The sequence below is a fragment of the Narcine bancroftii genome, chromosome 3, assembly GCF_036971445.1.
Source record: "Narcine bancroftii isolate sNarBan1 chromosome 3, sNarBan1.hap1, whole genome shotgun sequence".
NCBI classification, from domain to species: Eukaryota; Metazoa; Chordata; class Chondrichthyes; order Torpediniformes; family Narcinidae; genus Narcine; species Narcine bancroftii.
Genome location: NC_091471.1, coordinates 119,012,319 through 119,084,407, shown reverse-complemented (window position 1 = coordinate 119,084,407; position 72,089 = coordinate 119,012,319). Strand labels below are relative to the sequence as shown.

The following is a 72,089-nucleotide window of genomic DNA, read 5'->3' as shown; positions in this document are numbered from 1 at the left end:
GCTTCTTCCCCGCTGCCATCAGATTCTTGAATATACAGTGAACCACAGACACTGCCTTACTTTGGCTTTTTCTTGCATTATTTTTATTTATTTTGTAAGGTGGTTTATATAAATGTTTGCGCTGTTGAGCTGCCACAATGCAACAAATTTTGTGACATGTTCATGTCAATAAATTCTGAAATTCTGCTTCTCAATGTGTCACATCATTATGCTGTTAACCATGCTAAATTCAATAAAAGTTAATTTAATGTTTCTCTAACTTTCAATATGATAGAGCAAATCTGAAATTTGTGTTCAGATTGAAGTTGTCTTGAGAAAAAATATGTTGTCAGTGTATTTTTTTTTTCAGATTTTTGGGGGTCTTTGGTGTCCAATAACAAGTCTGTCCTTCCATTAATGAACTATTTTCAAAGACCACTTTTGCATTTTCTACAATTTCTCAATTAAAGGGCAAATAAGCACAATGTACACAAAACTCAAAACGGTCAACCAGTTTACCTATCTCGGCTGCACCATTTCATCAGATGCAAGGATCGACAACGAGATAGACAACAGACTCGCCAAGGCAAATAGCGCCTTTGGAAGACTACACAAAAGAGTCTGGAAAAACAACCAACTGAAAAACCTCACAAAGATAAGCGTATACAGAGCCGTTGTCATACACACACTCCTGTTCGGCTCCGAATCATGGGTCCTCTACCGGCATCACCTACGGCTCCTAGAACGCTTCCACCAGCGTTGTCTCCGCTCCATCCTCAACATTCATTAGAGTGCTTTCATCCATAACGTCGAAGTACTCGAGATGGCAGAGGTCGACAGCATCGAGTCCACGCTGCTGAAGATCCAGCTGCGCTGGGTGGGTCATGTCTCCAGAATGGAGGACCATCGCCTTCTCAAGATCGTGTTATATGGCGAGCTCTCCACTGGCCACCGTGACAGAGGTGCACCAAAGAAAAGGTACAAGGACTGCCTAAAGAAATCTCTTGGTGGCTGCCACATTGACCACTGCCAGTGGGCTGACATCGCCTCAAACCGTGCATCTTGGCGCCTCACAGTTTGGCGGGCAGCAACCTCCTTTGAAGAAGACCGCAGAGCCCACCTCACTGACAAAAGGCAAAGGAGGGAAAACCCAACACCCAACCCCAACCCACCAATTTTCCCCTGCAACCGTGTCTGCCTGTCCCGCATCGGACTTGTCAGCCACAAACGAGCCTGCAGCTGACGTGGACATTTACCCCCTCCATAAATCTTCGTCCGCGAAGCCAAGCCAAAGAAGAAGACAAAACAATAACACTCTGTCCAAACTTTCTTACAAATTTTGTCAATCTATTTAAAGAAGGGTTGTAATGATCATAGAAACAGCACATATTAATAATTCAATCCATTTTCTCTTGAGATTTCAACAGTTTGTAATAAGCTTGAATTTTCCCCCAAAACTATAAATGTTTGTTGTTTCAACAACTTATTCTTTGAAATGACAGAATGCAATGCTATGTATTTCTGCTCCTGCAAAAGTTTGGCATTCATTATAGAGAAATAAAAGTATTCTTCCCTACCTCATTTTGAAGGGTGTCAGAGCAATAATTTTAAAAACTTTTCGTCTCCATGAGTCTTTTGTTAAGTAAGTTTCTGGAAGGAATTCAGTTCACTATGGAGGCTACTTGAATGTACTATTGAAAACACTTCTCATCAGTGAACTAACCAGCATTTTTACAAAGCAGAGATGTGAGGTTTAGGCAAAAGGATTCATCCTAAACAGTGATTGCACTATCGCTGATTAAAAAAAAAAATCTTTATTACTTACTTCAATAATCGGAATTTACTGCAAGCACCTTCTCTTAGACACCGTTGATTTCATAAATGATTGTAAAATTGCCTTAATAGAATGAAGCAATGTTTAAAAAAAAATGCAGCCTGACAACACTAGAGCTATGCACTTTCATAAATAATAGCAGGTGATTAAACAACTACATGAGAAAACTGCTATTATACTCTGGTAGAAAAGAGTGATGTGACTGAAACTCTCATCAATTTCTCCTATCTTTCATTATTGGAAGTTGTCTTGTATTTCTTTCTGACTTCTTTAACACTTTCATTTTAGCTGCATATTTTACGGTGCCAAGTCATTTTAAGAAAAATCACTCAGCAGATGCTTTGATTTGTCAGTTCATGGTTATTCATAGTCGATAATGTATATTTTTCTCTGGTTTGTTTTGCATGTTGCCTTGTCCTTGAGCATGAAGAGGATTTGCAGCTCACTCACAATTTTTTTAAAAAGATCTACATGAGAAAGAGAAAAGGAGCAATGTCAGTTAGTAGATTAACCAGTTACCTGTCCTTTGGTTAACATTCACTGAATAAATCAAAAGCTGTTCCATGGCTCCGCTGCTGGAGACGCTGTAGCGGCAGAGCCGCTGCTGGTGCAAACCCGCACAGAGCAAGGGTGTGGAGATGCAGTGATCCCGCAGGGTCCAGCCATCCAGTTGACTGCCATCAGCTCTGATCGGGCAATGAATGGCCCATTAAGTGAGCTGACAGGGGTTTTTATTTGAAATCCCGCAACCGTGGATCTGCACACAAGATGACAGCGCCTACTATTCAGCAGCATCCATGAGGGTCTGCAGAATTCGGGGAACTGAAGGACTTGAGCAGGGCATCAGAGGATGGGAAGATCACACCCCATCTGAGAGGTAGAGGAGATGACCCACGGGGACAGTGAGGGGGCTCTGTGGCTGAGGGACCAGTGCATGGGGGCGGACTGCTGGTGATGCAAGGCGAGGAACCAGTGGGTTACTGAAGACTGCTGTCGGGAGACAGGCTCCAGGCTATGGACTGCAGGAAACTGGTTCGAACTGGCTGCAGGGATACTTGGTATTGGAACCCGGATGAGAGGAAGTACCGAGGATGATAAAGGGTCCCTGGCCATGTCGTAGGTTCAGATCTGGAGCTCAGGTTGCCAATGGTTTGGACTGGACTCTGGGTAGCTACAGAGGCTTTGGAAGTGCTGGAGGTGAATCTACAGACACTCGGTGACTCTGGGGGCACTCTCTTTTTCTTTTCTCTCTCTGACTGACTATAAGTCTGATTGTAAGAACTGTAAGAAGTGCTTAGGCAATTCCTGCTAGGGGCGAATCTGTCTGCCTTGCAGCAGGAAAAAGGAAATTTCATGTAATCTGACACCTTTTATTACTATGACAATAAATTGAATCTTGTTCTGGAAGTTTTGAACACTACATGGATCACTTTGTAAAATATTCTCCATTCTTATGGTCATTGCTTAGTGGCAATAAATGCAAGGAAATTTTCATTATTTCAATGGTGTTTCAGGAATTTTTAATCAAATTTGTGATTCATGTTCTGTGATTCATCTAGTTATTTTTTTCTCTGTGAAATCTGAAAGCCATGGGCAAATTGAAAGAATGGCAACTGCTGCTAAAATAATTGCCATTAATTGAATCACTGGAGTTATACTGAGGGAGTGAAATCCCTTTCAGACCTCAGATTTGGTATCATTCACTTAATGTGTTCGCAAGACCAATTGCTTTCAATAAATAGCATCCAGTGTTGTGGGGGATGTCAGAAATTCAATACACACTTCACCTGCTTGTCTCTGGAAAGATGGAATGTGATGAAGTTCCTTTTTTTGTTTAGAAATCCTTCATGATTTCCATGATACATTATCACATTAAACTATGAAATGTTGTTTAAACCTTCTGGAGCCCAGAAAATGCCAAATAACGTTGTCCTGTGACTGGCATAGGCAACACACTTCTTGTTTTGCTTGTAGGTCACAGTTGCAGCTGACTCAGATGGCTGACTTCATTTGCTTGAAAAGTAAACATTTCTCAAGACATTGGTGCTTGCCGATTGAGGAGCTCGTCGAAAGAACCAAAGATTTGTTGATCCAAACCAAGGCTTTTATTAGCAAAAGACAGGAGCTCTTCACAGGTGGCTGACCAGTCCGGAATGATTCGAGTGGCTAGGGACACAACACTATAAGGCCCAGAAAGTAGGCGTGGCTAAGCTCTCAGCCAATCGCTGTAAGCACAGTCATTACGTACTCTAGATACTGTAACTATATACATTGGTGATAGGTCTGTACTATCACATTCACCCCTTCTTGGAGAACTGACCCTGAGGTGGAAGGGCTGAAGAGGGAGAAGGGAAGGAAAAAAAAACAAGGGAGAGAATGAAAGGAAGGGGTAGGATAAGGACTGTAGTGGTCAGGGGGGTCTGACCATCTGGCGTGACCACCGTGGTGCCGGGATTGGGGTTGCTGGAGTGGTGTCGCCAGCGGGCTCGTCGGGTGTGAACGCTCCTTTGCTCAATTCACCAGCTGTGTTGTCGGCAGGGTGGCCTGGGTCGTTGGGGTGCTGTTGGCCCTCCTGTTCCGGCACGGGGCCTGGGGAATAAAGAGTTGGAGAAGGTTGGGTTGGGGTGGGGGGGTTTCTGGGCCTACCGCATCCTGAGCTAGGTCCCGCACCAAAACAGTGTCCTACCGCCCGTCTGGGAACTCAACGTAGGCGTAATGCGGGTTCGTGTGGAGTAGAGTCACTCAGTCGACCAAGGGGTCGTTCTTTGAGTGCCAGATGTGGCGTCGCAAAAGGACGGGGCCAGGGTCGTTGAGCCATGCCGGTACAATGGTTCCTGATTTGGATTTCCTCGGGAAAAGGAACATCCTTTCGTGGGGGGTGGCATTTGTTGCGGTACATAGGAGGGAGCGAATGGAATGTAAAGCACTAGTGAGAACCTCCTGCCAGTGAGAGGTGGGGAGACCTTTAGATCAGAGAGCCAGTGTAACCGCTCTCCAGATGGTGGCATTCTCCCTCTCGACCTGGCCGTTACCGCGTGGATTATAGCTGGTGGTCCTGCTTTAAGCGATACCACACTCCAGAAGGTAATGTTGCAGCTCTGCACTCATGAATGAGGACCCCCTATCACTGTGGGTGGAATTGGGGCACCTGAAAATGGCGAAAATACTGTGAAGGGCCTGTATCACTGAAGTGGCGGTGGTGTCTGGACAGGGCATAGCGAACGGGAAGCGGGAGTACTCGTCGATGGCCGTAAGGATATAGTTATTACAGTTGGTCGATGGTAGGGGCCCCTTAAAGTCTACACTAAGATGCTCGAAGGGGCGGGTGGCTTTGATAACATAGGAATTCCCCGGACAGAAGAAGTGGGGCTTGCATTCAGCACACACCGAACAGGCTCGGGTCATGGAGTGAATCTCCTCGACTGTGTAGGGTAGGTTGCGCGCCTTCACAAAGTGGGCAAACCTAGTGACCCCTGGATGACAGAGTGCCTCATGGAGTTTCTATAGTCTGTCCATCTGTACGCTGGCGCACATCCCCCTGGAGAGCGCGTCAGGCAAGTCATTGAGTCATAGTTAAAGGTGGAGAGTTCGATTCTCCATCTGGCGATTTTGTCATTTTTTTATCTTACCTCACTGAGAGTTGCTGAACATGAAGGAGACCGCACGTTGATCAGTCAACAGTGTAAAGCGCCTCCCAGCGAGGTAATGTCTCCAACATGGCTCACCGTCCCTGCCCCCGTCCTTTTGCGATGCCATGTCCGGCACTCAAAGAACGACCCCTTGGTCGACCGAGTGACTCTACTCCACACGAACCCGCTTCAACTATGGCCTGGGCCTCCTTCTTGACTGAGGAGTGTCTATTCTCTGGACCCTGGAGGGTTCTGGAGAAGAAGGCTACAGGCCAACCGGCCTGGTTCAAGGTAGCTGCCAGGGTGAAGTCGGATGCATCGCTCTCAACTTGAAATGGGACAGACTCATCAATCGCATGCAGCTTTGCAGCGGCGATGTCAGATTTGAATCAATCGAAAGCCGCTCTGGCTTCGGTTGAAAGGGGAAAGGAGGTGGTCTTTATAAGGGGACGAGCCTTGTCGGCGTAGTGTGGAACCCATTGGGCATAATATGAGAAAAATTCCAGGCAGCGTTTGAGCGCTTTCTGGGTATGGGGGGGGGTGGGGTAAATCCATTAGGGGATACATGCGGTCAGGATCTGGCATCACTACCCCGTTCTCTACCACGCAACCAAGAATTGCGAGTCATGTGGTCCGGAAGACACACTTGTCAAAATTGAAGGTCAGGTTCAGCCACTGATCCTGTTGACAGGGGATTTCCGTGTGTTGACATCACACAACGGGATGACGTCATAGACGCAGTCAGCGCTGGAGGAGCAGGTTAGAGGTACTCCCGTAGGTGCTGTTGTGGCGGCGTTGACGGATGAAATTTGTCTAGGTTGGCGTCGTGGTCTTGTATGTTGTGGCCCCAGATGGTGACATTGTCCAGATATGGGAAGGTAACGGTTAGCCCGTTCTGGTCCACTATCCGGTCCATTTCCCGCTGGAAGACCGCGACACCATTCATGACCCCGAATGGTACCCTGAGAAATTGATACAGCTGCCTATTTGCTTCGAAGGCCGTGAATGGTCGGTCCTCACAGCGGATCGGGAGCTGGTGGTAGGCCGAACGCAGGTCAATGGTGGAGAATATGTGGTATTGGGCGATCTGGTTCACCACATCCGTGATGCGTGGCAGGGTGTACGCATCCAGGAGCATGAAGCGGTTAATGGTCTGGCTATAGTTGACCACCATCCGTAGCTTTTCCCCACTCTTGACAACCACCAGCTGGGCTCTCCAGGGACTTGAACTGGGTTAGATGATGCCCTCATCCAGCAATCTACGCACCTCACTCCTAATGAATTGCCTGTTTTCGTAACTATATTGTCGACTTTTGGTGGCCACAGGCTTCCAGCCAGGGGTAAGGTTTTGAGGAGTGCTGGCGGGGCAATCCGGAGTACGGAAAGGCTGCAGGAGTGGCCCCGGGACACGTGGGCGGGTTGCTCGGGTGCTTCAGGGGTGGGGTGATGGCAGACCGAGAGGGGGGCGTGGGGTCCCGCAAAGTGTAGGGATACCGTTCGAAACTGACACTGAAAGTCTAATCCCAGCAACACTAGGGCGCACAATTGGGGAAGGATGAATAAGTGGGTGACTTTTACGCCCTGTACTTCCAGCGCGGTGATGCAATACCCCTTTATCCCGGTCGAGTGCGACCTAGTCGCTAATGAGATCCTCTGGGTAATGGGGATAATGTCAAGTCCACAACGGAGGGCCAGATCTGGCCGGATAAAACTGTCAGTTGACCCAGAGTAAAATAAGCAATTGGTGTAGTGTCCATGAGCTTTAATCAGTTCCATTGCTTTAGTGAGGGATGAGAGCATTGCTGATTTAGTGTCATAGAAGCAGCCACTGAACCTGTTGACAGGGGATTTCCGCGTGTTGACGTCACACAACGGGATGATGTCATAGTCGCAGTCAGCGCTGGAGGAGCAGGTTAGATGTACTCCTGGAGGTGCTGTTGTGGTGGCATTGGTGGATTAACTGTAAGTAGTGGGGGTTGTTGCTCGCGGTTGGCGGTGGGTAGGTAATCGGTCATGGCAGTCAGGCCCCAGCGGTCGTCAGCGATGGACGCTAGGGCGAGTATCTGGTTGGCTGCGGCGGGTGCCCAGCTGGTCACGGTGGCTGCACCGGTGGCGGCATGGGCAGCGGAAGCAGGGGAGCGGGCAGCAGTCGCGGTAGTGTCGTCTCCGGGGGTGACCGTGGCGGTAGCAATAGCAGGCGCTACAGTCGGGACCAAGGCTGGGTCGAGTGTTCCGCACGGGGGCGAGAGGTGGGCCAACATCATGGTTGCGAGGGTGGGCTGCCCCTTCCGGGTTTGGCGTCTCCGTGACATCAGGCGTTGCCGTGCAGGGGAGCCCTCACTCTCATTGGACGAGAGCTCTGCGGAAGAAGAATTTGAATGGGATAGTGGCAGTTGGGCTTCATACAAGGCATTGTGTTTGCTGGTGGCCATTTTAGACCTACAGACTGCAGCAAAGTGGCCATTTTTAAGGCACTTCTGGCACCTGGCTTTTCTTGCTGTGCACTGAGACCTGCTGTGCTTGTCCCTCCCGCAGAAATAACATTTTGGGTTCGCAGGGGGCAGTGTAGCAGCAGCCGACAGGCCGTCAGTATATCGGGGGATGGTAGGGTAGAAGGGCACTCTACTCACATCAGAACGTGGGTTCAGTCCCTAGAGAACTCGTTTGACTTTAAGGCTGCATCCTCCATTGTGATTGCAATCCGGGCCACGTCCTCTAGTTTTTCTACCCCTTGTTCGAGCAAGCGCAGCCTCACTTCGTTCGATTGGAGCCCAGCCACATAGGCATCCCGGATGAGATCATTTGTGATCTTGGCAGCAGTTTTGTCCACACAGTTACAGTCCTTGCCCAACGCCTTTACTACTTGTGAATATGCCCTGCTGGACTCACTGGGCTGTTGCTTCCTCGACGCAAGCACGAGCCGGGCATGAACTCTGTTCATTGGTTGATCGTACAGTTCTTTCAGTACCTTTATGGCTGTGGTGTAACTGGTCTCATCCTGGATGTTATCGTAGACTCTCAAGAACACCATAGACAGCAATGCTGTTAGACACTGGTTATCCTCCTCCACCTCAATGAGCCTTAGGAAGTTTTCAAAGTTCAACAGCCAGAACTTAAAGGCTTTGAAGGCTGTAGCTGACTGTGGGTCGATGTCAAGTTTTTCTGGCCGAGTCAGACGCTCCATCCCTTTTTTAAAAAACTCTTTTTGCTAATAAAATTGTAGAGCTTGTCGAAAGAACCAAAGACTTGTTGATCCAAACCAAGGCTTTTATTAGCAAAAGACAGGAGCTCTTTACAGGTGGCCGACCAGTCCGAAATGATCCAACCTGGCTAGGGACACAACCCTTTAAGGCCCAGACAGTAGGTGTGGCTAAGCTCTCAGCCAATCGCTGTAAGCACAGTCATTACATACTCTAGATACTGTAACTATATACATTGGTGATAGGTCTGTATTATCACACTGATCCTTTCAGTGGAGTTGCTACAAGAAGATATTTGGCTGAAGTGCTCTCATACAGAGATCCTTTCTTCCCTTTCTCCCTTCCAGCAGCAGAAGTTGGACACCAGCACTTTGAATATGAGTTTGAAGGTACAAGTTTGAATCTCATCTTTGCAGATGAAGTATTGAAATTCCAGCCACTGAGTAAATTTGGGATAAATAATACAAGCATAATTAATGTGACTATGGAACAGTTGAATTGCTGTAAAAGCACATCAGGTTTACTGATTCCATGAAGGGGAAAATAAGTACTGCTTATCCCTATCTGGACAATATATTGTCCCAGACTAATAATGTGGTTGACTCCAATTTCCCTCTGAAATAATGTTACAGATGTATAAATAAAGATTATCTTATTATTGACTCCTAAATCATGTGAGAAAATTATATAATATAAACTTATCTGTATGTCCTTGGTCCTTCCTCTCAATTACCATATTTTCCATCATGTAACATGCACATGCATATAATGCACAGAAAATCATAAATTGTGTAAAAATATTTTCATATAATGCCCACACACATATACCATGTGTGTGTAGTATTCTAAATTCCAAGTGGCAAAATCAATTTGCATTTAAATGGGACATGAGATAAAGCACGCACCATTAGTCTCCCGCAAAAAAAAAACACCCAGTCAACATCCTCCAGAGGTGTCTATTGCCCATTATATAGATGATATCCTGCTGCAACACATTAACAAGGTTTGGACAGGAATCAATTAAACAGATCGAACACAGACTTCAGAGTTAAGCAGGATTTTAATTCTAATGTTGTCTCAAATCAGAGGCCTTTGATATGTTAATCTCCAACCTCGGGGACTGGCCTGAGCAATTAACATTAATAAGGTGCAGTGTCCTAGCCAGAATGCCCTATTTATAGAAATGCCATCGTATTCAGTACAAAGAGATATTCCTAAGATCAAAATTTCCCATGCCCGCTATAAATTGTGCCTATTGTTTCATTGCAACTATTACATTCTTATGCTCACTATAAAATTCCCACACTCACTATAAATTGTGCCTATTCTTTAATTGCCCCTATTATATTCTCATACTTGCTATTATATTCCCATGCTCGCTATAAACTGCCAGTGTGTCTTTCCCATGGCCGCTATTAATTGTGCACATTCTTTCAATGTCGTTATTATATTCCCATGCTTGCTGTAAAAGCAAATATAAATAAATAAATAAATAGATAAATATTAAATATATATAATTGTGGGCAGTCTTTCCCCATGTAAAAAACATTCTTGTATAGCACACACACGCATATAATGCTGGCTATGGATGGATCTCTCTGTTTAATGACCTCCCATTTCTCACTGCTCTTGCTTATTATACTCCTCCCATGTCAATTCTAAAACACACACTTGAAAGTTATTCACCAGACTGTTATTACTTGTGAGACATATGGATAAGCAATCCAACATCAGCATTAAGTTATAAATGAAGAAATGCCAGGAAGTGACAAGTTGGTGAACAGGTCAAATGCGATCTAATTTATGTGAACTGGATGAAGTCTTTAGTGCTCCTGAACAATCTTTCCTGCAAGTCTGGGAATGTTTAATATGGAGCTGGCCAGATACTAGATCATTCCATTTTCAACATTCATGCAATATGTAAGATCTTGATATCAATGTTTGTGTATTTATTGAATATATTCAATCAATTGAAGGGAATTGCTGCTAAGAGACAAATTGCCAAGATCCAGATGAATGATGGTAATATTACTATAGGTCATTCTAAAATAAATGATACATTCAAGAAATTCTATTCTAGTCTTTATACATCTGAGTCTATTAATGATATCAGTTTAATGATGGTTTTTTTTAGACCACTTAAATATTCCCATGCTATCTCAGAATAATCATTTAAGTTTGGAAGAACCTATTTCACGAGATGAAATTATTTTTGCTATCTTTTCATTAAAGTCACACAAAACTACAAGGCTGGATGGGCAGCCTAATGGTCAAGTCACTTGTCTGAATGCTACTAATACCATGTAATCCAGTACTACCTGTCACTTGGTCGGGTAGTCGGTGACTAAATCAGCTCCCTCACCAGGCTTGCAGGACGAAAAACAAGACCTGTCAAAGGGTGGATGAACCCTCTTGTATGTTGAATAGCCATCCGTGAAGTGCGGAAAGGGTATCCCTTACATCGGAGCTGGATCTGGACATTCATCTCAACAGAACTTCCCACAGCCATCTTCAAACTCACCATGCCTCTAGATCTGGGAGGGGATGTCGAGAGGGTGGGTCTGGACCTGTGCAACCCCTACTCACCTAAATCCATTCACACACGCACACTGTTCCTTTCTGGGGAGTGAGGTATCCTCATATGAAACCAAACAAATTGACTGAAAGGTACCATCATCATCCTATGGGATAGTCAGCCAGAAGAAGAAGATCCCAATTAAGTTCTGTGTTAACTTAATCATTTAAACAGGGAAATCATCCATTATCTTTTAATGAAGCTTATGCAACCCTCAGAGCGATAAAGGGAAAAGATCCAGTTGAATGTTCCTCTTACAGGCCAATCTCTTTATTGAATGTTGATATGAAGATCTTGCTTGGGTAATGTTTTGGCTTATAGGATAGAGAACATTTTACCACCAATTATTTTGGAAGATCAGAGGAGTTTTATTAAAAGTTGTTATTCTTATTTTAATATGTTGTTTATTGGCTATTTGTATTCACCTCCCACTGCAGTCCCAGAATGTGTTCTTTTGTTAGATGCACTAAAAGCATTTGATGAGGTTGATTGGGATTATTTATTGATGATCTTGGAAAATTAAATTTTGGACCCTATTTTATTACATAGATTAAATTATTATATTCATGTCCTATTACTTCTATTCTTACTAACTTACAACAATCAAAGCTTTTTACTCTCCAACAGGGTACCCATCAAGGCTGTCCTTTTGAGTCCATTACTTTTAAATTTGGCCTTAAAGCCTCCAGCAATTGCATTTCATGAGTGCAGAGATATTTCAGGGATTAATAGACAGTGAACTGAGCATAAAGCTTCCCTTTATACAGATGACCATTTGCTTTATATATCAAACCCTGATATTTCTTTACTTTCTATACTATCCTTACTTTTTCCATTTAGTCAGTTTGCAGGGTATAAGTTAATCTGCATAAAAGTGAAATTTTCCCTTTAAATTCTCCTATACTAATATATTCTAGTTTTCCTTTTACGATTGCGAAAGATCATTTTACTTATCTTGGAATTACAATTACGAAGAATCATAAACATCTTTATAGGGAAAATGTCTCTTCTTTACTTAAGCATGTAAAACTGTCTTTAATGAAGTGGTCTCTTTTATCTATTTCTTTGATTTGTTGTATTAATTCTAGTAAAATTAACATTTTACCTAATTTTTAGAAATCTTTTACAGACTATACCAATTTATATTCCTAAGTCATTCTTTGACTCACTCAATTCGCTTTTATCATATTACATTTAGCAAGGAAAGTGCCCCTGTTTAAATAAAGCTAATCTTCAAAAGACTAAAAGGAATGGTGGTTTGGTGCTTCCTAATTTCTCATTTTATTATTGGGCAGGCAATATACGTAATTCTTGTTACAATTTCATAATCGAGTTGACTGTCCTGCTTGGGTAGAAACAGAATTAAATCCCACCAAAAATGTTTCTATCACGGCATTTCTTGGATCCTCACTTTCCTTTGTTTCATACAAGTTAATTCATATTCTGGTTGTTAAATGCAGTTTGAGAATATGGGTGCAGTTAAGAAGATATTTTGGATTTCAGGGCTTTTTTCTTGCAAGCCCCGTTATGTCCAATGATATTTTTCAGCTTTCTTTCCATGATTCTGTTTTTAATGATTGGTATAGATTGGGTATTAAATGCCTTAAATAATTTTTATTGATAATACTTTTGCATCTTTTGAACAATTGGTTGGAAAATTTTTGGAAAACTAAACGTTCATTTTTTTCAGTTATTTACACATCAGGGATTTTATTCAATCTCAAATCCTCAATTTTCCTTGAGCTCCTAAGGTGAATATTCTTGATACATTATTTGGGTTACAACCTTCCGGTAAAGGTTTAATATTTGTTATTTATTTCAAGATGACTGGATTAAGACATGCCCCTTAGTTCAAATTAAGAAGGTCTGGGATCATAATTTGAAACTTTCACTGTCCAATGAGGGTATTTTCAAACTGATTAACATTACATCTCTTTGTGCTCGCCGCTGCCTGTTGCAAAATTCAACATAAGGCACACATATCAAAACTCAAATAATCTCATTTTTTACTCAGGTATATATACTTGTTGAGATAAATGCAAAATTGGAAATGATTCTCTAATTCATATGTTCTAGAGGAGCCCCACTTTGGAAAAAAATATTGGAGATAGGTTTTTAAAACATTATTGGTGATTCTCAATTTAAAACCAAAACTAAATCTTTTAGTTGCTCTCTTTGGAATTATTAGAGAAGATGAAAGTTTACTAACTCCAATTAAATGTTGCATTTTATCCTTTACTTCATTGCTCTCCAGATGTACTATTTTGATTACGTGGAAAGACAATACCCCACCTATTCATGCACAATGGCTAATGGAAGTAATGTACTCTTTAAATTTGGAAAAAAAGTTAGGTATGCAATTAAAGATTCCAAATGTTATGGGGCCCATTCATGGACTTTTACCATAATCTCTAGGTTTAGGGTTAATACAGAATCTTGGCACTGTGTTTTCCCACTTCAGAGTGAGCTACTTTGTTTCATTAACATTAACCTTCAACCTTGTTTATTGTCAGTGGTTTGGAAAATTTAAATGTATTATGTCCATTTTATTATTATTATTATCATTATTAAGTATGATTATTCTTACAGTGCCTTTCATCTCTTTTTTTTCTTTATTGTACAAACTTATTATTATTGAAAATCAATAAAGATATTTTCAAAAGAAAATAATATATTCAAGGGCCCACCCAGATAGTGAGTCTTCCTTTCGACATCTTGCAAAATGTCAATGGATGAATGGGATGTACCTCTAGTTATCAATGGCAGTTGTCTCACTGAATGTGAATTTGAACATGCATCCCATCTTGTCAACCAAGACAAGTAATACAGGTGAATCAGGTTAGAAGAGATTCATGGTGGAAGCTTTATCTCAGTATGTGAAGCTAAGGAAGTATTGGACATTTACAGAGGCTGAAAAAGAGTCTTTGTCTTGAAAAGAAAGTTTTTTTATTAGAAATGGGTAGAAAGCTTTAAAGCATTTATTTTCATAGAGAAAAACACATTTTATCAAATAGAGAAATGTACACAGAAATACAATTGTACTCCCAAAATATTTTCCCAAAGTCTGATTTTTGTCTTTATATTTTAAATAATACATGTTAAATTATGTTTGAAATATTTTTTTGAAAATGAATCTAATTAATTAAAAATAATATTCTGTAATTTTGGTTTCCTCATTTTGTGTCTGTTCAGGAGCTTCTGATTGCATTTGTAGCCAATGACATAATAAATTGAATATCAGATAGAAAATATAACTAAACTTATGTGGCGGCGCACATCATCATGGCGAACGGGCCCCGCTTGTATTCCCATGTGGCGGGGCAGCCATGGGGAAATGGCGTCGTCAGAGGTATCTCTCTGACTCCAGCATCCCTTCCAGCGTGCACCCTGGGCAGCGATTATGATGTCACAATGTACCAGGTGACTGAGCTAATGCTGCCCTTATAGGGGCGTGCTGGATTTGAATAAAAACTGTCATTTGCGACTCTCAACATGGTGGCTGTGTTTTTTCCACTGCTCACACAGCCACAGTGGTGACCCCGACGAGCCCAGACGTTTTTCTGGACTCAAAACACCATGGATTCAGTAGAGGTTAACACTGTCTCCATCAAGCTTCTCCCCTTTTGGACCCACCGACCGAGAACGTGGTTCAGGCAGGCAGAAACACAATTTCAACTCCACAACATAATCTCAGAACCCACGATGTTCTATCATGTCGTGAGCTCTCTGGACCAAGATACGGCAGCGAGGGTGGACAACATCATCCACCACCCACCGGCTATGGGCAAGTACACTGCCCTCAAAGACCTGCTGCTTGTAACTTTCGGGCTAACTCCCCCAGCAACGGGCTTCCAGGCTCCTTCACTTAGATGGGCTTGGGGACCGTAGTCCGTCGGCATTGATGGGCGAAATGCTGGTCCTGGCGGAAGACCACGAGCCTTGTTTTCTCTTCTGCCAGATATTCCTGGAACAGATGCCGGAGGACATCCAGCTGCTCCTCACAGATGAAGACTTCTCAAACCCGAGGAAAGCAGCAGCAGTTGTGCGGATGCCCTCTGGCACACGAAGAGGGAGAACGAGGCATCCCTCAACCAGGTTGTATGACCAGGAGCCAGCCGACCGCAAGCCACTCCCAAGACTAAGCCAGAGGAGGGCCAGTCGACCTGGTGTTTCTACCACCAGCGCTGGGGAGCGCAAGCCCATAAGTGCCACCAGCCCTAAGGGTTTCAGGGAAGTGACCAGGCCAGCCGCCATTAATGGCTGCGATGGCTGGTCACACAAGCAGCCTCCTTCATGTGATGGACAGATCCACCAGCCGCTGATTCGTGGTGGGCACTGGTGCTGAGCTCAGCATCCTACCACCCACAGCATTAGAGACTCGCACCCAATCTCGAGGTCCAACCCTGTGGGCTGCAAACGGCTCCACCATCAGGACCTATGGCACCTGCAGGGCACAGATCTAGATCAGGAAGGAAAAGTTCCACTGGAGGTTCATCCGAGCCTCTGTGGGCACTGCGCTGTTAGGGGCTGACTTCCTCAGAGCTCATGGCCTACTGGTTGACATGAAGGGCAAAAGGCTGGTCAATGCCTGAACATTCCACTCCACCCGACTGGACACAGCAGAAGCCCACAGGTCTGAAATTGACAATGTAGCCACTGCCAGGGATGAGTGCGATGAGATCCTCCACAAATTCCCCCCCACCTTAGAGCCATGGTTCAATGCTGCCCTGCCCCAGCATGGGGTCTTCCACCACCTCGCCACACAGGGCCCCCTGCTGCATGCTAGACCCAGACGGTTGCTGCCTGAGAAGCTCCAGCAGGCAAAGGAGGAGTTCTCCAGGCTCCAGGAACTGGAAATCATCCGGCGCTCGGACAGTGACTGGGAATTGCCGCTCCATATGGTCCCGAAATCATCCACGGGCTGGAGACTGTGTGAGGACTACCATCATTTGAATAATGCAACCACCCCCGACAGATACCTGGTGCTCCACATACAGGACTTCTCCGCCAACCTCCATGGCGCTCGGATCTTCTCCAAAGTGGACCTCGTGCGGGGATACCATCAGATCCTGGTACATCCAGATGACATGGGTAAGACACCCATTATCACCCCTTTCGGCCTCTTTGAGTTCCTGCGTATGTCCTTCGGTATAAAGAATGTGGCCCAAATGTTCCAGTGCCTCATGGACACGGTTGGAAAAGACTTGAACTTTGTGTTCATTTACCTGGATGATATTCTCATTGCTAGTCGCAACCGCGATGAACACAAAGCCCACCTCTGCACACTCTTTGCCCGGCTGGTGGACTTCAGTCAACATGGCCAAATGCCAATTTGGTAAGGAGTCCCTCCCGTTCCTGGGGCACACCATTTTGGCGGCTGGGCTGCACCAGGACCAGAGAAGGTAGTGGCTATTCAACCATTCCCCCCAAACCCTCCACCCCGAAAGGTCTCCAAGACTTCGCAGGGATGGTGAACTTTTACCATCGTTTAATCTCCGGAGCTGTACGCACCATGCACCCATTGTTCGCGCTCATGGCCACCAAAGAAAAGACTTTATTGTGGTCAGAGGAGGTGGGCAGGGCTTTCATTGCGTCAAAGGAGGCTCTAGCCAGTGCCAAGCTGCTGGTGCACCCACGGCTGGAGGCGCACACGGCGCTCTCCATGGACGCCTCAGCTACGGCAGTGGCTCGATGGACAATGGTGCCCGCTGGCCTTTTTCAGCTCAAATACAGTACCTTCAACCGAGAGCTCCTGGAGCTGTGTTTGGCCATCCACGATTTCAGCTACTTCCTCGAGGTCAGGCCGTTCACAGCCTTCACAGATCACAGCCCCTAACTCAAGCACTGGTGTTGGCCAAAGATCTGTGGTCCCCCAGACAGCAGCGCCACCTTTCATACGTGTCTGTGTTCATGACTGACATCCAACACAGGGCCGGCAAGGACAATATAGAGGCATATGCGCTCTCCCGTGCAGCCATCAACACGCTCATGCCCGACCTGGATTACGAGCAACCAGCTCAGGCACAGAGGAACTATGTGGAGATGCTGGCCTTGCAGACCATCATCTTGGGCCTACAACTCAAGGATGTCTGGGTGCCCAGCAGCCCAGACACATTGCTCTGCGACATCTCAACAGGTATGCCACGCCTGGTGGTCCCGCCGCACTGGAGGACGAAGGTCTTCAGTCTGATCCACGACCTCGCTCACCCAGTGGTAAAGACAACTGTGGGGATGGTCACAGAGCAGTTTGTGGCACGGGCTGAAGAAGGAGGTGGCAGAACTGGCCAGGAACTGTACCAGGTGCCAGATCTCCAAGGTCCAGCAACACATGCGAGCCCCCATCTAGAACTTCGACCTGGCAGTTTGCAGATTCCAACACATCCATGTTGATGTCATCAGGCCCCTGCCAGTGTCCAAGGAGGCTCGTTACCTACTCACGGTGGCCGGAGGCTCTCCCGATTAAGGAGACCTCCACGGAGATGTGCGCCAGGACTCTGGTCAGCCAATGACTCCTGTTTCGGAGTCCCAGCGCACATCACTAGTGTCGGAGGGGTGCAGTTCACGTCTGCTCTGTGGACTCAGACGATGAAGTTCCTGGGGGTCAAGCTCCACAACACTACAACATACCACCCACAGTCCAATGGGTTGGTGGAGAGGTTCCACAAGCACCTGAAGGCATCGCTTATGGCCAGGCTCTCCAGACCAGACTGGGCGGACGAACTACCCTGGGTCCTCCTCGGGATTAGGACGACACCCAAGGAGGACCTGCAAACTTCAGCAGCGGAGATGGTCTATGGCACATCGCTTTCTCTGCTGGGTGAGGTTTTTGCCCCAGACCCTGACACCACAGCCACCAACAAAAACCTGCTAGTGGATCTACACAGGCGACTGGCCTCCCTAGCTCCCCCACCCCAGGCTGTTTCATCTCCCCAAAAAGTTCAACTCGGCCCAGTTTGTTTTCGTGTAGAGGGGACCACAAGGTGCACCGCTACAGCAACCATACGAGGGGGCATACCAAGTCTTTCACCTGTCTGGCGGAACCTTCACCCTGGACGTTGAGATGAGAGAGTAACTTTTTATGGTGGACCCCTGAAGGCATCCCATCTGTACTTATCACAGCCGGTGCAGATGGCCGCACCCAAGTGCCGGGGCTGGCCGCCAAAGCGACAGGACACATTGCCGGTTCTGGGGGGGGGGGGGTTGTGAGCTGGCGCACATCCTCACGGTGAACTAGCACCGCCACGTGGCGGGGCAGCTATGGTGAAATGGCATGCTCAGAGGTTTCTCTCTGACCCCACCATCCCTTCCAGCGCGCACCCTGGGCAGCGATAATGATGTCACAATGTACCAGGTGACTGAGCTCATGCTGCCCTTTTTGGGGCGTGCTGGATTTGAATAAAAATAGTCGTTAATGACCCTCAACGTGGTGGCTGTGTTTCTTCCACTGCTCACACTTCATTATTTTCAGTGCTACCATCTCAGCATTAGATCAGGTAAGAAGATTTATATTTCACCAAGCTGTTAGTCTTTTTATTGTTTAAAATATAGTGCGAGTACATACTGTTGATTATGTTGAAGTCATCAGCAAATTTGTAAGAGCTGAAAGGAGTTTTTTTGACTTGTGCTTTTTGTAAATTAGAGTTGTAAGATATCCTAAAATAAAACTGCTTTTGTCAGAAGCTACTACCAATTAATTTAATTAAGAAATATTTTTCACTTTCTCTAAAAGCGTCATTACCATTCAGCATGTACCTGGCTCCTCCAAATAGGCAAGAAATATGATCGCACCAAAGAAATTTAAAAACACGAGTCAAAAGGGGATTTTTGTTTACACAAATAACAAATACAGTGATTATTCCAGAGGCAATTAACATGGAACATAAGCAAATAAAGCAATCCTTATTTAATTTTCTTTCATCTTCTGTTTTTGTTTCAGAACTACCCTCTGTGTCACTTTTTAACAGTTTATGGTTCTGACCATTTTAATTTTTGAAATATATCAATTCTAAAATGCTTTTTTACACTTTGGCTAATTATTTTATTTATTCAACGATCTTTGTGGACACCAAGTGTTGAACCTACTACATGCACAATTATCTGGAAAGTTAAATGTGCACATTTTATGATACCATCTTGTGACAAGGAAGAGGTGTACCATTATTGAAAATCATAATAATATACTGGACATCAGTCTGGGCAGAACAGGGTTTTTTGGAATTGCTGGAATCACATGTTAATTGTTACTTATGTGGAGCTGCAGAAGGCATGGGATGTATTTGACAAATTAGAAACCTTTCATGCAAAGGAAATTATGTTCTGGAAATTACACCTAACCTCCATAAAAGCTCTGAATATTATCGCTAATTCTCTCCCTTTGCTCTTTTCATCTTCTAGTCTCAATCATTCTTTCCCCTATTTTCATTATTTTTCTGTATCTAATTTGGTACTAATTCATCTAATTTTTATTTCTATCACTCAGTCTGTGTGTCTCTTTTGCTCGAGTTTATTGTTTAAGTAGTTGATTAATGATGAGGTTGTTCAGCACAGACCCAAATGTCCCAAAGTTCCTTTACATGAAATAGACTTTTGGTATCAGCTTTCCTGAAATGAAACAAAAAAAAACAATTATCAATGCAAGTGAATAAGGAAGTAATTTATTTTTGGCTAACAAGCTATTTGTATCGCAATTTATTACCAGATTATTTATTACCTATGTAATCACTTATTAAGCCCACCACCACTACACTAATCAAAAACTGGTCCAACACCACAAAAAAGACCCATCTGCACTATTACAACGCCACTTTTTTTCTTGAACTGTGGAATGTGATTATTTATAATCTCTCCATCTTTTGTATTTACTATCTTGTTTTAATTAAATTTATAGTCCTTTATTTAAAAATGTACCTGCTTGGCTGCAGTAAGTAAGAATTTTGATGAATATGCATATTTTACAATGCATATGTCAATAACTTCATTGTCTTTTTTTAAAAAATTGAACAATTTTGATTTTGCGATTCATTTGTTATAGGTTGTTAATCTGTATTTTATTTTAGACAAAAGCAGAAAATGGGGAGAAATTCAAAAAGACATTTGAATGAGGTAGGGAGTTAAAGATTAAACATATGAATTCTTCCTCTTTAGCAGCATTAAGTTCTAATTTTAACATGTGCTAATGTAGTGGTGAGCAACCAATTCCTTCTGAGCAGATTGTTAAGTTATTTAAATATTACATTGAAGCTGACTGTCTCCTGTTAGTTTAATTCTGGCAAGGTTCAAGAAACCCATCTGCTAAAGGGCAGAGAGAGTTGGTGGATTCACAAGGTGATTGTTTTTTTCATTTACCTGATCCACTTAATCTGCTTCACTAATCACCCCTTGGGGATGCTCACAGTTCCTTGTGATCTTCCTCAAATGGTTTCTGATTCTCTCTTTGAATATCCTCCAGAGACCTGATCCCTTCCCCTTCAAGGCCCCTGATGCTGGCTCAATGCTGAAGGCCCGCACATCCAATATTCAGCTAGCCATCAAATCTCTACTGACTACAATCAAGAAATAGGGACAAAAATGTTAGTTAACAAGAGCGCTGTGCCTCTTGTTATTTTTTTTTAAATCACCTTATTTCCAGCAGTGAAATTTGGCAGAACCTGATATCAAACAAGCTATATTTCTACAATCACTTGTTGTTATGTTGGGAAGATAGTCAGGTACAGTGGGTTCACAAAGAAACACGTCTAGACATAAGTGTTACAATCACACATAACTTTAATTAATACACGGGAGACAAACAGGGAGAACATTAAATGATACTCGATTACAATTTCACTTAAGAAACATTATAAATTATATACAAATTCAGGATGAGGCCTGGTCAAGATTGTGCCAGGAGAGTGTAACCAATGTAATTAATGCTAGATATCAAATATATTATATATATAATTTTTTTAAACACACCAATTATACTATACTCTGTATAAATTGCATGGACTTAATTCAAATTGTTCTGACAAATGTTTCAGATGTAACAAAGAAGCAGAAACCTTATTACATGCAGTTTGGTCTTGTGAAAAAGTGGGAAAATTTTGGGAAGACTTGAATATATTATTGGGACAAATTATGAAGATACCAAAAGATCCCAGAATATTTTTGCTTGATGAAATATAGGACACTGAAACTAAATTGAAGTTAAACAAATATCAATGAAAATTTGAGTTTAGCAATAGCTGTAGCACGGAAATGTATGGCAGTAACAGGAAATCAGATAATTTTAAGGTTGGATAAATGGCATATGGAAATTCAAAATTGTATACCATTGGAAAAGATTTCTTATAATTTAAGGAATCAATCTAAGAATGTTTATATTATTTGTAAACTATATATGGATTTCATCAATAAGATTCCATCCACATCATCTGTAACACCCGCTCCTCCCGATTAATATGTACAAGATAGAATAATATTTTAGGAATATATGAATAGTGAATGATAAATGAATTCAGGCATTGTTTAATTTTGTCTCATTTTCTTTTGGTGGAGGGGGGATAAAAGCAAAATATATATATATATATATATATATATATCAATTTTATTACATTGTATTGTTATATGATGAAGAATTATATGTATGTATTGACACAAATGAAAAATAAAATTTTCCAAACAAAAAGAAATGATATAAACATTCACCTCGGACCTGGGTTAGACTCCGGCAATAGTAAACCTATACTTCATAAGCTCACACATTTGAGTACACACACTACAAACAGGAACTCTTACACACACCCAGTTCCCTGTATCAACAGGAGTGTGGCTCTCTGCAAGTATGATCTATGGCAATACTATGGCTCAGCTTCAGTGTACTATGCACCTTATCTGCAACACTTCCATTGATATGCACAGTAGCCACCTGGCATGGAGTGGTGTCCAGAGCTTTGACCATGAGGCAGAGGGAAAGAATGTGCTGTGTGTTGGTGTTATATACAGTTCAAATCTATGCTTCTGGCCAATAATGACCCTAGGTGATTCAAATTAGCCAACAGCAAGGTGTGTACTTATGGGTGGCCAGAGTCCAACCTTGTCCAACAAGTGATATGACTTCTCAATAATTTCAGACGGGGAAGTTAAGTAATCACCCATAATACACACATTTCCAGGCAGGCAGGAAGCCTATGTTTTTTCCACACACAACATTCCACCCTCAGAATTCACATTTCCCTGAAATCTCTATGAAGATAATTAATAACTCTATGTACATGTAATAGCAATAAAAAGGTAGAGAAAAAAGCACAAAGAAATGTTTAAATATCAATACCAAATATGCTGATCAATGTATACACATGTGTATGCTGGACAAGGAACATAATCAAATTCAATGACAACAACTCACCAGCTCCCCCCACCTCCAACCAAAGAGGGTTGCTGTGTTACTGATGGAGCAGGGTGCTGTGGTTACTGCTCCCTAGAGTAAGAGGGAAGGGTAGAGAAAAAACAATCTGTCTGGTCACCGATTTGCATACATGGTTTCATTGGCTTGGCTGGCAAATGTGATTACCCTTACCACTGACTTCTGCGAGCTGACAGTGCAAGATAATTCATCAGGGAACAGAGCCTTTTCTTGGCTTGCACATCTTACGCCTTGGCCTCACACTTGCGTGCTCCTTAAGCACAATGCCTAGATGGCCATCACCATGCTATCTTGTGGTGAGGCAGTAGGCAAGGTGGCAGACATTTATCCAGGGTGTACCAGGGCATCCTGTTTTCCTGGGCTATCATCTGATTCCAGAATGCTAATCCTGCTTGCATTCTCTTTAAGCAGGTGCCACAAGTACCTGTGTTGGATTCCTGTAATGATAGTCAGGAGGAGTCGGAACTGAAAGTTAGTCAATTTTGAATTTTAAATAAGAACTCCTGAAGCCCCCAGCCAAGGAGGTTTTTTTTTTCCTGTTAATGGAAGGGCTAGGGCAACACTGTCATTGCCAAGTGAAATAAAGTGCATGAATGTTTCTTTCTAGTGTTTGATCTATGATACTCCACTTTTAAAAAAATGTACCATACTCCTTAATTGCTTTATTTGAAAGAAGAGGATATATTATTGATTTCATCTAAAAAGCGAATTTTAGCTTTTACCTCTCTGATAGCTAGACGAGCAATTTTGATGAATGGAAAGACAACACTCCACCTACTCATATTCAATGGTTGCATGATATTATGCCTTTCCTAAGTAAAAAAAAACAGATATAATGCTAAAAATGTAAAGTTTTATTTATTAAGACGTGGGACCCATTCATGGATTACAATCACAATTTCAAGAATTAAGGTGTTCGCATGCCTGGTTTCCGGATGTTGTCATTCAATTCCTATGTATACAAGTTAACCTTGTTTAGAGGGAGGGATTTAATTATTTGTGTTTTCCTCCTTTTTTATTTCATTTTTTAGAGACATATTAGATAAATGTGAGTCAAATTGAAAATGGTAAACATTGATTATATTATAGAAGATAAAGTTAACATTTGAGAAGTATAAATTCCCTTTATTTATAAGGGAATTTTATTAATAACTTACCTTACTTCAAAAGAAAGTATATTTTTGTCTCAGGTTCTTTTTTTTACTCTCCCCCCTACTGGGGCATTATCTTTTTTTTCTCGTTTCAATATTATCTTTGATATATTATGAAGAATATGTCAAATGTTAATCTAATTCATTTTTGGATTTACTCTATTTGATAAGATTAAGCTGGGAAACAATTTATGGCTATGTTTTTGATTTAAAATTTATGTTATGTATATTATATGGTTTAGGCCATTCACTAGATTATTATGTGTATAGGATTTTGTTAATAAACTCAATAAAAAACATTTAAAAAAAGAAAAACATGCAACTTTGAATCTGTGACATTCCATTTATGAATTGTAACTTTGAAACAGTGAAATGTAACTCCAATTCCCCGAGTGTGCTTAAAGATATTATTCATAGAGCACAGGGTTTTTTAAAATGAGGAAAACAAAACCAAAAGAAAAAAGGTCCATTACAAATGCTGCACCTGGAAAGCACAAAACAAAAGATGCAATCAGATTTCCAATATTGAGATTTATGTTTCCTTGGCAACAGCTATTGTCTGTCCTGCTGATAGTTCTTTGTACACCAAATAACAAGTATTTCTTGCTGGTTGCTGGCTGAAATCAGTGAGGAGATTGCAGCAGTGTGTTTTGATGACCTTTACGTAGACACTTACATTGAGAAGAGGAATAGGTTGAAGGGTGTGGGGGATGGATGGGAGAGCTCAAAAGATAGATTAGTCATGGGCCACCTCTGGTGGGGGAGGACCAGAGGGGAGGCTGGTACAGGTCGGAGTGGACAGTGCACAGGAAGCTCCACCCACAAAGGGATTCCCCCACAATGCTTCTTTCAAAAACATACATGTCTCTGTGAGTCACTGGCAGGATGATATTGCCAAACTTCACCTCAGCATTGTAAACTTGAGCATGTGCTCCCTGCTCTGTGATCTCCAATCCATCCAGGAGGGTAAAACTTCCTGATCTGTTTTACTGGTTGCTGGTCCCATGAGGGGCAAGACCACCCCTCTAAGGATGGGGCAAGCAATGGTGACTTAAATAACCTGCTAAGGTACCAGTTACCTTTGTGCTTCCTCAGAAATGCTGCTCAGGCACCACTGTACATATTCACAATCAGTGCTCACTCCCTAACAACCTGTGTCCCGATACCAATGGTATGCTACTGTGGCTGGCCATTTAGTCCCCGTTCTAGGATGGCAGGGAACCTGGCCCAGATTGCAGTAATCACCAATTTCCATAGGGTGATCATCATCAATCCCTTTCAGCACCCACAGGGTATTGCCATTCATCTGTTGGCCTGACCGACTGCCAAGACCGCTCGCTTCCCAATGAGCGAGAAAGAAAATTGGCGCTCCTTCAGCAGCAGGCTTGGTGTTCACCTGGCCGCTAGTGGCATTGGTCCCCTCGACCTGTTAGCTCCTTGGTGGAGTAGCCCCAGGATTCCGTACTTTCACAGTGACCACATACTTGCCCACCCGAGATTGTCCCATTTTCGGCTACATGGTCCCTGGTCATTCCCTGGCATGCAGGGAGGAGGACATTTGTCACGGGACTCAGTTTCCTCAGAGTTATCTCCATCCATACATACATACTCAAGCTACAACCATGTGTCGATATCCTCCCTCCACTGGACAATGACTTGAATTTCCCTGGGTCAAGCTGCAACCCAGACTAGCGAGCGGCTTCCAACTGCTGTGTTTCAATCAGCTTGGAAGCTTACCCAGATCTTGTCTCTTGTAAACACCTTTATGAATCCAGTTTAGCAGCTGATTAGGATTACAATGATCATTACGGTTATAGGGCTACTATCAGGATAGCAGTCTGGATAACCCTGGTATTTGGCACTTATATGCAAATAGCTAAGCTGCTTGCTGTACCATCAGTTCTGCTGCATTCGGCTGATTTGTACTTTATGTTGTAAGTTCTGCTTTGGGTGGTCCAGGTTTTCTGATTTATACCCTCCTGACAGCGTTTATGCAACAAGGGGAAGATGTTGTTCATGCACCCATCTGTTATTGGCAGTGGGCCAAGGACAGGGGCAAGATTCCAGTGTTTCTTTTATTATTATGGTTCGATATGCCTCTTCCTGGTCCTCCTACAGCAAACCCCCAGATCCAAACTTGTGTTTTTTTTTTCTTCTCTCATCAAATTGACAATGAATCACAGAGAAATATCACCATAGATCTATGTTGTCAGAACTGCTGTGAGGGTTAGTAATTTACAAATTTAGCATTCACTGTTGAAAATGAATTGCAAAATCTGCGATACTAAAATCTTATAAGCATTGCTACTGCAGCCACAAACAACGACAACCGGTTGAAGGTTAGAACTATGAACATTACAGCAGGGAAACAGGCCCTTTTGGACCTTCTTGTGTGTGTCAAACAATTTTTCTGACTAGTCCCATTGATCTGCACCTAGTCCATAGTCCTCCATACCTCTCTTATCCATGTATCTGTCTAAATTCCTCTTAAATCTTAGAATTGAACGCACATTGTCCATTTCAGCTGGCAGCTCATTCCAGATACCCACCACTCTCTGTGTGAAGATATTCCCCCCAAACTTTCCCTCTTTCACCATTAACCCATATCCTCTAGTTTGTAACACCTACCCCCAGTGGAAAATGCCTATCTATATTTACTCTGTCTGTCCCCCTCATAATTTTAAGTACCTCTATTAAATCTTGCCTCATTCTTCTATGGTGCAGAGAATAAAGTCCTCACATGTTTAACCTTTTCCTGTAACTGAGTTCTTGAAGTTCAGGCAGCATCTTAGTAAATCATCTCTGCATTCTTTCTATCTTATTAATATCTTTCTTGTAGTTAAGTGACCAATTTATGCTTTCTACAATCCCTTCTCATTTCCTCAAAATTGGTCTTTCTCCAATTTAGAATCTCAAACCAAGGCCCAGTCTTATCTTTCTACATAATTAACTTGAAACTAGTGGCATTTTGATCACTGGACCCAAAATGTTCCCTAAACTTTTAAGACTATAAACTCCTCAGCGGCTACATGCTCCCTCGTTGACCCCCAGGCATGGAATCCTGCTGTTGGACGGGGAGAAGGGGGGGATTGGATGGAGGGGTCTCAGGAGAGGGTAGCCAGATGTCCAGTTTTAGGTTGGACAGTTTAGCTTTTGAATCCTCTGTCCTTCAACCAGTGCCACCTCAAACCGGGCATTAATTACTCCTCCATTTGTGGGTGTAGTTGCATAGGTGCTATTTTAAAATGAGCACCCCTGCGTTATCAAACTCACCCTCTCCCCTGCCAGTGTTATAGACCCCTTTTCAACCTCTGGCATTTATTCACCCTTTGGATGGTCTCATCGACCTCTGGGGGTCAATACTGACCACTTTGGGGACCCATACCCTACATATACTTCTGTCTCCTGTCCTGTCTCATTCCCTGATAGGAGATCCAGTATTGCACTCTCTCTTGTTAGTACCACTGAATATTGATTTAGAAACTTTCCTGGACATATTTTAAAAACAGCAAGACATTCAGCCTTTTTTATGGTATGAGGGTCTATAGATGCAGATGTTCAAAGTTTGTTTATGGAAAGGTTGGAATTAATCTGGTTGTTAATCTTTTTTTGTGTTCATTTGATGATGTAGAAAATTACTAACAATCCTGGATACAAACAAGGAGCAATAACAACAACACAGTGTTTTAGGTGTTTTTTTTTGCTAGAGCAAGCTTGTTGGCCTTCAATTTTGGGTGGGCTGGGAAGGGGGGGGGGGGGTGGGGGTTGGTTATATTTAGTTTTTAGTAGGAGTAGCAAGATTACTTATATCTTTCTTTTAAATGGCATTTTCAATCAGGAGTGGCAGACTTTGGATAACTGGTGGGGTTCTGGAGCACCCAATAATTTAACCAAATGCTTAAATTAATTATTTTTTTCCATTAATGTTATATCTTGGAATGTCAAAGGCATACGGGGATGATTTACAGACAGAGTATTGGCACAAGTTAAAAATTTAAAGGAAAGCAATTTTTTTTCAAGAGACACATAAATTTGATAAAGATAGTTTAATCTTTAAATGGAAAAGACAAGTTTTTCATTCTTGTTTGGAAGCCAAGATTAGAGGAGTTTCTATTCTAATTAGAATATTCAATTTGAACTCCATCATAATACCTTAGATCAGGGGTCCCCAACCTTTTTGTTCCTCTGTACCTCTTGGGCATTTTAATAGGTTCCAGTGTACCCCTAAAAATTAAGGATTAAAAAAAACATGACATTGTGCAATCTGACTGCAGATTACAACATCATGTATTGTACAGTAGTGGTTATTCTCTCAGATCCAATATACCCCCTGAAAAGTGCAAATGTACCACTGGGGGTACATGTACCCCAGGTTGGGAACCCCTGCTTTAGATGAACAGCATCATTTTATTATTCATAAGGGTAAATTATATAACAAATTGGTTGGATTGCCAATGTCTATGCACCAAATACTGATGAACCTGCTTTTTTTGAATACATTTTCTTAGCCTTACCTAATCCAAATCATTACTCATTGACCTTGGGAGATGATTTTAACTGTTGTTTAGATATAATTTTAATTCACTCTTCTCTTAGATCTGCTACTCTTTCTAATTTATTCTTTTTTATCAAATTTTTGTGTTTCAAATGAATAGCAATTTTTAAACCCTCTTTTTCTTTCTTTTCTTCTTCTTTGGCTTGGCTTCGCGGACGAAGATTTATGGAGGGGGTAAAAAGTCCACGTCAGCTGCAGGCTCGTTTGTGGCTGACCAGTCCGATGCGGGACAGGCAGACACGATTGCAGCGGTTGCAAGGGAAAATTGGTTGGTTGGGGTTGGGTGTTGGGTTTTTCCTCCTTTGCCTTTTGTCAGTGAGGTGGGCTCTGCGGTCTTCTTCAAAGGAGGCTGCTGCCCGCCAAACTGTGAGGCGCCAAGATGCACGGTTTGAGGCGTTATCAGCCCACTGGCGGTGGTCAATGTGGCAGGCACCAAGAGATTTCTTTAGGCAGTCCTTGCACCTTTTCTTTGGTGCACCTCTGTCACAGTGGCCAGTGGAGAGCTCGCCATATAATACGATCTTGGGAAGGCGATGGTCCTCCATTCTGGAGACGTGACCCATCCAGCGCAGCTGGATCTTCAGCAGCGTGGACTCGATGCTGTCGACCTCTGCCATCTCGAGTACCTCGACGTTAGGGGTGTGAGCACTCCAATGGATGTTGAGGATGGAGCGGAGACAACGCTGGTGGAAGCGTTCTAGGAGCCGTAGGTGGTGCCGGTAGAGGACCCATGATTCGGAGCCGAACAGGAGTGTGGGTATGACAACGGCTCTGTATACGCTTATCTTTGTGAGGTTTTTCAGTTGGTTGTTTTTCCAGACTCTTTTGTGTAGTCTTCCAAAGGCGCTATTTGCCTTGGCGAGTCTGTTGTCTATCTCATTGTCGATCCTTGCATCTGATGAAATGGTGCAGCCGAGATAGGTAAACTGGTTGACCGTTTTGAGTTTTGTGTGCCCGATGGAGATGTGGGGGGGCTGGTAGTCATGGTGGGGAGCTGGCTGATGGAGGACCTCAGTTTTCTTCAGGCTGACTTCCAGGCCAAACATTTTGGCAGTTTCCGCAAAGCAGGACGTCAAGCGCTGAAGAGCTGGCTCTGAATGGGCAACTAAAGCGGCATCATCTGCAAAGAGTAGTTCACGGACAAGTTTCTCTTGTGTCTTGGTGTGAGCTTGCAGGCGCCTCAGATTGAAGAGACTGCCATCCGTGCGGTACCGGATGTAAACAGCGTCTTCATTGTTGGGGTCTTTCATGGCTTGGTTCAGCATCATGCTGAAGAAGATTGAAAAGAGGGTTGGTGCGAGAACACAGCCTTGCTTCACGCCATTGTTAATGGAGAAGGGTTCAGAGAGCTCATTGCTGTATCTGACCCGACCTTGTTGGTTTTCGTGCAGTTGGATAATCATGTTGAGGAACTTTGGGGGACATCCGATGCGCTCTAGTATTTGCCAAAGCCCTTTCCTGCTCACGGTGTCGAAGGCTTTGGTGAGGTCAACAAAGGTGATGTAGAGTCCTTTGTTTTGTTCTCTGCACTTTTCTTGGAGCTGTCTGAGGGCAAAGACCATGTCAGTGGTTCCTCTGTTTGCGCGAAAGCCGCACTGTGATTCTGGGAGAATATTCTCAGCGACACTAGGTATTATTCTATTTAGTAGAATCCTAGCGAAGATTTTGCCTGCAATGGAGAGCAACGTGATTCCCCTGTAGTTTGAGCAGTCTGATTTCTCGCCTTTGTTTTTGTACAGGGTGATGATGGTGGCATCACGAAGATCCTGAGGCAGTTTACCTTGGTCCCAACAAAGCTTGAAAAACTCATGCAGTTTGGCATGCAGAGTTTTGCCGCCAGCCTTCCAGACTTCTGGGGGGATTCCATCCATACCTGCTGCTTTGCCACTTTTTAAACCCTAATAACAGAGAATAATCATTTTTCTCAAATGTACACCATTCTTACTCTAGAATTTATGATTTTTATTGATAATCATTTGATCTCTTCAACCAATGCATGTGATTACCAAGCAATAGTTATATCTGATCATGCTCCTGTAGTTTTATCTTTGAATTTTTCTGACATCCCTGTGTTTTTTTAAAGACAATGAAGATTTTATAGCACTTTACTTACAAATAAAGAATTTTTATGCTTTTTGGAACAAAATAATAGATTTTCCTTAATACTAATTCTTCCATATTGATGTCCAATTTAATTGTTTAGGGTACTATGAAAGCTTATTTGAAGGGACAAATAATATTGTGTACAGCTAATATTAAGAAAAAGTCTAATAAAGAAAGATTGTAATTAATTAATCAGATTAAACAAATTGATATATTATTTGCTCAAAATGAAGAAATGGAACTATATAAAAGAAGAGTTGAACTGAAAACCAAATTTGATCTTCTCTCTACATACTCTATTGAACAACAATTGTCGAGAAGTAAGGGTTACTTTTATATTCATGGTGAAAAATCTGGTAAGTTACTTGCAGGACAATTGAAAGGTATTTCATTTTAAAAAAAAATTGGTTGAGAGATGGTACAATGACAACAGATCATTTTAAAATTAATGAGACTTTTAGACAATTTTATTATCTCTATATTTAAGAATTTAAGAATAATTTTATTTCAATGTCAGAGTTTCTATATCGAATAAATTTACCCACTTTATCACAGGACAAGCAAATACGGCTGGATGTACCTATATCTCAGGAGGAAATTTCTCTTGTTATCTCTTCATTGAAGTCTGGTAAATCTGCAGGACCAGATCGATTCTCTCTAAATAGCTTGTGCCTTATTTAAGTCCTATGTTTGAAGATTCATTTAAAGAGGGAACACTTCCCTCATCCTTTAATGAGGCTAGTATTTATCTTATTTTGGACAAAAAGGAAAGAGGCAACTGAATTTTATTACTTAAGGTTGATATGAAGATTTTATCTAAAGATTTAGTGCATAGAGTAGAAATTATTCCACCAATAATTATTAACTTTGACCAAATAGGTTTTATTAAAAATTGTTATTCTTGTTACAATATATATTATATTAAATGATGATAAAATGTTTGATTGGGTAGAATGGGAATATTATTTGTTACTTTAAATAAATTTAATGTTGGTCCAGAATTTATAAATTGAATTAAATTATTATTATATTCATGTCCTATGGCTTCAATTCATTCTAATTTACAACAGTCAAAAATGTTTAGGCTCTATAAGGGAACATGTCAAGTATGCCCACTAATATAGTATTAGAACCATTAGTGGTTGCCCTTTGACAATTTAAAGAGTTTAAAGGAATAACTAGAAATGGAATTGAACATAAATATCTCTTTATGTTTTTTATTTTAAATCTGGAGATTTCTAAACCAAATATATTAAGTATGATTGCTTAATTTGGAAAATTTTCAGGTTATAATGTAAATTTGCACAAGTGTGAACTTCGCCTTTAAAGGGATCTTTTTCTATGTATCCTAAGTGGTGAACATCCCAGTAGTAATACTTTAATATTTAGGAAATGCAATCACAAAAAGTTATGAAAAGCTTATGAAAGAATTTTTTGTAGTATTACTTAGACAGATTAAAGTATTACTACTGGGATATTCACCACTTTCAATTACAATGATTGGACATTTTTATTCAATTAAAATCAAAATTCTACCTACATTTTTATATTTTTTCAAGGCTCATCAATTTTTATCCCCAAATTCTTCAATTCATTAGAGTTGTTTTTTTCTTCTTGTATATGGCAGGGAGAACAACAATGTTGAAATAAAGCTCATCTTCAGAAACCTATAAGGATTGGGGGATTGTCACTTCCAAATTTTTAAATTCTATTATTGAGCAATTAATATACACAGTGTAGCGGTAGCTATTAACTCTGAAAAATACCACAGGACGCTGAGGGGTTTCAGTTGAAATGATTTATTCAAACTTTGCACGTGCTTTTTAAGGGCGGTGTGAGCTCCGCCCTGCTCTGGCAGTGATGTCATCATGTCAGCCCAAGGCATGTGCTGTGGTATAAGCCATGGGGCACTGAAGTCCCCCGACTGCACCATCTTCCCACAGCTGCCCCACTGGTGTGGCGATAAAAGCAGGGCCAGTTCGCCATGAGAAATGTATAGCGTCACACAAACCATGCCTCCCCCACCCCCCGAACCAGTTTGTGTGTCTTGCCACTTGGGCGGCTGACCCCATCGTTTAGGTCCGGCCGTCAGTACTGGCTGGCTGAGGTCCAAGTGTGCTGCCTTGAGTCTATCGACCATGAATATCTCCTCCCTGCCCCCAACGTCCAAATGAATGTCTTGCCTGAGCAATTTAGGACATTGCAGGGGTCCAGGGTGTGGGCCATGCCAGATGGAAACAATGTCTATTGTAGCCAACTCCTTGGGGGTGCAAGATGGGCGGCTGCTGTGGTGGGTCGGTGGTGGGGGTACAAATCAGGCGAGCTTGTCCCGCAAGTCTGCCAGAATGAGTGCTTGGGCCAAAGAACTCTCCGGGTAGCGACAACAGTGTGCCATAGACCAGCTCTGAGGGCGATACCTATAGGCTATTCTGATGCCGAGCAGGATCCAGGGCAATTCATCCGTCCAGTTGGGGTTGATGAAGCATGCCATGAGAGCCAACATGAGGTGCCGGTGGAAGCGCTCTACAAGACTGTTGGCCTGGGGATGGTATGCAGTGGTATGGTAGAGCTTAATCCTCAGGAGGTCTGCCAGCTGTGACCAGAGGGCGGGTGTGAACTGGGTGCCCCTGTCGCTCATCATGTGTGTTGCAACACCGAATCTAGTGATCCAGTGGGCAAGCAGGTTTCTGGTTCAGGATTCGGCAGAAGTGTTTTTAAGCGGGATGGCTTCTGGCCACCTCGTCATGTTGTCAACCATAGTCAACAAGTACCGGGTGCCCTGGACACCAGCATGGGGCCCACGATGTTGATGTGGATGTGTTCAAACCTCTTGGTTGGGGGGTCAAATTGTTGCACCAGAGTCTTAACGTAGCACTGGACTTTAGAGGCTTGGCACTGTGTGCAGTTTCTCACCATCTGGGCTACTTGCTTCTTGAGGCCATGCCACATGAAACATTCTGCTACCATGTGCACCAAGACCTTGACGGAGGGGTGAGCCAAGTTGAGGACAATGGTGAAAGCTTGTGGCCTCCATTGTGGTGGGACTACCGGGCACGGGGAGCCAGTGGAGACGTTGCAGAGTAGCATCTTGGGGATGTTCAGCAGTTTAAGGTCCTCGAGGCAGAGGCCCGTCATGCTGATGCAGAAGGCCTGTGTTTCCTCATCCCCTTTCTGCACCTGCGCTAACTGCGCGTAGTCCAGGCTGGGGGATAGGTTGTGGATGGTGGCCGTGAGATCACGTCTGCAACGACATTGTCCTTACCCACTCGGTATCGGATGTCGGTGGTGAATTCTGAGGCATAGGACAGAAGTTGCTGTTGGCACCCCAACCAGGGATCTTTGGACATGGCAAAGGCCTGGGTGAGCAGTTTGTGGTTGGTGAACACCATGAACAGTCTGCCCTCCCGGAAATACCGGAAGTGCCTGATGGATAGATACAGGCCAGGAGCTCCCTGTTGAAGGCGCTGTAGTTAAGTTCAGGAATGTGGAGGTGCTTGCTGAAGAACACAAATGGGAGCCACAGGCCATTGACTGATTGCTCTAGGATGCCCCTGGTGGCTATGGATGAAGCATCCACTGAGAGTGCATTGTGGGCATCAGGCTATGCATGGGCCAGTAGGGTGGAGCTTGCTAGGGAATCTTTCATCACAGTGAAGGCTTTCTTGGCCTCTTCCATCCACTCCAGGGTCTTAATCTTCGCGGCGATTAGTGCGAACAACGGTCGCATGATGCGGGTCGCCCCTGCGATGAAACAGTGATAGAAATTGACCAACCCGGTGAAATCTTGTAGACCCTTGAGGGTGTCGGGCTTCGGAAACTGGTGTACGGTCATGACCTTTACGGGTGATGGGGTGATCCTGTCTGCAGAGATGGTATGGCCCAGGAACTGCAGGTTCTCCTTGCCAAACTAGTATTCAGCTACATTGATGGTGAGGCTGAACTCTGCCAGGTGAGCATATAGTGCGTGGAGGTGGATTTTGCATTCTTTGTGGTCTCAAATGGCTATGAGAATGTAATTGAGATAGATAAAGACAAAGTCCAGGTCTCTGCCCATTGCATCCATTGGCCTTTGAAATGTCTGGGTTGCATTTTTAAGACAAAAGGGCATCCACAGAAACTCAAATAGACCAAAGTGGGTGATGATGGTGGTTTTGCCGATATTGTCAGGGTGGACATGGATTTGATGGTACCCCTATAACAGGTTGACCTTCGAGAAAACCTGGGTGCCATGCAAGTTGACCATAAAGTCTTGTATGTATGGGATGGGGTATCGGTCCGGCATGGTCGTGCCGTTAAGATGATGGTAGTCTCCGCAAGTGCACCAGCCTCCAGAAGTCTTTGGGACCACATGGGGGGGGGGGGGAAGAGGCCCAAGGACTATCTAACCTGCGGATGATCCCCAGCTCCTCTATTCGGGAGAATTCTTCTTTGGCATGTAGCTTCTCAGGGGGCAACCGACTGGCTTTGGTGTGGGGGGACCCCTGGGTCGAGATGTGGTGGCGGATGCTATGCTGGGGCATGGTGGAAGTGAACTGAGTCTGCAGAATGGTGGGGAATTTGTTGAGTATACGAGTATATGCATCCATGGGGATGCAGATGGAAGCTATCCTAGGTTGCACGTGTATTTGGAATTGAGGTAGATGGTTTGAAAAGTGCGGGCATGAACCAACCATTTGCCTTTTATATCTACCAACAGGCTGTGTGCTCAGAGGAAGTTGCCTCCCAACAGCGCTGTGCCCACTGTTGCCAGTACAAACTTCCAGTGTAACTTGTCCTTACCAAAAGTCTTGATTGTGGAACCGTTGGCCACTGGTCTTTTCGGTCATCTCCAGGAGGCTGTTAGTGTAGCCAGCTGTCACATCCATCAATGGTAGCTGGCTGGGTCATTTCCCTGAAAATAACAGGGCTGCCTGCACTTGTGGGCTTGAGCCCCTAGTGTTGATGGTAGAAGCACCAGGTGGAGTGGGGCTCTTCTGGTTTGTGCTTTGGCGGTGCCTATGGTTGGCATGGACCAGTCAGGTGACCTGGCAGAGGGCAGCCTCATTTTATCGTATTGTCCACAGACCACGACCGCATGGGCTGCGACTATCTGTGGATCTGAGAAATCCTCATCTGCCAGCAGGAGTTGGATGTCTTCAGACATCTGCTCAAGGAAAGCCTGCTCAAACATCAGGCAGGGTCTGTGGTCCTCTGCCAGAGTGAGCATCTCATCTAGGATGGGGTTCTGTCACCCAGACCATCCAGGTGTAGGAGCCTGGTGGTGTGCTATCAACGGGAGAGACTGAAGGTCCCAAGGAGGAGGCTTTTGAGAGTGAGGTATTTACCTTCCTCCAGTGGGTTGTGCATCTGGTCATCCATCCTGGCCTCAGTTTCCTGATTGAGTGCGCTCATGACATGGTGAAATATCGTGGTGTCTGAGGCAATGAGTCTGAGGTCAAACCGTGCCTCCGTCTGCCCAAACCAAGTGCATGGGCGATGCGTCCAGAAGGGGGAGAGTTTCGCCACGACCACATTGACTGCTGCTGAATGAATTTTGGGAGGCCAGAAAAACATCTGGGGTCACTGGGGTCACCAGTGTAGTGGCAGCTACTAACTCTGTAACACATCACAGGATGTTAAGGGTTTCAGTTGAACTGATTTATTCAAACTTTGCACGCTCCCTTTAAGGGCGATGTGACCTCCGGCCCACGCTAACAGTGATGTCATCACTCCTGCCCGAGGTGCACACTGTGGCCTAAGCCACGAGGCACTGAGGTCCCCCAAAGGCACCACCTTTCCACGGCTACCTCACTGGCATGGCTCTACAAGCGGGCCTGGTTCACGACGAGAGATGTGCGCTGCCACAACAGTTTACTTTTATTGTTAAAATTTGATAAATTAGTTAGATGCCCTTCTTGGGTAGATATGGAATTGAAGTGTTTGAGGAAATCAACTGTGTTGTTAATTTTAAGTTCTGTTTTACCTTTTCTCATTTTCTAAATTGACACATAATCCATTAATGAGAAATAAGTTGAGAATTTGGGCTCAATTTAGGAATTTTTTGGTTATAAGTTTTTTCTCTGGCTACTCCTATTATAGGTAACCATCTATTCTCACCTGATGTTTTAGATTGGTACAAATTAGGCTTTAAAAGTTATGAAGATTTATTTATTCAAAATAACTTTGCCTCTTTTGAACAATTGTCAGTTAAATTTAATCTCTCTGATAGACATTTTTTTAGATACATTTAAGTTAGGCACTTTGTTCAGTCTAAACTACATGCTATTCCTCGAATTGCATATTCAAATATTCTTGATATATATGTTGTGACTCAGTTTGTTCATGGTGGATTGCTATTACATATGTATAATTTAAGTTTAGCCTCAATGGCTAGGATTTAAAAAATGACTGGTTACATGATCTCAATATAACATTCTCAGATGAGGATTGGTATTCTACTCTTTGTTTGAGCAATAATTCTTTATTTTGTGCAAGGCATTGTTCATTATAATTTAAAATGCTGCATAGAATACATATGTCCAAACTTAAATTATCTCGTTTTTCTGCAGATGTTGGCCCACTATGTGAAAAGTGCCAAATTTTTGAAGTCTCATTGATTAATATGTTTCAGGAGTGTCCCAAATTAGGAATCTTTATCAACAATTATTAAGATTAAAATGGTCCCATGCCCCTTAATTGCTTTGGTTGTTTTTTCTCACGAACTGGGTGTACTTATGTCGGCATCTCAAGAGAAAGTTTTAGCTTTAAGCACATTGACAAGCAGTTATAATGTAATGGAAAGATGAACTCTCTCTGACTCAAGCACGGTGGTTACATGATGTAATAACATATCTAAGCTTGAAGAAAATTAGATACAATATTAACAAAATAAAGTTTCAGTTTGAAAAGATATGGGGTACATTCAGAGAATACTATCACAATTGGCAGTTTTAGTTAATTTCGATGCTCCGTTTGTCCTCTGAAGGTTGCTACTTAATCCATTTCATTTTTTTTGGCCCTATTAAGTAACCTTGATTAGAGGGTGGGGTTAGATTAGCATTAGATTTACTTTTTTCCTCTTTTTTTCTGTTTTATTTTAGGTAAGTTGATCATGATTGATATGGTTTAATTATGATTGTCCTAGATCATAACAATTACTTAGATATTATATTAAAGTATGACAAGTGTTGGTACAATGCAACTCAATTGGTTTATATTTTGAAATGTAATGTAAGTGCATTTATATTAATTAAATGATATCTATATGTTATGATATTCCTTTGTTATATTAGTAGAACATGTATGTAGGATTATTATGTAAAACTCAATTAAAATATTTTTTAAAAGTAAATATTCCTGACTACATTTGACAAATACCAAGCTCTCCAGCCCTTTTGCATAATGGGAGTCCAAATCAATATGTGGAAAGTTAAAAAGTCCTAATATCACAACCTTATGTTTCCTTCAGCTGTCTGCTATCTCTCTAATTCTCATTGAGAGGGAGTCTATAATACAACACCATGAGTGTGGTCATACCTTTCGCATTCCTCAGCTTCCCCCATTTAGACTCAGTATATGAGCCCGCTGGTCCATCCTGCCTGAGCACAGCTGTGATATTTTCTCTGATGAGGAATGCCACTCCTCCCTGTTTCATCCTCCCTGTTCTATTGCATCTGAAGCAACGGAAGCCTAGCACACTGAGCTGCCAGTCCAGCCTCTCCTGAACTCAAGTTCCACGAATGGCCAATCCATGCTCTAAGCTTATTTGCCTTCCTGACAATACTCCTTGCATTGAAATAGATGCACCTGAGAAAATTGCCACCAAGTAAAACCCTATTGCAATTACATGCAATTTTCACATTGTCTTCTCCCTCCTCCTCTCCTCTATCTGCTCTGGCACTCTGGTTCTCATACTCCTGCAAATCTAGTTTCACCCCCACCTGGAGCAGCATGAGCAAACATTCCTGCAAGGATATTAGACCCCCTCCAGTTTAGATGCAAACTGTCCCATTGGAAAGGGACCTATCAGAATAGATTCTGCTGCCAAAAAAAGATTTTCCTATGTTTGCCCTGCTAAAACACAAAGAAGTGTCATCAATATAATGCCACTATCAAGGCAAGAAAGAGAATCAAAGGAGAATCTCTTCAGAGACATGGAATATCCATGGATCCCAATGCCTCATTTTATGTCCAGAAGGGCTTGTTACTGTGTTGCATCACTACATCTAAAATTTAAATTTAATTAAAATTTTAAATTAAAAAAAAAGTAGTTCCTTTGTTCAAGACTATCAAGCTTTTGTTTTCCCATAGACCTCAATAGGGACCACATGGACCAGCCCTCCAACCTTCCAGAAGCATACTCTCACAGCACACTCACTCACATTGGTGAAATGCTCTATGCCTTTTCAGTAGTGCCTGAAGACCTTTGTCACAGCAGCAATTGAAACATGAACAAAATGGTCATTTGATATACTTCTGCAACCACCATCTGCACACCCTTTCATGTGCATTTGGTTTTTAGGCTAGCATGATACTTTGCCAGATGAATGGATGCAAACATTGCTGATTAACACCAGAGGTTCTGTTCAGAACAGCTGGAAGTTAGCTGATAAAATGTCTTTAAGTCTGAGGAGTACAGCAGAACTGTGGAATCTGGGAATACAGACTCAGAATATCCTGAAAGTGGTTTCACAAATGGATTAGAGTCGTAAAGAGAGTTTTTAACATGCTGACCTTTATAAATCAAAGTATTGAGTATCAGTGTTGGGGTCTTATGGTGAAGTTGTGTAAGATGTTGGTGAGACTAAATTTGGAGTAGAGTATGCAGTTTTGATCATCCAAGTACAGGAAAGGTATCAATAAGATTGAAAGGTTGCAGAGAAGATTTAAAGGGAAAAATTAAACGGATTCTGATTTTATTCCCTGGAGTTGTGGAACATGAAGGGAGATTTTATTGAGTGATACAATATTACAGAATCAAATAAGGTTTACCACATTCTTGTAAGTTGATGGTCAGTACATTCTCAATGAGCTGAATCTGTGCTGTATCTCTCTCAATGTCACCTTCTGTAGATAAAAGATACACTGTGAAATGATAGTCTTCCAGCTGTGGGATCTTTGATCTTGATCTAACCTTTCATCACCTCCTAATGAATGCCTCAGAAGCAAAAGTACAAGTGAAAATTTAAAAAAAAACACTTCAAATGCTGGCAATCTAAAATAAAAACAAAAGATAGTGGAAAAACTCAGTTAGTCAGACTTCATCTGTTGGAAGAGAAACAGTCAACAGTTCAGCCAAAGAAATGGGAGGGAAAATTCACTGCTAGTTCTCTTCCATAAATTAAAATCTTCAGTTCTGATGAAGAATCTTCTGCCTGAAATGTTAATTTATTTCTTCCCACAGATACATTCTGGCCTGCTGAGAGTTTCCAGCATTTTCAGTTTTTATAATATCTGGAAGATCAAAGGCATGTGCGAGGGAAAAGAACCTGGTCATCTTCATTAAGCTCCACATTCCCTACTCTCTCCTGTTCTGATACCACTTCTGCCTCATTTTCCCAATTGCTGGGTATGGACTTCCCATTTGATCTTCATTTAAACTTATCAATGTGCATTTTCACCCATTCATGAGGATAATCTCTGCAATTTTTAAATGATTCCCAGTTTAATAATCACCAAGCTTTTCAAGTATCATCCTTCCTTCCAAATGACAAGATGGAAAGGCATACGGAAAAGAAGCTCATATAAATCACAGCCTGGGCCTTCCCAATCACTCTCCTGTAACATTTCCCAATTCAGAAGAATCTCCTCAGGGCCCTGCACTTTGGGTATGAATATCATACATCCAGTTAAAAACATTGATGAGTCTAGAAGAAAGATTGGATCAGAGAGCACCTTTATACACTCTTCGTATCTGTACCTACAACTTAACCACTGGGTTTCAATTTGCAGACATAAAGACTGCTGAGAGGGTCACTAAAGCATCACTTGGCTTTGACTGTGCAACCCTCAAATCACACAATTTTTGAATAAAAACATTCTTTCCCTGCCAATAGTTTAATCTTGAAGTCACAATTGTTCTCTCACAGTGCAATGCACTGCTTAGATTGACTTGAATTTTAAAATGTGTATTAAGTTCACTGAGAGTTTCCAGCATTTTCTGTTTTTATAATATCTGGATCTAAAGTTGTATGAAGAAAGATAAATAAAGACAAACATTTAGGGGCCTGGTGAGGATAATATACCAAGAAGACCTACTAAGACATAGGATACAAACGGCACTTTAAAATTTACCAGATAGATGTTAATGAAGATGCAGGATTGATATAATTTACAGTGTTCAAGACTGGAGATGAGAGTTAAAATTTCACCTTTGGAATGGGATAGAAAGGCAATATTGATGAAATTGAAAATAGATGGTTTTGGTTATAAAGAGGTTGTGAAATATTAACCTCATCAAGTGTAACATCCAACAGGTATCACTTGGTCTGATTCAGTCTAAAGGTATGATTGTAATTTCATGGAGTTGATGACAAGAAAATAGACTTTCAGAAAAAAAAATCAAATTAACATCAGAGTGCTTGGAAAATTTCAGTAAGTATAAAAAAAAACAATTATGTTTATTGAGTGCTGTAGTGCACTCTGAGGACTGCAATGAAAAAATTATAACAATGTTCATGCAGGCTATGGAATGAACTTATTCATTAAATTGTGGATTTACCAAATGTATTGCTGTTAATAGGCTCATGTTATTATTAATCTAAGTTATAAAATATCATACTTTTACTAAGGTTACTTTGTGGGTTGGACTGGGAAAACAAACACAAAACACCACTGTGGCTGGTTGCTGGATCAATCATTAAAATGGAGTTGATTGTTCCATTGAAAGTTTGAAATGATGGATGTTTGCTTAGAAAGGCAAATTAACAGCTATTTGCTTGATGACCTGTGTAGACAAGTAGGAGGCCATTTGCCACAAGTGTGTTAACAATAATGATCAAAGTAGTCATATGATTAAAGACACTTGAAGCAACATTTTAGTATCATGAAAGATACTTTTCTGAAGTCAGAAAGGAAATTACATTCTATAAGATGGACTGCTGTTGTGTTGCCCTTATCAGGGGAGGGACAAAGAATTGGAGTGGCTTTGGAGAGGATAACAACTAAGACTGCTTTTCTTTGTCAAGTGAGAGGGAGAGCAGCACTGCTGTGGCTATTATAATAGTCATTGTTGACTAACTCGTATCTGGGTAAGAGAAAGCAAGATCATTCTTATAGTTGGAGCAATACTATTCTGATGGTTATTTAGTTTAATTTTTGTCTGTGTTTGAAAAAAGATCACAGAAATCACAAGTTCTGTAACCTCTATGCAAGAGAGGGGAATTGTGAAATCATTTCTCTGAATAAACATTTCTCTGAAAGCAACTCATCAAGAATTTGTGAGTTTAGAGAAGTTTAAATATTCGGTGTCCCAAACTACATTATCATTACTTTTGAACAACAGTTAAAGATTCTGAGTTTCAACACAAAAGATTTCTAAGACTGAACTTTGAAAATGACTTTTCAGAATTGTGCCTGAGCTGTAATGGTTTGGGATCTGCCCCACATTTATGCACGCTTGTGCATACACACAGATACATATGTGTGTGTGTAGGTGTGCGTGTGTATGTGTGTGTGTGTGTGTGTGTGTGTGTGTGTGTGTGTGTGTGTGTGTGTGTGTGTGTGTGTGTGTGTATGTATACATTTGTGTATAGTTGGGGATTAAGTTTAGAGTTGAATAAGATTTTATATTATTAATTAAAAAATATTGCTTTGAACATACCATCGTCTTCAGAACTTATGGGGGTCTTTTATGACATGCTATCTTAATTTTTAATTTTACTCCAATTTAATTAAATTGTCTAACTTGTATCTTTCTACATTCCTTTTCTTTTAAAACTTTTTTTTCATAAAATACCAGTCATATATAGCATCTGGCAATACAGTCGAGTTTTTATCCTCTCCTATTTTCTTCTTTTCTCTTTTTTGTATTATTAGTTATTTTTTCTAAAAAAAATATATACTATTTAGAATATGAATTATGGATATGATTTAAATTTTATGTATGTTTATGACCATATGGAATATCTTATTTAGTTTATGTAACTCTCATACTATCCTTACTGAATTGTGCCCATTTGCTTGTATAACTTCTTTATTAAAGTCAATAAACATTTAAAAAAAAAGGAAAAGCTACCATTGTGATTTTTTTTATTGCTGCTGGTCTATAATGTAACAATTGCAAACTCTGATTTTCCTTGTGGGTTCTCTGGCCATGTGATCCACTGATGCACAGAAGTGCCAGACCACGGGCGGCGATGCATATCTGGGGAAAAAAAAAATCCATGATTTGTGCAAATTTGACTCACAGGCAGCATGGACCCAGCCATGCGCCTTAGGATGACCTTTTATGTTCATGCTGGAATAACAGACTGCTGACTCTCATCTTGCAAACACATCTCATGTTGGTGAACTAAAGGATTAAAAGGATTAGCACTCAGAACATTCTTCTCCTGCCACCCCCAATTTTATGTCATGACTATGTCCCTCACCCTCATTTGGATTGCCAACCTGACCCTTTGAATCTTAGATCTTTTATCCACAGAAGATGATATTGAGAGTCACAGAGAGATATGGTACGGAAACAGACAAATTGATCCATTGGGTTGGTACTGATCATTAACCACCCACATATTAATATAGCATTATTTCCTAAAATCTTCCACATTTTCTCCACTTCCCCCAGATTCTACCAATTACCTACATACTCAAAGCATTTTTCAGTGTCTAAGTATATTATCAACCTGTACATCTTTAGGACATGGGAGTAAATTGGAGCATGGGAGGAAACCTACTCAGTCACAGGGAGAAAGTGCAATTGCTATGCAGCATCTGACATTAGGTTTGAACCATGGTCTCTGGTCACCACCACCATGCTGCCATGCATTGTCTTAAGACCCTTTCACACTTGCAAGTAGCCCCAGGAATTAACAGCAAATCGGCCTAAAAAGGTTCTTGTGTGAAGTGAAAATTGTCTCAACACTGTCATCTCATGCTGGGAATAGACTGCCTCAAACCCTAGTATAATCCCTGGTGTCTGCAGGTGCTGGCATTGCAATAATGAAGGTGTAAACTTTGTCACTGGTAAATCGCAGCAGTGGTGGGGTGGGGGGGGGGGGGGAGGAGAGAGAGAGACAGGAAACAAATAGCAATAAATCGTAATAGCGGACAATTTTTAAACAGTGTGGGAAAGTTGGTGGTACTATAGCGCACAATTTAGAAAGACCGTGGGAAAAAGTGATGGCAGACCTGTCTTCTTCTCAAAATGCCATTAGGCAGAGAAATCTCTCCATGAATGCTTCATGCAGGCGGACAATTTTTAAACAGTGTGGGAAAGTTGGTGGTACTATAGCACACAATTTAGAAAGACCATGGGAAAAAGTGATGGCAGACCTGTCTTCTTCCCAAAATGCCATTAGGCAGAGAAATCTCTCCATGAATGCTTCATGCATGCACCCCTGCATACAGCCCTTTCTGGGAGGGCAGGCCCATCATCACTTTTTCCCAAGGTCTTTCTAAATTGTGTGTGATAGCACTACCAACTTTCCCACTCTGTATAAATTGTTTGCAATAACACTATCACCTTTCCCATGAGGTTTAAAAATTGTTCGCTATTACTATTTATTGGCAGTACTTTCTCATAATCCCTTATAAAGGTTTATTTAGGTCGGCAGAACAACATTAGGGGCTGAAGAGCTCACACTGTGCTGTACATAAAGCTTAATTATGCTATAATTAGGGACGATTAATTTTATTCAAATATACAATCAAAATACATTGATCAAGATTTAGGGAAGGTTCACCATCGTTCGATGCATCATGACATCATCAGTACAAGGTAGAACACTCCTAACCCCGGGGATGGCTCCTTGCAAGTGTGAATGGATGCTGTATTCCAGTTAAGAGTGGCCAAGTGTGAACAGCAAAAACACCTTTCCTATCCCAAGACATTGAATGGCCGATTTAGTGGGATACAAGTGTAAAAGGCACTTAACTTGCTTTTGTCAAATGGCAAGTTGAGATGATGGGTTTTCTAGGATTTAACTGCAGTGTCTATTTGTAAATGCACTTTGTGATTCCTGATGGAATTAATTATGGCTTCAATACTCTGAAAACATTTCACTTTTGAAGTCAAGCCTAAGTCATTACGTTATATACATTAGAGTATATAAAAATGCTGGAGAAACTCAGCAGGTCAGCCAACATCCATAGAATATACAAGGCAATCAAAATTTTGGGACTGAAATTCCAATTGCCTTTTTCTTCCTATGGATGCTGCATAACCTACTGTAGCACTTTTGTGTAATGAAAAGCCCCAGCCTCTGCAGAATTTCTTGTTTACCTCAGTGTAGATACATTCCAATGATGTTGTGCTTGGAATATCACTTGTCAGATGTTAAAAAAAAATTTAGAGGAAGGATTAAACTGTAGCATATATTCTTTAAATCATCTGGCATATATTTTTACTTTAAAACCATTGTTAACTCACTTCTTAAAATATGTATTCCTTCTCTTCATGATGTATCCTTTTTTCCTTCACTGTACTCGCATCCTTCAGCCCGTAACACATTCCCAAAGGAAACATTTTACATAATTAAGAGATTATGTCAAACTAATTGACTGTAATGTAACAATCCCCCAGTTACCTCGAGGTCACAGATATTACTAAATCTCAAATGGCCTGTTCTCACAGGTTTCCCTTATATGCCTTACTATTAATTGAAGCTCCAGTCCTCTAACTTGCAGAGTTTCTTGGTCACTTTCTAGACAGTCAAACAAGTGACTGATGCAAACATGCAGATAGACCCAAAAGCCAGCCTTTTTCCTTCCTTCCTTCTTTCTTTATTTCTTTTTCTTCTTTCATTCTCTCTATCTCTCCAGTCAGACAACCCATTACATGATTTTATTAATCTTAGCATTCCACAACTACACTTAATGCAAGTTATTTTGTTTCTTCATAAGATTTGTTTAAGCCTGTCAAGAAAAGCACTCAACAAATCCAATCATTCTTGACATTTTGTCATTAAACACCACTTTCTTTATGTTCTCTTGGTACCATTTGTGGTGGTACAACACCGGCCTACTGCAGGGGCAACCTCTGCACCTGTAGGAGTGTAATGGGACAGGACAACACCTGGCCAGCTGCCAATCAGTCAGCTTGAATGGATCAAGCCTCACCTGGTCGGGTGTCAATCACTCTCCAGGATACACACCTGCACCAGCCTACCAAGGCCTCACACTGAGTTGCTGCAGCCACAAGTGTGAGGCTTGGAAGGAGCCATCCCCGGGGTTAGGAGTGTTCTACCTTGTACCGATGATGTCATGATGCATCGAGCGATGGTGAGGTTTTTGTGCATTAAAGCCTGTTGTTCAGTCTTTACCTTGTGTGTGTCTGATTTTGCCAACAGCGCACCACAATTTAATCCACAAAATTTTCCCTTGGCTGCCATGGAAAAACTCCTGTGCACAGGGAGCCTCGAGGTCGACCCATGCCACCCAGATGCCCAGACATGCATTGAGATCTGGCAGCACGTGGTCGAGGAAATCATTGAGGCACACGTGGGTGACATCCTGGACTCCGATCGGAAGAGGTTGATCCTACTCCGGTCAAAACTGGGTCCCCGAGACTTCCAGGTAACCAAAGACTGCTCCATGTATAGGAGTGCAATGGAAACTCATGAGAACTTGTACAAGCCCCCCATGAATGTGGTCAGTACAAGGTACCTCCTCAACACCTGAGCCCAGCAACCCCGGGAGATGGCTAAGTCTTACTAGGGACAATTGCGAGAGTTGGCCCAACCGTGTCTGGCTGAACCCGGGGTAGGTGTAGAGGAGGTCGAGAGGCTGATCCAGGACACCTTCATCTGAGGACTTCGGTTGAGGGTCATCCAGCAGAAGATGCTGGAGGACAACATCTATGACCTAACCAGGACTGTAGATGTGGTCCAAACCCTGGAAGCAGCAACCTTGCACGTCAAAGCCTTCAGTTCCGGGTTCCCCCAGGCTCCCTCATGGCCCTCTCACACTGCATCTGCAGCCCCAGGACGAGCTGGGGAGGAGAACATCGCTGCGGCAGGCACTCAGTGCCCCTGTAAGTACTGTGGTTCCTGGTGTGGGTCAGATCAACGATCACGCCAAAACTGCCCAGTTAAGAACCAGTCATGTTCCTGATGCAGCAAAAAAGGCCACTTTGCAAAAGTGTGCCTCTCTAAACTTGCTGGCAGCGCAGCGGCCATCTATGAACTCCCCTGCGAACCCCCCACCCCACGTGTGCATGCTTGGTGATGCCATTGTTCCCGCAACGACTTCAGTCTTCCCCGAATTCAACCATGCAACATCCGGCTCCACCAGCAACCATTGCAGCATGTCCCCCGAGCATCTGCACCAGCCCTTGCCCTCACTGAGAACTACAGTGACGTCACTTCCAGCTCATGGCTTGATATCACTTCTGGCTGATGTAATGACGTCATTGCCACCGGCCTTGATGACATCACTTCCCCCAGCACAGCTGACACGGCTGGGTAAGGAGGCCAGCCACATGCCGCTGCCATCTTGGGCTAGGCAGCACCCAACATGGAGGGCCCACGATGACGTTGAGAATGATATGGTCAACACGGGTGATGACCAGGCCGCCCTACCAATGCTCCCCACGCCTCTGGGTGCTATCAGCTGCTGCACTCCGTACCTCATGACCAATGGCGACGTGGTCAATACGGGCGATGACCATGCTGCCCTATCGATGCTCCCTATCCCTCCGGATAGTGACGACTCTGACTCCGACATGGTCCTGGCTGCCACCTCACTAACCAGGGACATTCCCCACAATCTTGGGCACTCGATGATGGACGTGTGAGTTAATGGGCAGGTAACAAAGTGTCTGTTGGACAGTGGCAGCTCCGAGAACTTTATTCACCCAAATGTGGCCCACTCTCTAAGGTTAAAGATCCACCCCACCACCTGCTCAATTGCCCTCACCACCAAGGATAAAACTGTTGGTACCCTCGGACGCAGCTTGGTCGATATAATGGTGAGAAGGGAGTCTTACACAGGATTCAGGCTCCTGGTCATGCCCAAACTTTGCGCAGCACTCCTCCTGGGCCTGGATTTCCAGTGTCACCTGCAGAGTGTCACCACTGCCTTCGGGGGGCCCCAACCTCCACTCACATTGCACAGTATGCCAACCTACCAGCCTGGCCAACCTCTCCACACTGCGCATCACTCCACCGGCACTTTTCCCACATCTTGTGCTGGGCTGCAAACTGATCGCTGCCAGAAGTAGGCACTATTGCGCTACAGGCAGGGACTTCATCAAGGTGGAGATGTGGCGACTCCTGGTGGAAGGCGTTATGGAGCCCAGTAACAGCCCTTGGAGAGCTCAAGTTCTGGTGGTCAAAGGGGGAAGTAAGCAGAGGATGGTCATGGATTACAGCCAGACTTTAATCCAGCTGGATGCCTACCTGTTGCCGAGGATTGCCAACTTGGTCAATGAGATTGCCCTCTACCGGGTTTTCTCCACAATTGACCTGAAGTTGGCATACCCTATTCACCTGAAGGACAAGCCCTACACCGCCTATGAGGTAGACGGGCACCTGTAACAGTGCTGCTGTGTTCCTTTTGGGGTCACGAATGGGGTCTTCATCTTCCAGCAGGAGATGGATCGTATGGTAGACTGGCACAAGCTGAAGGCAACATTCCCATACCTGGATAATGTCACTATCTGTGGCTGTGACCAGCAGGACCACGATGCTAACCTGGAAAAATTCCTCCAGATGGCCGCGGAGCTGAACCTCACTTAGAACAAGGAGAAGTGTGTGTTCAGCACCACCCGCCTCACCATCCTGGGGTACATCGTGGCCCATGGAGTCATTGGCCCAGATCTGGAAAGGATGGGCCCATTAATGGAGTTACCCCTCCCCCCCCCCCCCCCCATGCTAAAGGCCCTCCGCAGGTGCCTGGGCCTGTTCTTTTATTACTCGCAGTGGATCCCTCACTTCTCGGACAAGGTCCACCCACTGGCCCAAGGCACAACTTTTCCCATCGCACCTGAGGCGCAGGCAGCCTTTACCTGCATCAGGCAAGACATCACGGATGCCTAGATGTAGGCTGTGGATGAGGACTCCCCCTTCAAGGTGGAGAGCGATGCCTCGGAGGTGGCTCTCACTGCTACCCTCAACCAAGGGGGTCACCCTGTTGCCTTCTTTTCCAGGACCCTCCACAGCTGCAAGCTAGGGCACTCTGACATTGAAAAAGAGGCCCAGGTGATTGTGGAAGCAGTCCACCACTGGCACCACTACCTGGCCGACAGGAGATTCATGCTCCTCGCGGACCAGCGGGCCATGGCGTTCATGCTTAACACTACCCACAAGAGCAAGATAAAGAACGACAAGATCCTGCGCTGCAGTGTCGAGCTGGCAACCTACAGCTATGATATCCAGTACTACCCCCAGAAGTTTAATGACTCCCCTGATGCCCTCTCTCGCACCTGCGCATCTATGCCTGATGCAGGCATTGCATAAGTCCCTCTGCCATCCGGGCGTCACCCGGTTGTACCATTTTTTTAAGTCCCAAAATCTGCCATACATCATCAGGGACGTAAGGGACATGACGGAGGCCTGTCAGGCCTGTGCGGAGTGTAAACCCCGCTTCTTCCGCCGCCCCCCCAACCCCCAGACCCACATTGTAAAGGCTACTCGCTCATTCGAGTGTCTTGGCATGAACTTCAAAGGGCCCCTGCCTTCCACGAACCAAAACATTTACTTCCTCACGGTAGTGGACGAGTATTTATGCTTCCCTTTCGCCATCCTTTGTCCGGACACCTCAACGGCCACAGTCAACAGGGCCCTGGGGCAGATCTTCACCATGTTTGGCTACTCTGTCTTCATCCACAGCGACCTGGGGTCTAGTTTCATGAGCGACAAGCTGCACCAGTACTTGATGGCGAGGGGTATTGCGACCAGTCATAAGACAAGCTATCACCCAAGAGGCAACAGGCAAGTGGAACGCGAGAAAGGGGTGGTCTGGAAGGCAGTCCTCCTGGCTCTCAGGTCAAAAGGGTAGATTGTTGAATTCTGGCAGGACGCCCTGCTCGAGGTGCTTCATGCCGTTTGGTTACTGCCGTTGGCTACCAATGAGACATCTGTTCTCATTCCACAGGAGGTCGGCGACTGGAATGTCACTCCCAGCAATGCTCACGTCCCCAGGACTGGTGCTTCTGTGTAAGCATGTACGGACACACAAGGCCGAAGCCCTGGTAGAGCAGGTTTTCCTCCTTCATGCAAACCATAACCATAACTATACTTACATTAGGTTCGGCAGTGGCAGAGCGGACACCATCTCAACCAAGAGCACCCACCACACCATGCCACCCTCCAAACCAGGATGAAGCTGACTGGCCATACACCCCCCCGTCCAGCTCTGCAGCACGCAGAGCCTCCTTGACCACCAGGGGCCCACTTCAGCCTTAGTAGACAAACCCACCCCCCCACCCATCCAATACGACCCGCATACGTCGACCCTAGCCACCCATCCGCGCGGCACCACACCATCCACACACACCCCAGTCACCAGCACCCCCATCTGACCAGTGACCAGAAGCCAGTCCTATGAGGGTCACAGAGACGCCAGCGGCTGCCGAATCATCTCAACCTGTAAATATTGTATGTTCATAGTGGGTGCGATTCCTTGTTACTGCCCCCCACCCCCCGGGACAATTTTAAAGAAGGGGGTGAATGTGATGGTACACCACCGGCCTACTGCAGGGGGGAACGTCTGTACCTGCAGGAGTGTAAGGGGACAGGACAACATCTGGCTGGGTGCCAATCAGTCGGCTTGAATGGATCAAGCCCCACCCGGTCGGCTGTCAATCACCTTCCGGGATACAAGCCTGCGCCAGCCTCACGAGGCATCACACTGAGTTGCTGCAGCCACAGTCAGCCTGGCTCTGTGGAGGTTTTTGTGGATTAAAGCCTGATGTTCAGTCTTTACCTTGTGTGTGTCTGATTCTGTCTAACAGTGCACCACACCATTGCTCACTATAGCTCCACTAACTCCACACTTTGGGGATGACCATTTCTTTATTAAGCAATATACAGCACTTTTCTCAATAAGTAGTTTAATGACTTAATGTGAAAACCACATTAAAACATACTAACAAACTAAATCTTATCTATCCATGTAAACATGCTAAATGCTACTTCATTATTAAACCTCAACTGCCACAAGAAGTTTTAATAATTGCCTGATTCTCTGCGGAACCTCTTGCAGCATCCATATAGTTCATTCCACTCTTTAATGAAGTATTTGGTCACTTTTAATCTCTTTAGACTGAATTTGCCTTAGCAACTTCTATCAGTGAGTGACCTTGAATCATTTGCCAAATAAATAAAAATATATGAAAATGAAAATAAAGTTAAGGGAAGTGAGTGATTTTCAAACTAACATGCTACTTTAAAACCATTCTTCATTTAATTAACTGTTTAATTTAAAGTTAAATGTTACTTTGCTCAATAGATCAAAATGACTAAGCATCATCTTTCTAAGCAATTATGTTCTACTGTCCAAGAATTACCACCCTCCAAAACAGAAATATTCTCATGACTTACCACAAGGAGAGCAACAAAAAAAAAACCCAAATGTTTTACACTTTAATATGGGGAAATGCGTTTGAATTTTCTCAAGTTTTAATAGATAAAAGTTCACTCTGCTTGTGATTACTATCAATTAATTAGTCAAACAAATACAATTACAAAATCGGTAAGGAACATTTGACCAAGCACGCCATCAAAATCTTCTGGTAGAACTAAACTTACTGTGTAGTGCACCTGAGGGAGAACTGTCCAATGTTTGGGATCTGCACAAATGAAAATCAGGGCAATGATCTCAGCCACACTATGAGCCCCAATTATCTTCAACTGTATCATCATTTTGTGCATTTTTTCTCCTAGCTCATAATACTTCTGTTTTGTCTTCATTATGTTCTTCTCCACCTTATATGTTTGTAGTGTTTCATATTTTATTCTTTTGTCTGTCAATTCTCTTCTATTAGTTGTATCTTCCTTTATTGCTAATTCTTTTTCTGTACTTGCTATTTCCCTTTCCAACTGTTCTATGTCCCGATTGTAGTCCTTCTTCATCTTAGTTACATAACTTATTATCTGCCCTCTGATGAATGCTTTCAATGCGTCCCATAGTATAAACTTATCTTTCACTGAATCTGTATTTATTTCAAAGTACATTTTAATTTGTCGCTCAATGAATTCTCTAAAATCCTGTCTTTTAAGTATCATGGAGTTTAATCTCCATCTATACATTCTTGGTGGGATGTCCTCCATCTCTATTGCCAATAATAGGGGTGAGTGATCCGATAACAATCTAGCTTTATATTCCGTTTTCCCAACTCTCCCTTGAATGTGCGCTGATAACAGGAATAGGTCTATCTTTGAGTATGTTTTATGTCCACCCGAATAATATGAATATTCCTTTTCCTTTGGGTGTTGTTTCCTCCATATATCCAAAAGTTGCATTTCCTGCATCGATTTAATTATAAATTTGGTTACTTTGTTCTTTCTGTTAGTCTTTTTTACAGTTTTATACATGTTTGAGTCCAAATTAAGGTTAAAATCCCCTCCTATTAGTATATTCCCCTGTGTATCTGCAATCTTCAAAATGATATCTTGCATACATTTTTGATCTTCTTCATTAGGTGCGTATACATTGAGTAAATTCCAAAATTATGAATATATCTGACACTTTATCATTACATACCTTCCTGCTAGATCTATTATTTCCTCTTCTATTTTGATTGGTACATTTTTATTGATTAATATAGCTACTCCTCTGGCTTTTGAATTATATGATGCTGCTGTTACATGTCCTATCCAATCTCTCTTTAATTTCTTGTGTTCCACTTCAGTTAGATGTGTTTCTTGCATGAATGCTATATCATTTTTTTTCTTTATTCAGTAAATTTAACAGCTTCTTCCTTTTGATTTGGTTATGTATTCCGTTAATATTTTAAGTCATATAGTTCAACATGGCTATTTCATACTTTGTTTACCTTTCCTTTCTGTTTCCAATTTGTCCTTCAAGTAGTTTTTCAGTTGGTGGTATGCAAACATTGTATCGTGAGTTATACTATATTTGTCCTTCATTTGTTCAAAAGATAATAATTTATTTCCCGAACAACAATTTTCTATTCTTTTGATCCCTTTTCTCTCCCATTCTCTAAAGGAAAGGTTATCTATTATGAAGGGGATTAGTTGATTTTGTGTCAATATTAATTTTAGTAGTTGATAATTTATTTTGTTTCTTTCTACGTGAACCTTCTTCCAAATGTTGAACAGATGGTGCAATACTGGTGAATTCCTATGTTGTACCAACTTTTCATCCCATTTATATAGTATATGTTCAGGTATCTTCTCCCCTATTTTATCTAGCTCTAATCTGATCCAATCTGGTTTCTCCCTTGTTTGATAAAAATCTGATAGGTATCTTAATTGTGCTGCTCTATAATAATTCTTAAAGTTTGGTAGCTGTAATCCCCTTTGTTTATACCATTCTGTTAATTTATCTAGTGCTATCCTTGGTTTCCCCCCTTTCCATAAGAATTTCCTTATTATTTTCTTTTAGCTCCTTGAAGAATTTATCTGTTATGTGAATTGGTAATGATTGAAATAAGTATTGTATCCTTGGAAAGATGTTCATTTTAATACAATTTATTCTTCCTATCAGTGTTAATGGTAAGTCTTTCCAGTGCTCTAAGTCGTCTTGTAATTTTTTCATTAATGGCTGATAATTTAGTTTGTATAGATGGCCGAGATTATTATCTAGTTGTATACGTAGGTATCGAATTGCTTGTGTTTGCCATCTAAATGGAGATTCTTTCTTAAACTTTGTGAAATCCGCATTATTCATTGGCATTGCTTCACTTCTATTTGAGTTGATCTTGTACCCCGATACTTCTCCTTATTCCTTCAATTTCTTATGTAATTCTTTTAATGATATTTCTGGTTCTGTTAAGTGTACAATGACATCATCTGCAAATAGACTGATTTTATATTCCTTCTCTTTTATTTTTATCTCTCTTATTTTATTTTCTGCTCTTATCAGTTCTGCCAGTGGTTCTATAGCTAACGCGAACAGTGAGGGAGATAGTGGACATCCCTGCCTTGTTGATCTGCTTAATTTAAATTGGTTTGATATATATCCATTTACTGTCACTTTCGCCAATGGTTCCTTATATAATGCTTTAATCCAATTAATATATTTCTGTGGTAGGTTGAATTTCTGTAGTACTTTGAATAAATAATTCCATTCTACTCTGTCAAAGGCTTTCTCTGCGTCTAATGCAACTGTCACTGTTGGTGTCTTGTTTCCTTGTATTGCATGGATTAAGTTAATGAACTTACAGATATTGTCCGTTGTTCATCTTTTTTTAATAAATCCAGTTTGATCAAGTTTTACTATTTTTGGTACACAATCAGCTAATCTATTTGCTAATAGTTTATCTATTATATTATAATCTGTGTTAAGTAGATATATTGGTCTATACGATGCTGGTGTTAGTGGATCTTTCCCCGTCTTTTGTATTACTGTAATTATTGATGTTTTGCATGAATCTGGCATGTTTTGTGTTTTTTTCAAACTGGTTTATTACTTCCAGGAGAGGAGGAATTAATAAGTCTTTAAATATTTTATAGAATTCTATTGGGAGTTCCACAGAAAGTAGTTGAGGCCAGTTCCTTGTCAATATTTAAGAGTAGGTTAGATTTGGCCCTTGTGGCTAAGGGGATCAAGGGGTATGGGAAGAAGGCAGGAACTGGGTACTGATCAGCCATGACTATATTGAATGGTGATGTAGGCTTGAAGGACCAAATGGCCTACTCCTGCACCTATTTTTTATATGTTTCTAAATACTTTAAGCTGATCTGCATGCCACATCTGGAATATGATAAGGGATGTGGCCTGCTGCAATACCTCTCAAAAATCTCTGCTCTATCCACAATCAACCATCCTTCTTCACTGTCACCCTATGAATCACTCTAAAAATTCATCCTCTCCATTACTTCTGCACAGTAATTGTAGTGTGTACCATTTACAAAATATGCTACTGTTGAAACGATGGCTAAGTCTGATAGTACCTCCCAAATCTGTAACCTCAATGGTCAATGACAGAGACAGGAGGTGCTTGGGAAATATATCATGGTCCTTCAGCACACCTTTGTCTATATCCCAGATCTCCTTACCAAACAGCACCATGGGAATACCTTCAGAAGACTCAGAAGGCTGCTCACAATCAACTTTTCAAATAACATTTGGTATATTAACAAATCATATTGGGCTTTCTCGCAAGATCCTGATCCAAAGAATTAATAAAAATTATTAAATTACAGAAATTATGAGCAAATCTATCGGTGAAACTTATTATTAAAATAGATATGTAACTCTCACAAGCCAATGAGTGATATTACACATTTAATATTAGTATTATATATACCTGGTAGCAGAATTTTTACATTTTATTTTAACCCAGTGGAAGGCCCTTTGGCCCATGAAACCCATGTTACCCAATTACACCCAATTAGCATACCAACCATGTTTTTTTTTGAAAGGTGGGAGGAAACTAGAGCACCTCGGTAAAACCCACACAGGTCATCGGGAGAACGCACATACCTCTTACAGAGAGTTCTGAACTTTAACCCAGATTACTGGCACCATAATAGCTATGCTCACTGTGCTACACTGTTAATCAGAATCTTCCACCCAAAATGAGATCAGCAGTCTCTGATATTGATGAATTTACAATTTAGGCCATGATATCTGCAGCAACAAAATGTATATATACAAGATGGAGCACATCAAGAACTTGCTGACTATATATGTTGACTTAAAATAAACAATAATTTAATACCAAGTGTCACCTTTTAATTTTGCAGGAACATTATCATAACACATTTCAAATTAGAATCATTTAGCATGCAAATGGGAGTAAGTGTATCTGTATCTAAGAATATAACTGCATTTCCACATTTCCGAATCACCTTGGGAATTCTCACATTTACCCATGATCAACTCAATTGAGAAGGCCCCAGAAACTCAATGGATTTTATGAGAGCTCGTGATTCCTTGCTGGTACACAAATAGGTATCAACACAACAAAGTGTTTCTCTCTGCCTCCATTTAGCTGAAATAATAAGGCTAAATCTGTAAAAAGCCCTGGTACTTCCCTTTTATCTGAGAAAGCGTCATCAAAATAATAAGCTGAAGATGAAGTCCAAACACAGCAAATTATCTTGAAACCTAGTTGCAGTCATTCATTTAATTTCATTCCCTCTCTCACAGGGCCAATTGTTATTACCCATTCGCCTCCTCATTCTCTTGCACTTCTCATGCATCAATATATCACTGATTTTACCTTGGACTATCGAGTATCACAGGATATCTACAGGTGAACTAAAGTTAGAGGCAATAGTAGCATTTTCTTACTTTTGGATTACTGTTTACTGTATAATTCAGAAGTGGCAGGCGGCCCTGTGAGACTGTTGTTGTGCCACTCATTGTCACGCTTCCTTAGAAACCCAGAGGCCAGAGACAGTTTAGAGGATAGAAAAAGAAAACCAAAGACTCCCTTGAAAATTCCAGGTGAGTTTCACTGCTGACATATATATTAAAAAGAAACTGTGGTTATTCATAGAGGAAGCTATAATAGAGGAAGCACAGAAGAAAATAGAAAAACAAGAACCACTGATACTACAGGATCACTTCAACGTGAAAGGAAATCTCAAGCTGAGATTGGTCCAATCAGCCACCCTCATGCACATCGCAGCACCAAAGATCACCAGTCATGGAACAACACAACAACAACAACAGTCTCTCAGGGCAACCTATGACCTTACAAGGGACAGGGACATGGTACATTACACAAAAAAAAACAGATGTGACCTACAGATAGCCATCACCAAGGAATAAAAATGGAGATTCTGGACAAGAATGGAAACAACCAGGGATACTGGAGAGTTGAGCAAGGCGGAAATGACATTACCTGATACAAATGTGCAGAGCAACAAAGGAATTTAGGAGTTGTGGTAAATAGTACCCTCAAGGCTGATACTCAGGTAGATGGTGTGGTAAAGAAGGCATTTGGAATGTTGGCCTTCATAAATCGGAGTATTGAATTCAAGAGTAGGGAGGTTACGATGAAATTGTACAAGGCATTGGTGAGGCCAAATTTGGAGTACTGTGTACAGTTTTGGTCACCAAATTATAGGAAAGATATAAACAAAATAGAGAGAGTGCAGAGACGGTTCACGAGAATGTTGACAGGATTTCAAGGTTTGAGTTACAGGGAAAGGTTGTGCAGACTGGGGCTTTTTTCTCTGGAGCGTAGAAGATTGAGAGGGGACTTGATAGAGGTGTTTAAGATTTTAAAAGGGACAGACAGAGTAAACGTGGATATGCTTTTTCAATTAAGAGTGGGGGAGATTCAAACTAGAGGGCATGGTTTAAGATTCAAGGGGGAAAATTATAAGGGGAACATGAGGGGAATTTTTTTTACGCAGAGGGTGGTGGGGATGTGGAATGAGCTTCCGACAGACGTGGTCGAGGCGGGATCATTGGTTACATTTAAGGAAAGACTGCATCGTTACATGGAGAGGAGAGGACTGGAGGGGTATGGACCGGGTGCTGGTCAGTGGGACTAGGAGGGTGGGGATTTGTTACGGCATGGACTAGTAGGGCCGAACTGGCCTGATCTGTGCTGTAAGTGGTTATATGGTTATATGGTTATATGGTTATGGTTAAATCCTAATCTGGTGCAATAGGAGACACAAAAAGCTTCACCCCCAGATTAATTCACTGCCTGCTACACCTGGCTTGACCACCAGAATAAGGAAGAGCCATTGTCCACACCTATATATCCTGATGATGCTCTTCTGTCAGTATATGAAGATTTCATACAAGCTGCCTTCAGGAGAGGGAATCTTAAGAAAGCATCAGGTCGGGACAGAGTCCCTGGCTGAGTATTGAAAAGTAGGTCAACATATTCATGGATATCTTCAACACCTCAATTGACAGGGTGTGATACCCACCTGTTTCAATCAGGTTTCAATTGTACTGGTGCCCAAAAAGAGTGTGGCAAGAGAATGGTAACCTGCCTAAATAACCACTGACCAAGGCACTCAAATCTACAATGATGAAATGTTTTTTAGAGGCTGATGTTGAACCATATCAGCTCAAGTCTGAGTGGCAACAAGGGTCAGTTCCAATTGGCTTACCATAGCAATAGATCTATGGCAGATGCCATCTCACAGGCTCTACATAAAACCTTGGAAAATTCTGGATCACCTGGACAGCAAAGATGCTCTTTATTGACTACGGTACAGCATTCAATATCATTATTCCCTCAAAACTGATCAGCAAACTCCAAGACCTGGGATTTCCTGGATCCTGGATTTCCTCTCCTCCAGAACCCAATCAATGAAGATTGGCAAGATCCTCACCTCTATAATTTCCAAGAGCACCAGAGCACCACGGGGATGTGTACTTAACCCACTGCTCTGCTCGCTTCACACCTACGACTGGATGGTTTGGTATCACAACAACATCATTTACAAATTTGATGATGATAACAGAGTAGTTGGCTGCATAAAAAGGGGAAATGAGTCAGCATATATGAGGAAGATTTAAAACTTGGCTGAATGGTGTCTAAAAAACTCACTCATTTTCACCAAAACCAAGCTGATTGCAGACTTTAGGAATGGGAAATCCTGGAGGTGTGTGATCTAGTGATCATTGGGGGATCTGAGGTGGAGAGGATGGGTAAATTTAAATTCCTAACTTAAAGGACCTTTCCCGGACCCAACATATTAACGCCATCATGAAGAAAGCACGTCAGCACCTCTATTTGCTGAGAAGTTTGCCGAGGATTGGTATGACATCAGAAAGCTTGGCAAATATCCATAAATGTGCGGTGGAATGTGTGCAGACTGGCTGCATCAATGCCTGGTATGGCTGCACCAATACTGCTGAGCAGAAACCCCTGCAAAAGGTCATGGATACAACCTAGCACATCACAGAAAAATAAACTTTCCCCCAGCATTGAGAAAATCAATATTGTTTGCTGCCATGGGAGAGCAGTGGCGATTATCAAGGATCCACACCACCTAGGAAATGGATTGTTCTTGCTACTGCCATCAGGAAAAGAGGAGCCACAAGATTATATCACCAAGTTCAGGAAGAGTTGCTACCCTTCCACCATCAGCCTCTTAAACAGCTCAATTAAAAACTCATTTAAGGACTCTTACTTTGCACATGTTTTATTACTAAATCTTATTTTCTCTGTATTTGCAAGGTCAGTTTGTTGACATTTCTTTGTTTACATTTTACTCTTTTGTGTATATATCTTTTCTTGAATAAAGGTTTTTGCATGATTGATTCTGCCTGGACCACAGGAAAAATGAATCTCAGGGTTGTATATGATGTCATGCATGTACAGTGATAATAAATTTGAACTTAAACTTGAACATTGAGGAGGGAAAATAAAGGTAACTGAGAGTTGATGAGTTTGCAAGAGATATGTAGGGATGGATCCCCCCCCCCTTCCCCCCCCCCCCACCGAGATGGAGTCAGAGTGTTCAAGGAAGGAGAGAGTGGTGTCAGAAACAGTCCAGGTAAATTTAAGGGAATGGAATTTAATAAAATTGTCAAGTTCTGCATGGGTGCAAGATATAGCACCAATGCTCTCATTGATGTAGCGGAGGAAGAGTTGAGGAGTGGTACCCAAGCAGGATTGGAACAGGAACTGTCCCACACATCCAACAAAAAGGCTGGTGTAGCTGGGGCCATACATGCACTCATGGATATACCCTGGATTTAGATGAAATGGAAAGAGTTAAAGGAGAAGTTGTTTAGTTCTTCCAAGTGAAGGAGAATGTTAATTGATGGGGATGAATGGCTCTGCATTCAATAAATAAATGGAGTGCTGTGAGGCCTTCCTGAAGGGGGAATGGATGTATAAAAGGATTGCACATGCATCATGCGTAAAAGGCAGAGGAAACACGTGAATTAGTATTCGTCAAAGATGTGGAGGAATTGAGTGGTGTCCTGAATATATGTGGAAAGGGAATGGATGATAGTGTTGAAACATTAAAGATAAGTTCAGTGGGGCAGGAATAGGCAAAACCAAAGGTCTGCCACAGCAGTTCTGGGGTAGAAGATTGAAGCAGGCAGTGATGGGTTGGGGAATAACTAGTTTGGAGATGGTGGCAGAGAGATTGCCGGTAGTGATGAGATCCATGATGGTCTGGGTATTGATATCTTCTTGATAGTTGATGGGGTTTTTGTCTTGGGTTAGGTATGAGGAGAGGTCCAAGAACTGCCATTTGGTCTAACCCATTTAGAAGTCAGTTTATCAGACCTCAAACTCACTTCACCTGTCTATGGGCTTAATGATGAATTTGGGGTTGGTGTGGAGTAAGTGGAGAGCAGCATATCCATTGGACTGAAGTTAGACTGAGTGAGTATTAACAGGCAAGGCAGTTAAATTTCAGTTGGAAATTGAAACTGAAATGGTCAAGAGCAGGAAACTTACTGTAGGGAGGGTGTTCAGGAACAGGAAGACTGTTGGCAATGGGTAAAAAGATAATTAGTTGGGGCTGAGGGGTCTCGCTTCAAAATAGAAAATATCTGAAAAGGGTTAATATTAGGATATTGTGAGTAAAATGAAAGCCAGTTATGATAATTTATGTCACAGAAAAGAAAAGATCTTTGTGAACTGTGAATGGACTCAAATTTTGCTGTAATACCAACAACTATTTTTGATGTGAATGGTGAAGCACAGTATATATTGATTGCCCATTTATAGATGTTTCTTTACATGCCCCTATATATCAAAAGAAAAGCTTTTGATTTTGCATTGTTTGGCAAGACCTATCTGTCTCTGCCTATGAAGATGTTAGCTTAAAGGCATTCTTCAAAATGCTGTATTTCCAGACCTTAGCATGAAAGTGTGGTGGTACACCACTGGCCTACTGCAGGGGGCAACCTCTGTACCTGCAGAAGAGCATGGGAACAAGATGATACCTGTCAATCAGCCGACCTGAATAGACCAAGCCCCACCCAGTCGGGTGTCAATCACCCCCCGGGATACAAGCCTGAGCCAGCCCTTCGAAGATGCTCAGATTTTACAGCAGCTCTTCTCACAACTGCCTCTGTGGAAGTTTACATCGAATAAAGCCTGTTGTACAGTCTTTTGGTTTTGTTTGTTGGCTTCTGACCAACAGCGCACCACAGAAAGCTTAAGTGCTTGTATTTTTGTTCTAACCACATCAGAGTTCATCAATAGTCCCTCAGTGTAACTAATTAATTCACAGTACTCTCACTGACTAAGCCTTGGTAACTTTGATTCATAATATGATCCTTCCTCCAGATTTATTCACCCTTGTGGATTTGTATTTGCAGCTCTGTTTAAGCCTTTGAGGTTAATCACATTTTTTCCTAGAAGTAAGATTGGTCATGTGCACCTGAAATTTTGCCAAGACTGCCAATTCCATCTTCTCTAACTTGCCCTCAACATTGCTGATGTTCTAAGCAGCATACATTACAGTGACATTAGCAACTGGCAAGAGACTTGGTATTGTTTCAAGAGCTAAATTGATGACACATCAATGACCAGAGTCAGAGGTAGGTTTACTTATTTATTTATGCATAAAATGAGGGTACTGTTGACATGGTCAATATTTATTAACCATAGATGTAGAGAAACAGGTATAATGTTTGTCCCCATTTGTCTGTTGCCCTTAACAATTTTTCTTCAATGGAAGCCCTGGATTGAGATCATCAAGGAGGCTTGATGAGTGGCTGTAACATGTTGCAGATATATGTTGTTAATAGAGGGTGTGAATGTTCAAGGTGGTGAGTGTGACATTGATAAAGTAGATAGTGGTATCCTGACTGATACTGGCCTTCCTGAGTGTAGCTGGAACTGCACTGATAGGCCAAGTCAAGAGTCTTCCATTATGTCAAGGTTTTGGGGAGTCAGGAAGTCCATAATTTCTGTTCATTTCAGATTAATTGACAGAGTACACACATGACATGACAACCTTGAGAGTTATTTTTCCTGTGGATGAGGCAGAATTACCACTAGTGGAAAAATCTCTACTCAAGAAGTTACACATACATGTAAATAGATAAAGAAATGTAAACAAACTGACTGTGCAATACAGAGAGAAAAAAATCAATAAAGTCCAAAAGTAATAGTCCTTTAATTAGTCTCTGATTGAGTTTGTTGTGGAGGAGTCTGATAGTGGAGGGGCATTACCTGTTCCTGAACCTGGTTGCGTGTGTCTTGTGGCACCTATCCCTCTTTTCTGATGATAGCAGCAAGAACAGAGCATGTGCTGGATGATGTGGATCCTTGATGATTGCTGCTGCCTTCTGATGACAGTGTTCTCAGTGATGGGGAATGTTTTGCCTGTGATGTGTTAGGCTGTGTCCACTACCTTTTGCAGGGCTTTCCACTCGGGGTATTGGTGTCCCCAGTCCAGACCATGATGCAGTTGGTCAGCAAACTTTCCACTCCACATCCGTAGAAATTTCCTGCAGTAAACACTAATATTGATTTGTTCTTTCGCCACAGTATTTATGTGGCAGTTCCAATTATTTGTTGGAGCAAAATAACTCTGAAAAAAAGTCAAAATTACAATTGAACCATTTGCTAAACGCTGACATTCTGAAAAGTACTGAGAGCAGAGAGGAAAACAAACTCTGCTAAATTAATGACTAAATGTACAAAGGAGAAAAAAAATGACTTTGACTCCAATGTGAGTTGAAGCAGATGAAAGATTCCCATGACCAATCATTGTAACATTAATTAGAGGAACTGATAAACAAGACCATCAATGTTTTCATATAAAAAGCAGTTCGTACTTTTACTCGTTACTTGTAAGGAATTGATAAAATTGGTGAATATGACAGACGATCTTCCATTGCACTCTTGGAGTAATACATCTTACCCACATCAAACCACTGGCATCATTTAATGGAAGGGATAGCGTTGTTAAAATCAGTCTTAAATTATTCAATCATCCATAACATTAAGAAGAAGATGCATTTTCCTGGAACTTAAAAAGTAGTATGATTTTCAGTAAGACCCCTTCAACTCTCCCTCTTGGGTGAGTTGCTTGTGGATGCGACTCGATGTGCAGAATTCAACACATGGTGTTACAGAACAATTCATTCTTTAACATCTTGTTTCCTTGTTTGGAACTAAAACATAATTCTAGAATACTTTCTAAATCCATATCTATCCTAGATGCAATGTGAGCCATTGCAGACTTGTGACACTTACAAGTGTATCTGTTGCACTGAAAATGGCTCACAAATTGAATTGGTAAGAGAATTTTGGTATCTTAGGATTTCAAATATTATATATTTCAGTGTAAAAGTGATCCCATTTTTCAGCCCCATTTTAAGGGTTTTATAGTACGTCCAGCATACAAGTCGACCCCAATTTTCTGGTTGCCTGAGTTAGCCTATCGTAAATCAACCAGCAAAGATCATGATGCCTGAGATGTTGGTCTGCTGGCCATTGGTTGGAGGCAATTGCTATCCTGGAGAGTCCATCGACACAATGCAACTCATGACAAAAATATGAAGCGGGTTTTAAGTTGATAGTGATAGAAGTAGCCGAGAAAATTAACAACTGCGCTACTGCCATAAAATTTGATGTATATGAGAAGTTGGTAAGAGATTGGAGGAAGAAAGAAGAGAATTTAATAAAAATAGCAAAAAGACAATGTTCACAGGAAAGGCATCACTCATTGACCACATTGCAGAATGGGTATGTGAACAGAGACAAGATTGCTACGTAGTCATGTGAAATAAAATAAGAACATTTGTACTGCAGTGGAACAAATCACACCCATATGGCACTAAAGATTTTGAGGCTACAGTAGGCTGGTGCAATCATTACATGAACAGGAAAAATTTAGTATTATGACAAAATAACAAAAATTGCACAGAAACTACCTTGATCATAAAGTTGTAAATTTTCACCAGTTTATTATATGTAACCAGCAGAAACACCAATTTGAATTGGAAAATATCAGAAGCATAGACGAAACCCACATGAATTTCGACATGATAGGCATTAGAACAGTGGAAAGGAAAGATGTTAAAACTGTACAAACCAGAAGTACAGGATCAGGTTTACAGTGGTTTCATCATGTATAGCCAACAGGACGAAGTTAAAACCCCTGGTGATCTTCAAACGCAAAATTAGACTGAACATGAAATTCCCTGCAGGCATTTTTGTACATTTTCATGAAAAATGATGGATGGATGAAAATGGTGTAAAACTATGGGTAGACAATGTGTGGAACAGGTGGCCAGAGGTTTTATGTAAAGAACAGAGTTTGCTGGTCTGGGATATGTTTTGTACCCACTTAACCAAGAAGACTAAAAGTATATTAGCACTACATAATACCTACATTATCCTGGATGGTTTGACTTCTATATTACAACCTTCTGATATCTGCTTGAACAAGCCATTCAAAGACCATGTGCATGAGGAATAGAATACATGTTTGCCAATTGCAGAATATTCGTTAACAAAAGGCAGGGCAATGTGTGCTGCATCACTTGATATGCTGTGTAAGTTCATGCTCAAGGCATGGGACAAAATTAAAGTAGAGATTGCAATAAAATTGTTTAAACAGTGCAGAATCTCTTGTTCAATTGATGGCATGGAAGATAATTTATTGTTGGACACTGATGATAAAGCTGAAATTGCCTCATCAGATACAAACTGGGACCCAGATGATGACTGTTTAAACAGTGAGAATATGGACGTGCTTACTGCCATCTTTGCTTCAGACGATGATAGCAAGAGGGATTTTGACGGGTTTTAAATGTGTTGTTGTTTTCAGACAATGATAGTGATTTTCAAGGGTTCTAATTGTGCTGTCATTCTCAATATAAATCTCAATGAATATCTGTTGCAGTCAGGATTTCTTTTGCTTTTCATGGGTCAACTTGTATGCTGGATCAGTATGGATTGGATGAGGTCTCAAAATCCAGTTTATAAGTCAACTTTCATTTTTTGAGATTTTTTTTGGATTTCACGAAATATACAGTATTTGTTCTTCGTAAGCATAGCTATGATCAAAGCTGACTCTGATGACTGTAACAAGTAAAAGGTTTTTATATGAAAACATTGATTGTCCTATATATTTTGATAAGCAACTGTACTGGGTTTCATTTGTAAAGCAGTTTGTGTCAAAAGTGGAAAAAACAAAATGGATTCCACTTCTGTTAAGATTTGTTTTTAATGCACAGATAATGAAATATTAAAAATAATATTTTCTAAAAAAAAGGAACAAAAGGTGAGGCTCAAAGTTCCTATTCTCTCCAAAGTTAATGGGCAGAATGTTGATGACCATAATTGAAGATGCAGATATTGAATTGCTACATTAGATTATAAAAATGGCATTATTTTTGTATGTAAAAGAAATTCAGTCATTTGTGAATTCACTTAATATAAACTTAGTTTATAAACACCTTGGGACATTGTTTTCAACACAAGTACTGGTACATAAATATAAGCTGTTGTTTTAGTACAATGGGTAGAATTCTTGCTTCTTCAGTATGAAAAATAACTATCTACATGGGAAGAATATTTAAAACCACCATGCTGAATGAAAAAATAATTTAGGAAGGAAAATTGAAAAAGGTTGTATGTCAAAAGTACAATTTATACAATTAACAGTGGTCAGGACTCTGAAATTTTATAGAGTTCAATCAGAAACAGAGTTGAATGTGGCAATAAAATTCCTATTGCTTTTGCCATTGACAATTTACATTAATAATAATTTTTAAAAAGTACAGTTAGAATCATTCCCCAGTGCAGAATTGTCACATGAGCGATAAGGTGAGGCGCTGAAAGTTTGAGGGAGATGTGCAGGGCAAATATTTTAGCCACAATGTGGTTGGTGCCTGGAATGGGCTACCAGGAGTAGTGGTAGAACCAAATATAAGAGTCTTGTTTAGGAAGCTTGCAGAGAGACACATGGGTATGAAGGGCATCAAGTACAAGCTACAAAATGTTTAGTTTGATTTGGACTTCACGTTTGACACAGATACCTGAGACAAAGGGTCTGTCCCTGTGCTGCGGTGTTGTATGTTCCAAGTACAATTCATGCATATTAATAATGATTTTCTAAATACAGATTAATTATTACCTATGGATAGAATGTTTACTTTCAGTCTAAACATTTTAAGCAATTCTAATCATAAATGGATCTTACTGGATAAACTGAGATTTAGTTCAAATTATAAGAGAACATTAATATTCAGGAATGAATGCTGAAATAGTTAACTTACTGCTGGCATCTAACTTGCTTCAACATCCAAAGGAAACAAAAGCATTTTTGTTAACCTTATTTCCTGACAGGGTTTCAAAACCAGACATATGATCTGATTGTGGGTCTAAATTTGAGCTTGTAGCCAACCATTTCAATACTCTCAACTAGCCCTTCAGTGATATGCCCATCCTTGGCCTTGTCTAAGGCCAAATATAAACCTGAGAGATAACATATTATATTCCTTATGGATAGCCTAATGGCATGAAAATTGATTTTTCAAATTTTATGAAAAACACACCCCATTTGTTTCCATCTCCTTTATCTCCACCTGAGAGCTGTCAACTAGCATCAGCAAGATAGAGATCAGTACACCAGACCACAACTGCACTACCCTTGTCTGCAGGTTTGATAGTGAGGTTGGAATTTTTTTCTATCTCTATAATTCCCCCCAACCCTCCCTCATGTATTATTCCTCTATCTGTCTTTCTGCCTCTCACACTTTCTGTTCCATCACCTCAGAGCCCCTCCACTGGCTTCTTTTCCCGTTAATATACGTAATGTCACCTCCTTCCCCCTAGTCTTGATAAAGAGTCCAGACCCAAAATGTTGACTGAGTAGTTCTCCCTATGGACAGATTCCGAGCTGCTGAGTTCCTCCAACAATTATTTGTCTGCTCAGATTTTAAAATCCTGCTGGTTACAAAATGAAAATCCTCCACCAAATACTGAATGCTAAAAAAAGAATTGACAACTGAAATACATACAGCTGAGGATCTGAATGATCACATCAGGGCTTTCACAGACTTTATCAAAATCTCATTGCCACAGCTCTGGACCTCACTGGCCATGGCCTGCAGCGGACTCCTCCTATGTTACATCCATCGCCGGATCTATGCGTTCAACTGCAGCTCTCCATCTACCTGGTGTCCATCAAGAATCATAAGCTCACCTCCGTCAAGACTACAGCTGCTGGGATCCTCCACATGGATGCCCCTCTCGGCCATGACTGCCTGTCCTCTGGAGCTTACAACATCACGGCTGCCAACATGAGCTCTGGCCTTGGCAATCCTCCCGATGGAGACCCCCTCACCATGGCCGCTGAACAAAAACCGATCCTGGTCGCTGACACCATGAAGCTCCATATGCCGTGGCCACCCACTCCTACCCGGGCCCCACTCGCCAACTTTACAGAATACCAACTGCACTAGCTGCCGAGCTGAGCCTTGACCTCGGCCACCCACCTGATGGAGTTCCTAACCCCACAGCCTCTAACTGGCACACCAACCCTTGCTGCCATCTCCATGGAGCTCCCCATGCCATGGTCACCCATTCCAATCCAGGTCCTGTCTGCGGACCCCACGTAGCTCCCCATGCCATGGCCGCTCACCAGAACACTGACCCTGGCCACGGACCTCACGAAGTTCCTGACACCATGGCTTCCCACTCCCACCTGAGCCTTGGTCCCCTACTCACTGGAGTTCCTGATGCCTCGATGGCTGAATCGAGTGCTGGACCTGCAGAAGATAAACTGGAGCCTCCCTCGCTGACTCGCACCACTTGGCTCCTGACACAGACTGTTGCCAGACTCCTGACTTTGCTACTGGATCGCACTCACATCCCCCTCACTACATCTTCCTTATCCTCTTACACCCCTTCCTACTCCACCCCCATCTCCCCCTCTCTGCCCCCTTTGTCTCCCTTAACCCCTAACCCTCAGATTTAATCTCTTCCTCCCTCTCTCTGGCTATGCCCCTCTCCCACCCTCTGACCTCCTCCACCATTATACTTCCCCTCAACTTCCCCATCACATACACCACCTCCTACCCCCTCTGACCTCCATTACACTCTTCTTCCTTGTTCCCCACCATTCTCACCTCCCCAACCCCTTGCCTCCTCCTTCCAACCACATCCATCTTCAGACCTCCCCAACCTTCCTCCTTCCCTCCCCCAACACCTTCCATAACACCAATCCCCACCCTAAACCCTGTTTGGCTTTTATTATCCCTTCCAACATTCCTTCTTTGAAATGGAATGCTTGGTCCTCAATCGAGGCCTCACCTCCATCCCCCTTTGCCCACACCTCAATCAGTTCCACAAATGCTGCGATGCTGAACTTTTCTTCTGTCACCTCTGTCTCTGGGTTCACTTCTATGACCATGATTCTCCACCCCCTCCCCCACACCCAAGACCCTTTCTCCCACGTCAAGCCCTCTTCCTCTTCCTTGACCCTTTATCCTGGCCAGCTGCCCCCTCTGGACCTTTTTATTTCCAAGTGCCCCCGAGACATCAACCATCTCAACTTTACCACTCCCCTCTCGTATTCTAACTTCACTTCTTCAGAACACACTGTCCTTCCCTCTCTTCATAACAATTCCAACCTCACCATCAAACCTGCAGACAAGGGTAGTGCAGTTGTGGTCTGGTGTACTGATCTCTATCTTGCTGACGCTAGTTGACAGCTCTCACAACTCCTCCTATTGATGCCTTATGATAGTACAGATTCTATCACCAATGTGTATCTCCAACAACACTCACCCCTTTCTGGATCTCTCTGTCTCCATCTCAGGAGACAAGCTTTCCACTGATATATACAACAAACCTTCCAACTTCCAGAACTACACTTCTTCACACCTTGCCCCCTGGAAGGATTCCATCCCCTTCTCTCAATTTCTCCACCTCTGCTGCATCTTTTCCCAAGATGAAGTCTTCCAGTCTAGAACATCTGAAATGTCTGCCTACTTCCACAAATGTGGCTTCCCCTCCATCACTATTGACTCTGCCTTCACCTGCATCTCTTCCATTTCCCACTCATCTGCCCTGGCCCCCTCTGCTCCCAGATGTAACAAACATAGAATCTCCCCTATCCTCACCTACCACCCCACCAGCCTCTTCATCCAACAGGATCCCACCACCAGACACATTTTTTCCCTCTCCTCCCCTCTCAGCCTTCCGCAGGGACTTATCCCTCTGTGATTCCCTCATGCCCTCATCCTTCCCCACCCATCGCACCCTAGCACCTTCCCTTAGGCCTGCAGGAGGTGCAACACTTGCGCCCACACCTCCTCCCTCACCATGGTACGAGTCCCCAAACAGGCCTTTACTGTGAAGCAACACTTCACTGTACTTTCAGAAGACTTATTTACTGCATCTGGTGCTCCCTTTGTGGCATTTTCTACATCAGAGAGATGGTCGCAGACTGGAAGATTGCTCTGCTCAGCACCTCCACTACATTCGCAACCACAGCGACCTCCCAGTGACCAACCACTTCAATCCAGGGTCACACTCACGTGCTCACATGTCTGTCTATAGCCTTATAGCCTGACTACCCACGGACTGGAGGAACAACACCATATTTTCCTGCTATGCACCCTCCAGCCATATGGGATGAACATTGACTTTAATGCTTTCCATTGAACCTGCTTGATTTTTCATCCCCCTCCCCCCTTGCTGTCCTTCCAGTTCTTTCTCCACACAGCCCTGCCACCCACCTCCCCCTCCACCTATCATCTCCTGGCTTTGGCACCCCGCCTCCCCCCTCCTACCCTTTTGTTCAGACACTTGCTGGCATTTTCTCATATTTTGATGAAGGGCTCAAACCCAAAACATTGGTTATGTATCTTTCCTTTTGCTACACAAAGGACACTGTTTGACCTGCTGAGCTTCTCAAGCATTTTGTGTTTTTTTTCTTCAACCACCGTGTCTAAAAAATTTTTTGATTTACTCAAAACAGTTGTGGATGAGCATGTCCCCACCAAATCATTTATAGTTTTCCCCAACCAGAAGCCAGGGATGAACAATGAAATCTGGAACATGCTGAAAGCCAGATCACAGGCATTTAAGTTCGGAGATCCAGATAAATACTGAAGGAGCAGGTACGACCGAGCGAAGTGAACATTCTGGATGAACATGGGAACAACAAGGGATACTTAACAGTGGTGGTGGGGCCTAAATGGCATAACCTGCTGCAAAACAAAATCCGGTAAAGTATCAGACAGAAAAGCTTCACTCTCAGTAGAACTCAATGCCTTCTATGCTTGGTTTGATGAAAATTAACAGCGAAGAACCACCCTTCCGCACTCCCACATCCCCAGATGATCCTATCCCATCCATATTTGAGGATGAAGTGTATGCTGCCTTCAGGAGAGTGAAATCTGAGGAAAGCATCCAGCCCAGACTCTGGCTGAGTATTCAAAATCTGTGCCGACCAACCTTCCTAGGTATTTACGGATATCTTCAATATCTCACTCCAGCAGGATGTGGTACCCACTTGTTTCAAACTGGCGTCAATCATACCAGTGCCCAAGAAGCATGCAGTGACCTGCTTTAATGCTATCAACCAATAGCACTTACATCAACAGTGATGATGTGTTTTGAAAGACTGGTGTTGAAGCATATTAGCACCTGTCTGAGTGATGACATGGATATGTTCCATTTCACCTATCGTAACAATAGGTCTATGGTGGATGCCATTTCTCTGGCTCTACACAAAGCCCTGGAACACCTGAACAGTAAAAATGGATGCATCAGGATGCTCTTAATCGACTACAATTCAGCATTTAACACCATCATACCCTCAAAACTGATCAGCAAACTCCAAGATCTGAGATTCAGCATCCCACTGTGTAATTGGATCATAGATTTTCTTTCCTCCAGACTACAGTCAATGAGGATTGGTAGGAACATCTCCTCCACAATTTCCATCAGCTCAGGAGCACCACAGGGCTGCATTCTTAGCCCCCTGCACTATTCACTTAACACCTATGATTGTGTGGCTCAGTACGATAATACCATGATCTACAAACTCGCTGATGATGCCACTATATTGGGTTGTATAAAGAAATATGATGAGTCAGCATGTAGAAGGAAGATTGAAAACTTGGCTGAATGGTGTACCAACAACAACTCAATGTCACCAAAACTTTAGGAAAGGAAAGTCAGAGGTATACAATCCACTGATCATTGGGGGATCAGAGGTGGAGAGGGTGAGTAAATTTAAGTTCTTGGGAGTCACTATCTCGTAGGATCTTTCCAGGACCCAACACACTGATGGCCTCATGAAGAAAGCATGTCAGCATATCTACTTCCTCAGGAGTTTGTGGAGGTTTGGTATGACACCAGAAATCTGGCAGATTTCTACAGATGTGTAATGGAAAATGTGCTGACTGGCTACATCACAGTCTGGTATGGGGACACCAATACCCCTGAGCATAAAGCCCAGACCAAGGTAGCGGGCACAACCCAAGCTATCAAAGGCAAAACCCTTCCCACTATCAAGAACATCTACAGGGTATGCTTCCATCAGAGAGAAGCATCAATTGTCAAGGATCCAGAAAACCCAGCATGCAAGACTCGCACCACTAGGTTCAGGAACTGCTGCTACACCGCCACCATCAGATCCTCAAAGACAAACTTAATTCAGGACTTATTTAAGGACACTTACTTTATTTTTTAAAATTATCTCAGAATTGCATACTTGGTTTGTTTACATTTGTTATCTATTTGCAGTTCTTTATTTGTTTATATGTATATGCTGTGTACATTTTTTTTTGCACTATCAATAAGTGGTAATTCTGCCTCCCCCACAGAAAAAAAAGATTTTCAGGGTGGTGTGTGAGGTCAAATCTATATATATTCTGCCAATAAATCTGAAATCGGAAACTATCATTGTATCAGGCATTATTTTAGGATCAATCAGTTAATCTTTGCTTTTTGAGCACAATTGGATAAATGAATAATTTTAATTTATAAAATCTACTATCTTTAGATTTCTGAATGGAAAGCAATAAAAGTCCACAATCTACATACAAAACGATTTATTTGTGCAGAGCTGAAACACTAAGTTTCCTCTGATCTTTACCAGTTCAGGATCTCAACTGCAAAACAAACTCGGGAAAATGGTAGGAAAACTCCTAGCCTGGTTGAATGTTATTCTCAGTCTAATTTCTCTAGCATGTTTTTGTAGGTTTTAATCTTGCCTCAAGGCCAGTAAAAATAATAGTCATTGATGGTTTTTCATGCTTTTTAAAAAAATCTCTCTTCAGCTAATCCTCTTGTTCAGCAGTGTGGTGTTCCATCTTAATGCTGTGAATACAAAGGAAGAAAGAACTCTGCATTGGGCTTGAAGCCAAGAGCCCTTGTCCCCCTCACAAGACTTGGAGGAGTGAACCAGAAACCTCCCTCCTCACAAGTCTCCCATTATCAGATTTGAACAGCTGCCTATCTCAATAT

General features: G+C 42.3%; 1 protein-coding gene across 3 annotated transcripts; it reads left to right on the top strand.

Moving 5' to 3' along the window:
• The first annotated feature begins 14,707 nt into the window (after positions 1–14,707).
• LOC138757512 (uncharacterized) lies at positions 14,708–42,244 on the top strand. 3 transcript variants are annotated; one of them, XM_069924997.1, is made up of 3 exons: positions 14,708–18,710; positions 20,274–20,319; positions 39,813–42,244. In XM_069924997.1, the coding sequence occupies exon 1, from the start codon at positions 16,909–16,911 to the stop codon at positions 17,605–17,607; it is 699 nt and encodes a 232-aa protein (XP_069781098.1). In that variant the 5' UTR covers positions 14,708–16,908; the 3' UTR covers positions 17,608–18,710; positions 20,274–20,319; positions 39,813–42,244. The 3 variants fall into 3 exon arrangements, with proteins under 3 accessions (XP_069781098.1, XP_069781097.1, XP_069781096.1); XM_069924996.1 differs by lacking the exon at positions 39,813–42,244 and adding an exon at positions 30,986–31,323; XM_069924995.1 differs by lacking the exon at positions 39,813–42,244 and adding an exon at positions 21,237–23,806.
• The last annotated feature ends 29,845 nt before the right edge of the window (positions 42,245–72,089 follow it).

Coding starts and splice junctions, on each gene's coding strand:
- LOC138757512 (XM_069924997.1), top strand. CDS start 16,909: ATGGACAATGGTGCCCGCTGGCCTTTTTCAGCTCAAATACAGTACCTT.